Source organism: Neltuma alba, unplaced genomic scaffold (genome assembly GCF_004799145.2).
Source record: "Neltuma alba isolate B1F8T4 unplaced genomic scaffold, ASM479914v2 tig00012064_pilon, whole genome shotgun sequence".
Classification (NCBI taxonomy): Eukaryota; Viridiplantae; Streptophyta; class Magnoliopsida; order Fabales; family Fabaceae; genus Neltuma; species Neltuma alba.
In genome coordinates, this window is record NW_021636625.1 from 1 (window position 1) to 70,095 (window position 70,095).

The 70,095-nt window shown below is 34.7% G+C and overlaps 7 protein-coding genes and 3 pseudogenes across 11 annotated transcripts in view; 5 read left to right on the top strand and 5 right to left on the bottom strand.

The window, feature by feature from the left end:
* Nucleotides 1–1,085: 1,085 nt before the first annotated feature.
* LOC114721743 (ABC transporter A family member 7-like) lies at nucleotides 1,086–5,364 on the top strand. Its single transcript, XM_028907586.1, is given in 14 exon segments — nucleotides 1,086–1,191; nucleotides 1,277–1,321; nucleotides 1,324–1,401; nucleotides 1,496–1,579; nucleotides 2,335–2,690; nucleotides 2,903–2,977; nucleotides 2,979–3,101; nucleotides 3,361–3,470; nucleotides 3,557–3,641; nucleotides 3,868–3,996; nucleotides 4,100–4,205; nucleotides 4,343–4,431; nucleotides 5,015–5,281; nucleotides 5,284–5,364. Coding segments are annotated over 14 exon segments (1,734 nt in total).
* A 2,637-nt stretch (nucleotides 5,365–8,001) lies between these two features.
* On the top strand, nucleotides 8,002–10,049 carry LOC114721739 (aldose 1-epimerase-like; annotated as a pseudogene).
* A 1,126-nt stretch (nucleotides 10,050–11,175) lies between these two features.
* Nucleotides 11,176–12,693, top strand: LOC114721746 (aldose 1-epimerase-like; annotated as a pseudogene).
* A 1,192-nt stretch (nucleotides 12,694–13,885) lies between these two features.
* Nucleotides 13,886–17,012, bottom strand: LOC114721747 (probable serine/threonine-protein kinase PBL18; annotated as a pseudogene).
* Nucleotides 17,013–18,414: 1,402 nt separating this feature from the next.
* LOC114721740 (transcription factor PRE3-like) lies at nucleotides 18,415–19,685 on the bottom strand. The gene is made up of 2 exons (XM_028907584.1): nucleotides 19,548–19,685; nucleotides 18,415–18,741 (listed from the first exon to the last, which is right to left on the bottom strand). The coding sequence occupies exons 1-2, from the start codon at nucleotides 19,677–19,679 to the stop codon at nucleotides 18,592–18,594; spliced, it is 282 nt and encodes a 93-aa protein (XP_028763417.1). The 5' UTR covers nucleotides 19,680–19,685; the 3' UTR covers nucleotides 18,415–18,591.
* Nucleotides 19,686–40,077: 20,392 nt separating this feature from the next.
* LOC114721751 (RINT1-like protein MAG2) lies at nucleotides 40,078–44,531 on the top strand. 2 transcript variants are annotated; one of them, XM_028907600.1, is made up of 5 exons: nucleotides 40,078–40,198; nucleotides 40,253–40,563; nucleotides 40,663–40,752; nucleotides 42,171–42,274; nucleotides 42,359–44,531. In XM_028907600.1, the coding sequence occupies exons 2-5, from the start codon at nucleotides 40,257–40,259 to the stop codon at nucleotides 44,261–44,263; spliced, it is 2,406 nt and encodes an 801-aa protein (XP_028763433.1). In that variant the 5' UTR covers nucleotides 40,078–40,198; nucleotides 40,253–40,256; the 3' UTR covers nucleotides 44,264–44,531. The 2 variants fall into 2 exon arrangements, with proteins under 2 accessions (XP_028763433.1, XP_028763431.1); XM_028907598.1 differs by having other exon boundaries at nucleotides 40,093–40,563.
* Nucleotides 44,532–55,168: 10,637 nt separating this feature from the next.
* Nucleotides 55,169–57,077, bottom strand: LOC114721741 (40S ribosomal protein S9-2). The gene is made up of 3 exons (XM_028907585.1): nucleotides 56,976–57,077; nucleotides 56,325–56,706; nucleotides 55,169–55,532 (listed from the first exon to the last, which is right to left on the bottom strand). Exons 1-3 carry the CDS (start codon nucleotides 57,001–57,003, stop codon nucleotides 55,349–55,351), a joined length of 594 nt encoding a protein of 197 aa, XP_028763418.1. The 5' UTR covers nucleotides 57,004–57,077; the 3' UTR covers nucleotides 55,169–55,348.
* Nucleotides 57,078–58,907: 1,830 nt separating this feature from the next.
* Nucleotides 58,908–63,422, top strand: LOC114721744 (microtubule-associated protein RP/EB family member 1A). Of its 2 annotated transcripts, none has more exons than XM_028907588.1 (8): nucleotides 58,908–59,395; nucleotides 60,438–60,479; nucleotides 60,575–60,661; nucleotides 61,400–61,506; nucleotides 61,641–61,780; nucleotides 61,903–61,967; nucleotides 62,200–62,313; nucleotides 62,868–63,422. In XM_028907588.1, exons 1-8 carry the CDS (start codon nucleotides 59,288–59,290, stop codon nucleotides 63,009–63,011), a joined length of 807 nt encoding a protein of 268 aa, XP_028763421.1. In that variant the 5' UTR covers nucleotides 58,908–59,287; the 3' UTR covers nucleotides 63,012–63,422. The 2 variants fall into 2 exon arrangements, with proteins under 2 accessions (XP_028763421.1, XP_028763420.1); XM_028907587.1 differs by having other exon boundaries at nucleotides 58,909–59,395; nucleotides 60,411–60,479.
* Nucleotides 63,423–66,061: 2,639 nt separating this feature from the next.
* LOC114721748 (HVA22-like protein a) lies at nucleotides 66,062–68,481 on the bottom strand. Its single transcript, XM_028907594.1, has 6 exons — nucleotides 68,073–68,481; nucleotides 67,909–67,998; nucleotides 67,735–67,761; nucleotides 67,491–67,613; nucleotides 66,490–66,736; nucleotides 66,062–66,393 (listed from the first exon to the last, which is right to left on the bottom strand). The coding sequence occupies exons 1-6, from the start codon at nucleotides 68,123–68,125 to the stop codon at nucleotides 66,328–66,330; spliced, it is 606 nt and encodes a 201-aa protein (XP_028763427.1). The 5' UTR covers nucleotides 68,126–68,481; the 3' UTR covers nucleotides 66,062–66,327.
* A 643-nt stretch (nucleotides 68,482–69,124) lies between these two features.
* LOC114721750 (transcription factor bHLH47-like) overlaps nucleotides 69,125–70,095 on the bottom strand; it is a 2,940-nt gene continuing 1,969 nt past the window's right edge. For all 3 annotated transcript variants that reach the window (XM_028907596.1, XM_028907595.1, XM_028907597.1), the window contains exons 4-5: nucleotides 69,958–70,085; nucleotides 69,125–69,772 (exon numbers count right to left, since the gene is read on the bottom strand). In XM_028907596.1, coding sequence (XP_028763429.1) covers nucleotides 69,389–69,772; nucleotides 69,958–70,085 — 512 coding nt within the window. In that variant the 3' untranslated portion in view covers nucleotides 69,125–69,388. The remainder of the gene's footprint in view (nucleotides 69,773–69,957; nucleotides 70,086–70,095) is intronic.

Here is a 70,095-nt window from a genome sequence, read left to right on the forward strand (position 1 = left end):
ACACGGGTTTCCAGCAAATTGCATTGGCACGAGTTCCTCCTTCAGTAAATTTGGTATGATATGTTTTACTTGTTTCATCCTCTTGTTAGTATTCTGATACCTGATAAAAATCTATAAAGCATCAACTCCTAACATATAAGATGTTCATATGACCGAAATATGAATAAAGGCTTAAAACACAAATTGAGTCATTAGAGGTGGATAATTTTGAACTGAGGTATAGATACTTTCTTTGAAATGACTTTTAAAATCATTACTATCTATCACTATCTAATTTGAATGGAAGAAGCAACTAGCAAGTAGTGATACTGACCGACACATAAATATATTGGCAATGTCCCTTTATTTTATTTCCCTTGTTTCCCGTTCAATTTTTTTGGTTTATTGACCTGCATCTGACAAATCACGATACTGACCAACATCTAACATGTATATATACACTTGCAGGTATCAAATGCCTTCCTTCAGTTTCTGCTGGGTCCGGTACTGAGATGTTATTTGAGTTTGTAAAGGAAATGCCAAAACCTGAGACCCATTGAGAATTGACGTGGCTTCTCTTCTGGGTCCCCTCTTCTTTACTTGGGTCTTCCTGCAACTTTTCCCTGTATGTACATCAATCCATAGCAGAAATGGTTTCTGATGGATAATTAATTGATCTGTGGAGTCTATGTTTATTTGCCAGTCTTCAGTTTCCTTAAGAATCCATGATCAAAAAACAATCTTATGTGGAACCTCTTTATTTATTTATTTATCTTTTCCAATATAGTCCTGATATTCTTTCTTTGCCCTATGTCTTCTTGACCTGTAAAGTAACCATATAGTTACTTGTTTTGGACTTTCTTTTCCTGTATGTAATGAAGTAGATAGACAATTATCTTGGAGCAGGCTTCCTCCCTGCTGGACAATTCATGTAATCAAAGTCAAGGACCAGAATTACATAAACATCTGACGTTGATATGACAAAAATGTCAGGCACTTATTCTAGCATACATAACTTTTCAGGTGTGTAACTTCTCTTTCATTCGTGTAGGTATTTTGACATCACTGGTGTATGAGAAGGAAAAGAAACTCAGAATAATGATAAGATGCACGGTCTTGGCGATGGGCCATATTGGATGATATCCTATGGCTATTTTTTTTCCCTGTCAGTGCTCTATGTGCTATGCTTTGTGATATTTGGCTCCCTCATAGGTAAGGATGGTAGAATACAAGCATGTGAATTATTTTCACTTTTGACATTTTGGATTCTCTTTAATACAGCTGACTTCATTTACAGGGTTGAAATTCTTTACAACGAATGACTACAGTATCCAATTCGTTTTTTTTTCATCTTGATAAACTTGCAAATTTCGTTGGTATTTCTTGTGGCCACCATGTTTTCGAATGTTAAGACAGCTACAGGTTTGGCAATTAATCCTTTTGTGTTGTTCATATTAGGCGTTCAGTGCTTCTATTCTCAGGTCTGATTACTGACATTTGTTTGTAATAATTGCAGTAATTGCATACATTGGTGTCTTTGCATCTGGGCTTTTAGGTGGCTTTCTTTTCAACTTTTTTGTTGAAGATACATCATTTCCAAGTAAGTTGGTTGGCCGAGGAACAATAGCAATTCTTTTTGTCCTTCTGATCTTCTATATTATTGATGTGCTTTTTTTGTCATCTTTTGATGGATTCTTATACAATAGAATTAGATAGCATTTTTCTAATAGTAAATGGTGGTGCTGATGATCATAACAATATCCTTCAGAGTAACTATTTATGTTCTCGCCAGTAGATGTTTCAATCTCTTTAGCATATAGAGAAAGGAAACAACTGAATTGTCTTCAACTGGTGTCTTTTCCAATTTCCTCAACATTCTTTGTCCCGCTAGTCACGGTAAATTCATTATTTCAGTGGCTATGAACATGCCTGTCCAAATTTAGGGTGAAGAACATTGTTCTCGATTTTGCTTCCCCTTATATGATAGGCCTTCCTCATCAATATTTTTTTCCCCCATAATGAATCCTCTGGTATATTATTATCTTTTCAAAGGGAATAACTTGTGCAAATCATGTGTAGGTTTATGCTACTTGTCCAGCCTTCCCAGCCTCTCCATTTAGCTTATTGGTTCAAGTTTTTTTGTGTAAACTTGTGATAACTGAAATGGAGTGAATTCTACTCTATCACTAAGTTCATCATTTTCATGTAGCTTAAAAGAATGGATTAATATGATGACCATTCTTAGAATTTGTATCCAGTATATATTAGAGATTTTGCTTGTCATCTTTATACGTGTCGTGTCTGTATTGTAAAGTCTAACCTTTCTGGCCTATTAATTGCCTGCTGTGTCTTCAGGAGGGTGGATAGTTGTTTTAGAGTTGTACCCTGGGTTTGCGTTATATCGTGGACTCTATGAGTTAGCATCATATGCCTTCGAAGCACATGCTACAGGAAACAATGCGATGCGATGGGGAGATCTGAATGATAGTGTAAATGGCATGAGAGAGGTCTTAATTATCATGGTTATTGAGTGGTTTATGGTGCTTCTTGTTGCTTATTACATTGATCAAGTATCAGGAAGTCGCAAAAGTCCTCTTTTTTTCTTGAAAAGATTTCAGAAAAAGCCTATGTCATCATTCCGGAAGCCTAGCATTCATAGGCAGGGATCAAAAGTTTTTGTTCAGATGGAGAAACCTGATGTCAGTCAAGAGGTATTTATGCATATTTCAAATACTTGTACTATATATTTTCAGTGCAAGCATTTTGACTTGCTTAGCTTCTACTCGTCACTCAACTATACCAATAATTTTACCAGATATTGATCTCAAGCACGTGTCGCCACTTTTTTTTCTTGGGTATTTTTGGTCATTCATGTTATCGTGTGACTTGCTTGCATGATGCGTTGATTTCTTCTTTTTTCCAGAGGGAAAAAGTCGAGCAGCTGCTACTTGAACCATCTGTGAATCAGGCAATTGTATGTGACAACTTAAAAAAAGTTTTATCCAGCTAGGGATGGAAACCCAGAGAAATATGCAGTGAGTTTATCTCTTGCTTTGCCTCAAGGGGAATGCTTTGGTATGCTGGGCCCCAACGGTGCTGGGAAGACCTCATTTATCAATATGGTCAGTTAAATTGAAGTTCTTTAAGATATATAAACAAACCTTTGGAGTAGTCTCCTGTCTTTTTTTTTTTTTTTGGGACTAATCAGGGAGCTTCCAATTTGTCAGTATCTAGAGATGAAATTTTGGATGTATATGCCCAAGGGAAAATTCTGATGGGTTCATTTCGGTTCTCTTTGAATCTCCCTTTGATGCCAAGATGTTTTAATCCTTCGGGTGGATTTGGCCATTGACAATCATTATAAATTGTATATGGTTACAGATGATTGGTCTCACGAAGCCAACCTCTGGTGCCGCATTTGTTCAAGGTCTGGACATTAGAACTCAGATGGATGAAATATATACTAGCATGGGCGTATGTCCACAGCATGAGGTAAGTCGGAATTTTCCTCCAACTTTTATTCATATTTTTCTAAAATGAAAATTACATTTACTAATTTTTTTGGGTGACATTATAGCTTGCTTTGGGAAACTCTAACTGGAAGAGAGCACCTGCTCTTCTATGGCAGACTTAAAAATCTTAAAGGTTCGGCCTTAACACAAGTAAGTTCGTTTGCGATTGGTGTTTCAGAAGACTTGTTATTATAGGATTATGCAAATCAAATTTTCATGTAAATATCTTCTTTTTGCATATATGATGGTTTTGAGGAAGTGAACAGTACTTTAGCTTGTAAACTCTCAGTCATTAGTATGAATGTCCAGAGTCAAACCTTTCTCTTTGGCACTTCTCTGCCAATTAAGAACTTTTGCTTGCATTCTGCTGCTGCAGGCAGTGGAAGAATCCCTGAAAAGTGTAAACCTTTTTCATGGAGGAGTTGCCGATAAAAAGGCTGGAAAGTACAGTGGAGGAATGAAGAGGAGGCTTAGTGTTGCAATTTCATTGATTGGAGATCCCAAAGTATGTATTGATCCCTCCTTAATCCAATCTGCTTCGACCAACCTATGTTGGAGATGTTTCCACGTTAGGCTAAGCATTCTGTAATTGCTGGAAAATTTTTAAGGTTGTTTATATGGATGAACCAAGTACTGGATTAGACCCTGCGTCGAGAACAATTTTATGGAATGTTGTCAAGCGTGCAAAGCAGAATCGGGCAATCATACTAACCAGTATATTCCTTCTCCCTATCATTGTAATAGGATATTAGGATTGTTAATAATCATATCTGCTCATTTTCTTTACCCAAGCTTCATAACAGCATAATAGTGATTTCTTTTTCTTATGTATTTATATTGCTTGATTTCAGCACATTCCATGGAAGAAGCAGAGGTCTTATGTGACCGAATAGGAATTTTCGTAGATGGAAGCTGGCAGTGCATGGGAAATCCAAAGGAGGTAAAACCATGAAAGTGTTATGCTTTATCACAACATATCTAAAGACCTTCATTCTGTGGATGCTGAAAAACTTGGATGTGGTTTTTAGATGTCTCCAATAACATAGACGCAAGTAGAATAATTTAAAGAACTTGAGTCTTTGTGCCTTTGGAGTTTGGACCCTACTTCCGCTGGCAAAAGTGATTTTATTTAACTAGCTTTTGCAAACTGAAGTTGGGATAAAAGCTAATTATCATAATGTGATTTTTCTTTGCATAGGATTTTATAAAAATCATTTTGATAGAAACTTATTTAAATGATGTATTGAAAAATCACAAGATTCAAATCTGAAAAAAAAAAGGAAAAGTCAGAAAAAGCCATTCTAGCTTTAATTTCACTTTTGGTTCAAGAACTTATTTTCTCATAAGCCATCCCAAACATCACATGTTGGGCCAAAGTGGCTTTTCGCGACAGAAAAGTCGGGTTGGCATCACGTTTCAAGCTCTAAACGTGATTTATGAACCTCTTCTGGCATTGCACTTCCCTTGATCTTTCAATACTGCTATTTTTTCCTAACACTTGATATTTCAATTGTATGTGATAGCTTAAAGCAAGATATGGAGGAAGCTATGTGTTCACAATGACAACATCTATAGAACATGAGAATGAAGTGGAGGACTTGGTGCACAAGCTGTCTCCAAATGCTAGCAAGACATACCATATCTCTGGAACTCAGAAATTTGAGCTGCCGAAAGAAGAGGTCAGAATAGCAGATGTCTTCCGAGCTATTGGCTTTGCAAAGAGAAACTTCACTGTGTTTGCATGGGGTTTAACAGACACCACAATGGAAGATGTCTTCATTAAGGTTTCACACGCGAGGCCCACGCATTCAACTCTTTTGTCATAATCGCTACGCAAAGTGTACTGATAGAAAATTCTGAGATAGACACATAGTCAAATTATAAGAGACAGATAGGTCAAACTGATCATGAATAGAGATATACGCATGTGACACACTTTTAAGTGGATTATGTCTATTTATGATTGATTTGATCTATTCATCTTTGATATAGGTTGGGTCCACTGGAGGGACTCTTTATCTTGATATATAATGGCTTCCTGTAGGTCAAGTGCTATTATGCTTTGTTTTATAGGTTTTTTTAAGGAGAATTATAATGAGGTCCAAAGAAAGAAAATAATTACAAAATAAGTCTCAAAGTTATCATTTTTTTATTTTGGAACTTGTCATTACAAGCTACTTAGCTTGTTATCAGGATTTGATAATAATTATTTTGCTTCCCTAGGACCTCACTATAATTCTCCCTTTTTAGGTTTTTTTTTTTTAAGTTGAAGTTTGTACTTATAATATGATTTTAGACTAGTTTTGTGGTAATTTTACTATATAAATAAATGATATTGCCATTAATGATAAGTTGGTGACCTCTTAAATTCCATTATTATGTTCTTGAACGCGCAGTTTTTTAAGTGAATTATAGTAGAAAAAAATTTGAGTAGTATGAGTAATATTAATATCCAATGAAAATAGTAATAGTCTTATTATAAGTGATAGTAAGTAGAAGGTCATAGACCTGATTTCAGTTATAACATCAAGCTTCTGGTATTCCTCTCTCTAATTTTTTTTTTCCTTAAGAAAAAGTGATAGCGTTCCTAGTAATTGTACTAACTCGATTCTTAATATAAGACCTCGTTTGACTTTTATTTTGGTTCTAAATATAAGACTTCAATCCACTTTATTTATCATATTTATCTATTTTTTTTCAAGATAATCCTTCTGATAATAGTAGTTCTAGCCAATAAACTTGATTAGCAAAGATATTTTAGAAAAAACAATACCTATTTATTATAATAATTAATTTAACTTATTTTCTTAATCTAATCAAATAAATCAACTAAGTCTTATATTTAGGACCGGAGGTAGTAATAGCTAAGGGATGTTACACTGGCAGTGACAATGGACAGATGGTGGTAACGATATAGAGTTGACAGTGTATTAACAAATTATTTTAAAAAGAAACTTTAATTGCATGATTTATTAAGTTATTATTATGGCTTGTCCTGCTTCTCTTGGCCGGATGGAGTTATATGGTGACTACAATGTGAATATTTCTTTCTTTTTAAGTTCATGTGAACTCCCATGTAATTCTGTTAGACCCAAAAAAAAAAAAAAAACAGAACTCGCATAAAATTCTAAACCGTTAGTGCTTATTCATCTAATTTTTTGGGGGAAAAAAAAAAGAATATGTGCAAACAGTGAAAAGAGAAAAAAACCCTTATGATGCTACCAAGGAAACGACCGTTAATGGGATATAGGAAATATCAATGTGGAATTTATAACAGAATAAAATATTTATAAATCACAATTATATATAATGAATTATCTAAAGAAAAATGTCGGTACTTAATTCCCCTGCATCTAACTAAAGTAACAATGAGTCTCACCATATCACGTTCTTACCATGATAATTGACTCATTCACATGAACTATCATCATTTGTTGTTGTTGGTAGTGGACTAGTGGGAATGGTGGTTGTAGTGGCAACATTAAAAATCAAATTATTGCATATTGAAAATAATATTAATACTACCTTCGCTCCAAAATATAAAAGCTAATTGACTAATTTGAGTAGATTAAAAAAGTTTTTAAGTTAGTTATTTGTAATAACTAGATGTTATTTTCTCTAAAATATTCTTGGTAATCATATGTATTAGCTAAAACTACTACTCCTCCCGTCCTTAATATAAGAGCCATTTATCTAATTTGATTAGATTAAGGAGTTAGGTAAATTAGTTAATTATAAGAAAAGTGACATATTTTTCCTAAATAAAACACCATAATCTCTTTCTTAATATCCCCTCTCCCTCTTCTACTTGATTATGGTTGAGGGAGTATCTATAGCGGTAATTTAGAGAAAATTGATAAATATGATAATTGGTCTTATATTTAGGACCAAAACTAACTCAAGAATTGAGTCCTATATTAAAGACCAGAGGATTATTTGATGGAATTTTTAATATGTGAAACTGCTACAAGTATTACTTAAAAAAAAAAAAAGATAAATATGAGAGACATAGTGGATTGTAATCTTATATTTATGATCAAATTAAAAGTCAAACTAGCTCTTATATTTATATTACATTTACATTCTACCCGTGATCTTTCCCAAGCCCCAAAAAGCACAATCCATTAAGGTCAACAGAACCAAGCACTATCCATTCACTATTATGATGGGTGAAAGTTATAATCATTAATTTGCTGATTTGCATCAATCAGCAAAATTGTGGAATAAAAATATCAGGTTCTTCAAAGTTCAAACCTTGATGAGATTCCTATATACACAAGCGTAATTAGATAACGATAAGAGCCCAAAATCCTATCCGAACAGAAGTACAGTCAGAGTTAGCTAGATTCTTTTTTTTTTTTTTTTGGTTTCCAAAACGGTACAATCAAAATCCTTGAATAATGAAAACCAGTTATTTTTATCTTGAGCCTTCCATATATTCACGTGCTTCTGGCTTTCATTATTTGCACTGGAATATTGTTAACAGTAATTCTCTGTGACCCATTTCACCATGTCTAAACCATCGTTGGCTTTCTGCATTCTTCTGGGGCTTGTGTTTCTTTTCGGAGTTGATGCAGAAAGTGGCAAGGTGGGAATTTATGAGCTGAGGAGAGGACAGTTCCAGATCAAGTTAACAAACTATGGCGCTACAATTATGTCTTTAATGGTCCCTGATAGGCATGGTTTGTCTTTCATATAGCTTCGTCCTTGCTCCTCTTTCCATTTTTATGATAAAGATTATGTTTGGTTTGTCGTATAATCTTCAAATGTTTTCTGTTGCGTTTGTTTCTCCAGGAAAATTGGCCAATATTGTCCTTGGCTTTGATTCAGTTGACTCGTACAAGGTATGATGAATGGGAGGGAAGATTGGGTTCAGTTTTGTCTGTGTCGAGCTTTTGAAATGGAGGGGCTTTTTAGAACATATATATTAAGATTCAGAAGGATTGTTTTCTTGGGGTTGGTTGTATGTCCTTCACTGATTTTTCTCTTCTTGTCTTTTATTTCTTTTTATTTTTTATTTTTTTTGCTTTAACTAGAATTAAAACTTATCATCTTTAAGCCGATCGACCTCTGCTAGTAGCAGCAGCATCAAACTTTGCATTCAAATTTTACTCTCTTTTAATAGGTCAATTAGCTCCATAGTAGATCGAATAATTCTGGTAAGAGAGTTGAAAAGAAATGAATTTTTCACCACCAACTAAAGTTATTTTGATTGACATGGATGTGAATGTAACTTTGGTATAAGAAATGAATTTTTCACCACCAACTACTACCTTAGTAGTTATACTAAAGTTACATTCACATCCATGTCAATCAAAATAACTTTATATTTAATTTGTGGTTTAATTTGATATGTTGCAGAATGATACAGTATACTCTGGTGCCCTTATTGGACGTGTGGCTAATAGAATTGGAGGAGCTCACTTTACTTTAAATGGCAAAACCTACCATTTGCCTGCAAATGATGGAAACAACACTCTTCACGGTATATGCTAAGCATTTAATTCCAACCAAGTTGTTATTTTTAACCCACCATCTAATATAACTTTGTTCCATGTTGACTTAATATTAGGTGGTCCCAAAGGTTTCAGCGAAGTTATATGGAACGTAACTTCCCACAAAGTAGACAGTCACATCACATTTAGCTATGTCAGTTCTGACAAAGAACAAGGTACTTTCATTCTTGGTTTACATGTAACAAAAAAAAAGTATTTGTCTGTCTCTCTCTGACAATATTTACAATTCCTAGGGTTTCCGGGAAAACTTAAGGTTGTTGTTACATACATGTTCTTTCAAACCAACAAGTTGATAGTGAAGATGAAAGCAAAGCCCATTGACAAAGCCACACCAGTGAATCTAGCTCAGCACGGTTACTGGAACTTGAGGGGCCATGACAGTGGAGACATTCTCTCACACACAATTCAGCTATTTGTTCACAAATCACACCTGTCAATGAGGAACTCATTCCTACAGGTGAGATCAAGCCAGTGAAGGGAACCCCATATGACTTCCTTAAACCTAAGGAAATTGCAAGTCAAATTCATAAACTGCCTAATGGCTATGACATAAACTACGTGGTGGACGAGAATGGGAATAATTCCAAGCACTTCCGTAGAGTGGCTGTGGTAAAGGACTCAGTCTCTGGGAGGAAGATGGAACTATGGTCAAACCAACCTGGGGTACAATTCTATACCGGTAACATGTTGAAAGATGTGAAAGGCAAAGGTGGATTCATATATCACCGGTTTGGTGCTCTTTGCTTGGAAACACAAGGTTTTCCAGATTCTGTGAATCATCCAAATTTCCCATCACAAATTGTGTATCCTGGTCAGATATATAAGCACTTCATGGTTTACAGATTCACTGCTGAGTAGAACATAACTTATCTTAGTCCTCTACTTTTAGTTTGAAGGACACAAATGTTACTGATCTGTCGCAATTCTTTGTATGTGTGGTCTACTTCTGCACAAGGTCGCCTAAGATGTGTTACTTCCATTGTTCGCTATGTCTGTGCATGTGAGATGTGATTAACAGTTACGATCAAGAGGCTTTTTTAGCTGTTGAAATTAATCGACGTCAATTTCGCGTATTTGCGTTTTTTTGGGGCCTGGTGAATATGAGCAAATTTAATTTATAGATACTTTAATGTTCTTGAAATTTTGGTTAAACAGAAATTTAATGAAGAAGGAATATATACAAGAGCAGTGTTAATTGTTATCTATAGGCTTGTGGATGGCAGAGACTTAGCGAATGTATCGTGCTTATACCGAGAAAGACATTATCATTGGTATGTTATATCCATTTAGATTTGAATAATGTTGTATTAATAATAAGTAATTTAATAAATACAAAAAATACGAACGAAAAATTTAATTAATCAGTCTTAAATACATTTACGATATAATGATAATGATACCATTCGAAGTATCCAATCAATATATATATATATATATATAAAGCAATCAATTAACACCGGTAGAAATTTAGGATACATCCATCTTGATAAGAATTGAATATCTTTTTTTTTTTTGACCAGCATGAGAATTGAATATCCAACTATTTGCTTAAACTTTTAAAAATAATTAGAATCTAAAAAAAATCGATTTCTAATTATTTTAATAAGTTATTCTGAACAGCTTTTAAAATAATCACATCAGATAATAAGAATACAAAGATATAAGGTGATATAAATATTGTTGGTATAAAAATTAATAAACAACAATTTAAATTTAAATAAGTCAAATAGAGTATAAGTAGATTAGATACTAAGATATGCTAAATAAATTTTTTAACCAATCAACTAGGCTCATAATTATTTTATTTTAGAAATAAATAGAATGAAATGCAAATTTAAAGTAAATACCGTGTTTTCTAATATTAAAAGTACATGAATTAATAAATAAAAATATGTTTTTTTATACAGAAGGAGAGGAAAAATATACGTTTATCTATCATGGTTTATATATGATATAGATTGATTCTTAGTACTAGAGAAAGCCTATCCTAACCGAATAATCTTACAGATTATGAAGGGGATATTCATCAAAAATATCTGTTAGATCTTTAAGCATTATTGCTTACGGCTCTTGTATCTATATAAATGAGATGAGGTTTTATTCTTTTTGCTGTGACATAGAGTCCTCTGAGCTTAGCTTTATTTCTTTCGTTTTCTTCTAAAATAACAATGTCTAAGGCTTCACTTCTCTGTTGCGTTTTCCTGGGCCTTGTGCTCTCCTCTCTTGCTCATGCAGAGCAACCCAAGATTGGAACTTATTTCCTCGAGAGAGGAAATTTCCAAGTCAAGTTGACTAACTTTGGTGCAACTATTATGTCTTTTATTGTACCAGATAAAGATGGTTTGTTTTCTGTTCTTGCGTTTATATTAATTCTCTTTCATTGTTGTTGTTGTATTCTTAAAACTCTTTTTGTTGTGTTTCTTTCTTCAGGAAACTTAGCTGATATTGTCCTTGGCTACGATTCTGTTAAGGATTACAATGTATGACTGAACTATTTCTTTTGAATCTATTTTGTTTGTTTGGCTTTTGGACACTAACAAAAGAAGCAAATCGTTTATCTATGCATGCAATCGTAGTAGATCAAAATTTTACTGAGAATTTTGTGACCAATGTTGCAGAACGATACAACATATTTTGGTGCACTTGTTGGACGAGTGGCCAATAGAATTGGAGGAGCTAAATTCTCTTTGGATGGAAAAACCTACCATTTGCCTGCTAATGATGGAAATAACACACTCCACTCCACGGTATATTAATCATAATCAGCATTTATCCTCTCATTATTAATAATTTCACTATCTCTGACTTCCATGAATGAAATATCAGGAGGACCTAAGGGTTACAGTCAAGTTGTATGGAATGTAGCATCCCACAGAGAAGACAGTCATATCACATTTACCCATTTCAGTCCCGACGGCGATGAAGGTACTTCTTATCCTAACCAGTTTGATTATTTGATCTAAACACCTCAGTTTTTTGTGATTATAACTTTGATATTAAACTTTTAACCCTCATCTTTAGGCTTTCCGGGAAACTTGAGGTTTCTGTGACTTATGCTTTTTTCCAAACAAACAAATTCATTGTAATGATGCAAGCCAAGCCCATTGACAAAGCCACACCAGTGAATCTTGCTCAACATACTTACTGGAACCTGAGGGGCCATAATAGTGGAGACATTCTCTCACATACCATTCAACTATTTGGTTCAAAAATCACACCAGTAAACGACCAACTCATCCCCACAGGTCACTTCAAGGAAGTTAAGGGAACCCCATATGACTTCCTTGAACCTAAAGAGATTGGCAGTCAGATTCATGATCTCCCTGAGGCTATGACATAAACTATGTGCTTGACAAGAATGAGTCAAAGCATTTCAATAGAGTGGCTGTGGTGAAGGACTCGGTTTCTGGGAGGAAGATGGAACTATGGTCAAACAAACCTGGTGTACAGTTTTATTCTAGCAATATGTTGAAGAATGAAAGAAGGTAAGAAAGTGATGGAGCTATTTACCGCAAGTATGCTGCTATTGCGTTGGAGACCAGGGCTTTCGATTCGGTGAACCTCCCAAATTTCCCATCACAGATTGTTAACCAGGAGAGATATACAAGCACTTCATGGTTTACAGATTCACTGCTGAGATATCATGTTCATTAGAAATTTTTTTGTTCGGTTTATTTATTAAGTAGTTATAAGTAGTTGAATAATTCTTTTTAGGTCTGGTAGTTTAGGATTTTTCCCCCATTTTCTTTGCTTACGTTCCCCGTAATTAGGATTATGCAAATATATGCATACCATCCCCTTCTTTTATTTGGTAGTACAAAATATGAATATGTACTACTGAATACTTATTTCAGATTGTTAATTATTTTTCCTAGAAAAATACCATATATGAATGTAATTATTAATTTTTTTTATTAGTTATAATTTATAACATTATAATTATATATGTACTATATAATAAAATTAAAATAACAATATAATTATTAGAATAATTATGATACATATAATTATATTAGTAATATCTAATTACTCGTGTTCAATAATAATATATAATAGATGTATTTGAGTACATATCATATTTATTTTTTTTGCAGAGATAACAAATGTAACTCCTAAACTGGCTCTGATTTAATGTCTTTGGAAATTGTGCTGATATGTATGACTTTTTTAACTTAATATTTTGAAATAAAATCGAATTACCTAAACTTTTTATTCCCAATATTTTAATTTTTGAAAAGGAAAAATATAAAAGTTTTTAAGATTTAACTTAATTTTTCTAAAGGGTGAACATGAAAATAATAAATTAATGAAGCACCAAACAGAGAACCGCTTTTACTACATCTTTGATTAATCTTCCCCATTTGTTTAATTTCGTGAATAAGTTCTTTGTGTGTATTTCACCATCATTTTTTTTTTTTGGTGAATATTTCACCATCAATTTTAATATTTATGTTTTGTCTTTCCTCTGTTTCCCTGTTGTGCACCTGGTCACCAAATTGAAATCACGGGACATTAGTATTCGTACTATCACAAGCAATAGCAAAACGTTCTTTTCACATCGCCGTACAAAGCTCAGATACAGATACGCAGCTATTACTGCAATGAAAAGTAGTATTTGAATGCTTCTTTTAGGTTCATCAATTTTAACATCCTTGAGCTTTCAAGATGACAAGATGCTTCATCTTTTACTATGCTCGCCTGTGTGTGTATGTTAAGGTTGAGCCATATATATTATTGTTTCTGTATTATTTTAAATTCATGTTGAGAAACAAGTTTAATTTTTAAACGGTTAAATTAAGTGTTTGTGCTCTCTCAGCTGTAAACTATTCATAAAACAAGATGCACAATGTATGATGATCGGATATTATATTTTTAATCTCAATATCTCACAGGGGATGCCAAGGGGGATCTCGTAGTGGTCTCACTTAAGAGAACGGAGATAGACACTGTCTCTGTTGAATGATGATTATGTCTCAAAGAGGATGTGTCTTTATGACCTCGCTCTACCACAGGGCTTGAGGAGGGGCTCCTTTCTGCGATAGATCTAGATGATGAACTCGCTGAAGTTCTGCCAAGTTGAAGCTGTTCTAGAGTGGCCAGAACTTCAGACATCTGGGGTCTGATTTTGGCCTCACTAATGCACTGTAAAGCAAGAATTGCAGCTGTATAGGCTGCCCTCTGTGGATATTGCCCTTCTAACTTGGTGTCCATAATCCGGAATAACTTCCTCCTATCACCCAAATAAGGTCTTGCCCAATCCACCAGATTCTGTTCAACTCCGGATTTCGTTCGATCAATGGCACGCCGTCCTGATAGTAATTCCAATAGCACAACCCCAAAGCTATAGACATCACACTTTGCAGTCAACCAACCTGCTCATAATTTAGAGATCAATGATAGTAAGCCATTCCATATAAAAAGCAGGGGACAATTCAGGTCAGAATCCAGGCTACATTAGGCTTCTGGAACAACAGTTCTAAAGGAATCTTGATATTAACACACATCAATCTTAAGGATTGAAGTGGCCGTCATATACTGGGAAACATGCAAAGAAGTTCAATTTTTGCTTGTTTCCAATTCAAGCCTTAAAGAATTTTCCATTCATCCCCATGTCAACAAGTATCTTGGGGTGACATGCATGCAAAACACTGGCTTGGTTTCAAATATTTATAACAAGAACCAAAGGAATTCGAAAGAAATGCAAGTGAGGAAGGCGATTGAATCATACATGTTCATGGACCAAAGAAGTATGCGAGTAAACTGACTGAGAAACCAGACCTGTGAGAATATATTCAGGAGCAGCATAACCATGAGTACCAAGGACTTGAGTGGAAACATGAGTACGGTCGCCGGTGGGCCCTGCTTTGGCAAAGCCAAAGTCTGAGAGCTTTGCATTAAATTCCATTCCTGCGTTTGTAGAAAATTGACATTAAATTATTACTTTCATAGAGGCCTACATATCATTCAATCAGCCATTTAGAGAGGACAGGGGACGCAAAGATAAGGATGCATTTTGATTAAGCCCACAAAGGGTAAATTATAAAGGGGGAACTAGTTTAAGCCACGAGGAAGACAACTTTAACCTTTGTGGCCCATACTTATACATCTTGATTTTTCTTTTGATCATTATCTTTCCTGATCTGTAGAGGAGGCTTACAATCCACTTGTAAATTTATATGCATTTTTCCACCGGGCGCCACAATAGCAACGTGACTGCTTAAACAACATACCGAATCTAATAAGATGTTAGAAGCCTTGAAGTCACGATAGATAACTTGTTGTTCGGAGTCATGGAGGAAGGTAAGGCCTCGAGCAGCACCAATAGCGACTTTGATCCTTGTTGCCCAAGGAAGTGGTTGTGCCGCCCCTGCAATTTACGGTTCCAGAGTCGATTATAGCACACTTTCTGTGGCATTGTTTGAACCAGACACATGGCAATGGTCAAATATTTTGGTGGTTTGGTTTATAAGGTGTAAACTAAGTTACTTCCAGGCTAAGAGTATTATTGATTCTTTGAAAGCTATGCTGCTAGCTAAAGTGATCAACATACTGCGAAATAGATGATTCTCCAGGCTGCCTTTGGGCATGTACTCGTATACCAGAAGCCGACTATCCCCATCAAGGCAGAATCCCAGAAGTTTGACAAGATTTGGATGATGAAGTTGACCAAGATAATTGAGTTCAGACTGTAAATAAAAGAAAAATAATCCATGATGAGCACTGATCTACTTGAATGAAAAAAAAAAAAAAAAAGCAGCAACATTAAGCAAAGGAATCGACCAGCCACTCCTTATGGCCTTGAAAACCATTTGACTTAAGATTCTTTACAGCGACAGCCATTCCGGATCCAGGCATTGCAGGTCCAAGAGATTGTTCATCAATCCACCCCTTATAGACATTACCGAATCCTCCTTCTCCTAGTAGATTATCAGGACAAAAGTTTCTAGTAATATCCTTAAGCTCATTGAATGTGAAGGCTTTCAAATGTGGGGAGGATAGTATGACACCTTCCAATCTTGGAGTGGGGAGTGTCTGAGGCTTAGCTTTATCACTGTATCCTTTCACTGGACTTGAATGAGCAAATGAATGGTTGCTTCTACTAGAAACATGTGTAGTACCTGCAAAAATTTTGATTTTAATGAAAAGAAAATTCATTAGAGGGAGAGAGACACCATAAAGGAAAAAGCCATCCTCTTGAGATAAATTAAGCTAAAGCCCCCTGTGGATTAAGCATCAAAGAATAATTTTTTTTAAAAAAAAGCACGATTATGTTTCCAACAACCTGTGCGATCAAAATATAAGTAGCAGTTACCAACTTATCAAACAAATCCTCAAAAGCAAAAAAAAAAAAAAAGGAGGGAGGAGGAGGAGGAGGGCACAATAAGTTCTAATGACTTCATGCAGTGGCGGAGAAAATAAAAACAAATACTATAAAAATGGTAAAAAAAAAATGTACAGTAAGCATAATCATCAATAGGACAAATGCAAAAAAGAACAAGTACAGTTATCGAAACTGCCAGAACTGACATCACAAGACAACAAACTGGAAATGGCTATATTTCAACACAGTTAATCATTATATACATGAATTTGGAAAGTAAATACATAAAGGCAATTTGCTACCAACCAGCTAGAAAGTAAAAGCAATGTATGAAACAATCTGAATAAAATATTAAGCACTCCCAATCTGATAGGATTCACAGCCATTTGAGACACACACACACACACACTCACTCAACAAGAAGAACCCTCATAATCTGCAGGGTGGAAAACTAGTTTAACAAAATTAAAAGAAAATCATATTACTTCCTGCTTAACAAACAATGACAGCTTCAGAGAAGGCAAATAGGTTTATTAGAATGACAAAACGAAGCGCATTCAAACGTGTAACGGGTAATCAAAACTCAAAAGAAAGCAGCGAGGGACTATAATAATGGCGTACCGGAAATAGGGTGAGGGGGAGAGTATCATCAACCTTGGGACGCTGCCGAAAGCAGTTTCCCATAAGAGGAAAGTAACCTCTTGAGAAAACGTTTCGGCCTTTGTGAGAATGTCCAGATTAATTCCTAATCATCTGATTCTCCTGCATCATTCATACCCTTCTCATTTCAGAGAAGAGCGTGAAGAAGACAGCGAGAATGAGATTTATAGTTTTGCATCGTCGTTATATAGCAAACCAGAAAATTTTGAAAATTACAGATCAGGACGCATAAATGGAGAATCATGTTTCAATGATCCCAACTCAAAACAAACCACCAAGAACCTTTTTATAAATTGTTGTGTCAATTTTAATATTGCCAACGTCATTATAAAAATATAAAAAAGGTATAAATTAAGAGTTATCTTACTGGTGCATAGAATTTACTTTAATTTTCATTTATTATTACAGCAAGTACAATGCAAATAAGGCGAGTCTTATTTGTTTTTAATTTATTTGCTATACTATGCTTGGTCAAAAAAATTTATCCTTTCTCTCATTGAAGACCTTTTTTTTTCCTTTTTTTTTTTTGGAGTAAACAAAGAAACGACTTTTTCTTTATCCCATTTCAGACGTTTTAAAATCTTGCCAAATTTTTTCTTTCTATTTTATATTTATACCCACGCGTTTTGTTTTTTGATAAAGAAAATCACATTCTGTTGTCTCAGTTGATTTTTCTTTCAACAAGTATTGTTAAACAATAAAGAAAACATTATAGGATTTGTGACCAAAGAATAAATAGAACATATTTTCCCCTCTTGGTTTTTTTTGAGCCAACGAGCTCTTTTTTTTTTTTTTTTGGGGGAGAAAATCACATTCTATTGTCTTAATCCAAGTAAAAGACAGTTTTGATCTTCAATGAGGAGCTAGTATGTAAGTACACAGATTCATATATATAATAAATTTATGCTCTCGATTTTGAGTGCACTGCATGTATTCGATTACATGTTACTATAATTAATGATTATGTCAGTTGAGATTCCAAAATAAATGTTGTTTATTATCTCTCCTCTAACTATACATCGTTCTCGTTTTTAGGTCGGCACGTGGGCTTGTGAGCAATCTCACAAAACAAATAATTCACAAACTATTGAAATTAAAATGATTGTATTCATATTTAACAATAGGAAAAACGTTAAATCAAATTTGAAAGACATCTGTAATTCGCAGCCTCAAAAACTATTACTTTCATAAAGGCCTACATATCATTCAACAATGTGTGTGTGTGTGTGTATCACGTATGTTATTAGAGTTTAGAATGAAGAAAGTTAAAAATAACCGTAGACAAAGAAGATATTAATTGTCCGTGATTAAACAGTTATGTGGTTTGTAACATATTATGATATTAATGATACCTTTCAAATTAAAAGAAAGAGAGATAGATCAGAGGAGGGTTTGGAAAAAGAAGTTATGATTGATGATGCTTACGTATCTAGTACACAAACCCTAGCTAGCTAGCAGTAGTACAAAACTGCAAGAAAAACGGACTCAATTTAAGGAGAAGAAAACAGGGGGGACTACGTAGTAGGAACTCTCCTCATAATTAAGTGAAATTAAGAGGTGCTAAATTAAATAACTAAGAAAATAGATTAAGAAGAAGAAGAGTCTATTGCATAAGTAGGTTTCTAATAATGGCAGCTTGCGCGGTATCAGTTGTGGCCAAGAGCTCAGATAAGCGTTCACTTAGATCGTCCACTTCCCTGTGTAAGCTTCTTATGTAGTTACATGTCTCCTGCAACACCTTCGCTGCTGAAACCTGCATTCTCACAACATTCAACATCCATCTTATTAATAATATATATTATCTAACTAATTAGTTAATTACTTCTATCATAACAATAACCAAGTCCATGATTAGAATCTATAAGATCGACAAATAAACATGGGGTTTTTCTCCAATTCATCATGATTTTTCTGCCTTTAAGTTCTCATTCTTCTTGACAATCAAGTTTCTCAAGATGGACATTCATGATCTGTCACTAAAATTACTCTGTACTGTAAACATTGTTTTCTTGAAGTAATTTTATGTTCTTTTTATATATTACATCATCCTAATTAAGGTCTAAGGATAGCCGACTGCCGCAATGATATATAATTCAACGCGTTACATAACAGAAGGCAATTTGATTTTTTCTTGTGTTGAATAAGATCTTAGTAATGACCGATCGGAATGCAAGAACAAGGAAGTCAGAAAAAAGAGAGGGGGTTTCCAAGATATTAACTGATACAACATGTATAAATTAAACGTTCCGAGAAAAGATTCGTTTGCTTTTTTATTGAATTTTTCTTGAGAGGCGTTGAAGTTGAGGGTGTGGACCGGACTGATTAAGAGTTTTGCCGGTGTTTGCATAAAAAGGCTAAAATATGAAAACAATTACATGTTCACATAAAAATGAGGATAACTAATTGAAGGCAAAGGGAGAAAAAAAAAGTGGTGCACTGTGCCACAAGTACCAATAACAAATAGAGCATCACTTTAGAAAGTTAATCATTCATCAGTTGAAAGCCAAAGAGGAAGCTAGCAAGAAGGAAGCAGAAGAAGAAAGATGTGTTGGTATAAACCTTATCAGAACGCCTATCGCGAATCTCAGGAAGAAGCTGTTGCAACTTGGAAACAAGGTCATTGATCTGATCGTCGGTGATGTTCCTGGAGCCACTGGCTTGTCTGGACCTACTTGATCTTCTGCTAGACATCTTTTTTAATCAAGAGACACTACTACTGTGTAATATATAGCTAGCTACCAGTTAGCTGCTGAGAGAGAAGTGAAGTTATTTGTTTGGGTTATGGAAGAGAGAGAGAGAGTTTGTGCATGGAAGAAAGGAGAGAAGGTGGGGGTGTATTTAAAGAGGGCCGGGCTTAAGAGAGAGAAGAATCAGGGTTCTACCGTTCTAGAGATACGCCATATTCAGCTGGGAGTTTGGGACTCTCTTCCTTCCATGGCTTACAATACTTGTGTGAATGAGAAAAAGAGAGAGATCTGCTTTGTTCTTTTGGTTTTTTGAAACCCTCACTGCCCTTGTCAGTGTCTACACGCAGAACCATGTTATCTGTTGTCATTGTTATAATATTCCCTCCAATTTTATTCATAAACTTTGAATTTGAGAAGAAATGCAGTACATTTATATGTTTTAAATTTTTTTTTCATGTTTTCTTTAATTATTATTGCCACATGTTTTTCTTATTGCATTTCCTTATTACACATCTTCTTTCATCTTTTTTTCATTTATTATGAAGATACATTTGAAAACAAAAACATATTTCTTATTTATTTATTATTTTTAATCAATTTTAACTAACCATTATACACAAACGAGTTATTTAAATCACATAATAAGTACAAAATGGAGTATCACTTACTGGGTTTGGATCCTCTCAGAATCCATCTCCATCCTTTTCTTCTCAGAATCTCATCTCCACTATTAGATCAAATAATAGATAGTTCGGATTTAATATTTTAAAAAGTAGATGTTCATCTTCTCTCTTATTTATACGAGATTATAATAATAGTTTTATAAAGTATGAAATTTGAACCATTCATTATTTGATCTAATGGTGGAGACAGGATTCTAAGAAGAAAAGGAGAAACAAAGATACCGAGAATATCTCCTCTCATCTCTTACCACTATTTTTTTAATCTAATTTAATGGTCATTGCAGGGTGTATGCTTCCTCTGCACTCTTTACTCTCGTTTACCCCTTTATTTGCTCACACAACTACTATTATAAATTTATAATTAACCACAATACCACATCCAATTTTCTAAACCTATTGTAAATTAACAAAGATCTAAAAAAACAATTATATATGATATCCTTTAATTAAACAACCATCACCACGTATATGGTGATGTATTAATTCACATGATCTGATGTATAATCAGAGAGGTAGAAGCGTACGCCATCAACATCATATTCCTGGATTTGAGAGGCACACTGAGTATTAACTGGTTTATAGAATTCATGGGTGTAAAACTCTTTCATCACCACGTATATGGCTTTTATAAATATCTTCTATCATTATGTTTCAAATTAAATGTTGATTTTGGGAATGCTTTTATCCAGCTTATCATTTTAAAATTTGGTTTCGTTTCAAATTATGGTTACTTTAGAATTTTTTTTATGCAGCATCTAAAATCCACTATAGTAGTAGTCTTAAATTTATGTATTGTCAAATCCCAGATTTAAATCCAAAATCTCATACTTAAAGAGTCAATTTTTTTTTTCCAACTAATGCCAGTACATGCTTTTATACTATTTTCTTCTTGAAGTCCAGGCACTTGCTTAGAAAGAAAAACAATATATAAAGACATCTTATATTTTGCTTTGATATGTAAGTTATTCAAAATCATCATTACCTTCAAAGTATTTAGTGAAGAAACATTGATATTAATATTGTTGCAACTCTACTGACATATATAAATCACTTTTTTATGTTTTAACTCGAGTAAAAAAATTGCAAGTTTGTCCCTTCATGGATATGATAAATATGTGAGCTAGTTTTTTTCCCCTAAAAAAGACAATAATCTTAATCTTAATATTAGTAATAAGAAAATTTAAAGAAAATAAAGTCGCAGGAAAGTGGTGGTGGGGGACAGGAAGATTAGGGTAACGTGATCGATAAAGTTGACCGGTCAAAGCAAAACACAGTCCATGTTACGTTTTGTTATTGCTCCAACCAAGAATACAGTGACCCGCGTGGCGTCTTAATTCATCCCATAATTAATTAATTAATTACCCTTTAAAAACAAAACACGAGAAAATCTGCACTCTATTTTTTGCCCAAAAATAGAAAAGAAAAGGAATATATATTACATCTGATCATCAAAGCCAGATATCTACTACCTCCGGTCCTAATTATAAGAACCAGTTGACTAATTTGAGAAGATTAAAGAAATAAGTTGAGTTAGTTATTTGTCCTAAACAGGTGTTGTCTTTCCTAAAATATTCTTGTTAATCAAGTGTATTGACTAGAACTATCATTGTTAGAAGGGCTACTTTGAAAAAAAAAGTATAAATATGAGAGACAAAGTGGATTGGGGTCTTATATTTATGACCAAAATAAAAGTCAAATAGGGTCTTATATTAAGGACCGGAGGTAGTATATATTTAAGCTTAATTAATTAATTAATCATCAATCAATCTAAATTAATTAAAAAAAACCATGCAAACATATGGTTTCATTAAGGGATCTAATTATAATTAAGTTTTGGCCTGGTAATGGCATAATTTTTTGGGGAGGAATCAATCTAAAGGGAGCAATCTGATTGGCATAAACCAGGCGCCCACATGATTATTCATTGTCCTATTTTAAGTGCATACCTGTTAATGTAATCATAGTACACAAAATAGTATATACTCTTTTTTATTATTGTCTTCCTTCGACTTGCTCTACTGTTATATTGTCCCAACCAAGGGGTGTGTGTGTATGTATTCTTTATGAATCTGTATATGAATTGATCGCGTTTCCTAGCTATAATCTGACAATGTGTAAACGCACTTTTATGAGAGATCTAATTTTAATTTGACATTTTGTTTGATTATTTATGGGGCACTGTGAGCCGACCACACGTCTTAACATTGATTAAGGGTGTGTTTGGCAACCCTCAAAAGTGCTTCTCAGAAACACTTTTTTACAAAATGAGACAAACTCCTCCACATATTTACTTCGTAAACCATAAAAACACTTCTGAAACCATAGTTTGGTTTGCATCCAAACACCCCTTAAGTATATGTACTAAACCATTTTAAGTTAGTACCTAGTACTACCTCTTATCCTTGATATAAGGGTTAGTTGACTAATTTACATATGTTAAAAAATTAACTAAGTTAGTTATTTATAACAAATATGATTTGTCTTTTCTAAAAACCTTGCTAATTATATGTATTAACTTAACTATCATTTGATGAAAAATTTAATATGTATAACTATTATAATAACTACTTTGAAAAAAAAAGATAAATGTGAGAGACAAAATAGGCTTTGATCTTATATTTAAGACCAAATTAAATGTTAAATTAGCTTTTATATTAAAAACTGAATGTGGTATTATAAAAATAATACCCCTGTAGGTTAAGAAACTTTGATGCCTTTTAATCTCCAGGTGGATACATGGTATCTTGTGTTGGGAAGGCTTGAGACCTATGCATAGATCAACTTGCAACAGTTGCAAACTACTTGCAGTTTTGTAGTTGAGGTCCATTACGAGCCTTTGATCATAGTTAATTTACATATATCAAAGCATATTCGTTCCATTCAAGTGGTCATGATTTGGGGGGGAAAACAGAGTTTTGGGTGCAAATTATTCTGGCTCACACGCAAATTTTTATAACTTAAACTTTATCTCACACTACATCTTAACTAGCTGTTAATTGTGTTATTAAATGGAATGACGATATGCCAATGGTCCTATGTGGCCTAGTGCCACTGGGCTCTTCCATTCATGAAAAGTAGTGTGCAGTTCCATTTTGCTTACTTTTAATCTATTCACAGACTCCTCTAGTCCTATTTATAATATACGGAGAGAAAATTTTTCTTATCCTAATTATAAATCATCTTATTAAATTTTTATCATAAATGTACTATTTTACCTTTTATTTATTATAGTATAATTTTTTAAAAAAAAGATGTATATATTAAATAGAGATAAAATTGAAAAATTATTATATTTTAAATGAGAGTTAATGTAGTTTAAGATTTTTTTTAGTATATATCAACATGCCAGAAATGCCCTATAAATGGTTCCAAAAGAGTACTACTTCTTTGTGCTAGAGCAAAAAAAAAATCAAATGGAGTTATATAAATGTAAGTTTAATTTCAACAATTTCAAGGGAGCTTCTAGCATAACAAAATAAAACAAGAGGGTACTAGCCTGTCAAATATCATTGCAATCTTTCATGAGTTGCATGAATGTTAAACAAAAACAACCATTAGCCAGGCCAATAATCCTAATTAATAATATCTTATTTAATTACCAGAAAGATGATCATATTAATAAAACCTGTATGTCTTCGTACATTAAAAAAAAACTCACACAGCTGCTCTTATAGTACGTGATCACATGACATTACAAAAAGTTTAACGAATATATAGAGTGTGTGTGTGTGTGTGTGTGTGTGTGTGTGAGAGAGAGAGAGAGAGAGAGAGAGAGAGAGAGAGAGAGAATATATATATATGTATGTATGTATCTGCAGAAGATATTGATGATTTGAAGGTGAAAGAAAGAGAGGGAGCAGTGAGTAATGAAGATGAGATTGGTCAGCAAGCATCTCGGGGGCACATGACCCTGGATCCAATCAACAGCCAGGACTCTGCTCATTTCTTTATTTCCCTTTTCAGTCCTCCAAATATATAATTGACCTTACCATATGCTCTGTACTCTTCTTCACCTATTTTATATGTTATTCCATTAATCACTACCTCTATTAGATCTTTCCTTCTTATCTTCCGATCAAACAATATTATCATTCCTCTCTAACTCTTGCAGATATTTGTTTCACTCACTTATGAGTCGGTGTTCGGTGTTGTAATTCACGATGAATAGTGATGCGTAGATATTAAGTAAAAATTGTTATCATTTCACGAAAATATATGTGGTTTCATTTACTTATTGAAATGCCTTAATTAATTTAATTACTGTTGTGTGCGTGTGATTTTGGAAAGCGTAGAAATTACAACTTTTGGGGGTGTGTGTGTTTGTGATCAGTAGTCAAACGACAAGAACCACCTCTCAAATATCCATATACGAATCCATCTCCCTTCTTGATGAGCATCCCCCAAGACAGATAACAGAGAAACCCAAAAGATATTTAAAATGAGCTCAGTAATCTATAGAGAAACTTCAGGGTCTAGTGCTAAAAACAAACACCACGCGCGCACTTCATACAACATTTTTCGATTATAACAATAAAAGAACACTTAGCATTATAAGTTCGTATACTAGCTAGGTTAAGAAAAATATAGCACATGTAGGATGGTCAACGATCAAGGAAGTAAAAGAGAAAGCAACTATATACTCCTCCGGTCCTTAATATAAGACCCATTTAACTAATTGATTAGATTAAGAAAATTAGGTAAATTAGTTAATTATAAGAAATGTGACACGTTTTTCCTAAAATACCATAATCATCTTTCTTAATACCCATTCTTTCTCTTCTACTTGCTTATGGTTGAGGGAGTATCTATAGGGGTAATTTAGGAAAAAATTGATAAATATAAAAAATAGGTCTTATATTTAGGACTAAAACCAACTCAATAATTGAGTCCTATATTAAGAACTGGAGGAGTATATAGCTAGTTTAAGTTTTGGATCAGTAGTGAAAATAAATTTGGAGGCAAGGCATCTCTATCTTTATCTTTATCTTCACTCCATGCGTTGAGGGAATAAAACAAGTAATTAGTTCTAATATGGTAAGGGGACAAAGGGTTGGAATTAAAAGCCCTTTTTAAGATTTCTAGAAAGGTTCGTTAATTGGAAAAAAAAACGATAATATTATAAACTCATATCGATGATGGATGATTCCTGCGATAGAGGTAAACTAGAAGATAGAACATACATACAAACAAAAGTTAAGAAGTCGTATGTATATATGTATCTTTTGTACTCGACGAGTTTCTAGGCTTGAGTAAAACCAGTCACTTTGGGTGGTGATTTCAATTTATTTATTATGCGCTTCAATGCAAATGCCACTTAGGTTCTCTAAAACTTATCCCGAAACACAATGGGCGGGTCAATATATATAAATTTTTGACAAAGCAGCAACTTTTGAATTCTAACCATGATAATTAATTTTTGACAAAGCAGCAACTTTTGAATACTAACTATAATAGTTAATTTTGGAAGGAGAAAAAAACTCCAAGGACCACTTACATTGAACCTTCCAGCTGGTGATTAATCTGTATAGATCCATAATTAAAACATGCATGATATATATAAGAAAATGTTGGCCGTGAATAGTTTATCAGAAACTGTTATTAATAATTATTAATTAGTTGGTTCTCAAGTTCACAATATTGATCATAATAAAAAAGGGAATTGAAGGAAGCAAGTTGGAATTGATAAAATGCAAGTTGGGGATTTGGTATTTATATGTTATATTGGTTATTTCAAAGCTGGGGATTCTCTGGATATTGGGGATGGAGTTTTTAGAGTTTGTTTACATAATATTGGAGAATGACTCGCAAATGGAGACATACAGGGCCCATTTATAATAGTTTGTAAGTAATCTTTTAATTATAATTTACGAAATATGAGGTAAGTATATGAAAAAAGTTTTGTTTTGACTTACGTGAAATGTGCTTATAATCTTTTTCCTCATAATAAAGCATCAAACCCTATAGCCTTTTGGACTAAATATATAAAATGCATACTTATCTTGCAAGGATATGATTGCACCACGCCATCAAATTTTCTTCACCATGTGCGGTAGCTATATATTGATGATTCCAAACATTGAAAAATGTTTCGTAAGATATGATCATACGCAACTATAAGACAAGTTTGAACAGATCAAGAGTTTAACTGAAGACCCTGTGATTCTGGGGTTATATATATCGATCTTTTAATTTTTCACTTTTATTTAGTTCTAAGTTTTTTATCACTTCAGGTATGTTTACTTATTTAGATTAGTGGTAATAAAAGTGACTTTTATTTTATATGACTTTTGCAAACATAAATTAGGATAAAATTTAATTAATATAACGTTATTAATATTTAGATTGACTTTTATAAAAACAAAAGTTAGTTTAGCAAACTGAACTTCTCTGTATGAGCAATGAAAAAGCAAGTTTATATGTAAACTGACTGAAAAAAAAAGCATAAGTTTTATAAATATATATGATGTATTCATATGCATATTAAAATTAAAAAGTTAATATATTATTGGAAAAAAATTTGTCATTATTAAAAACCATGTAATCAAATGTGTTGAATAACTAAAAATAAAAATACATGTAACTAAGAATTGTTATTTAAAAAATTTTAAGCACTAAAAAACACTTAGTTAGATATATTAACTGAGATTTTTGTGCATATGATTATTAGTTAATTTTTTTCCTTTTAAAATGTTTTTATAAACATCAAATTATTAGGTCAAGATAGAACCCAATTAAATATCCTTATCTTTTTTTTTTTCATTCTCATTTATTTTTTCTCTTCATATGTGACTGAAAAGCAAACAATTTTAGCTTTTGATTCAGGGCAGCTTTCTTTATGAAAAGCTTATATGCTTCACTCTGATCCCAAATAAGAAATTTTAAGCTGAAGCATGTTTTACCCTTCAGATTTAAGTTTGGAATGGCCCGACATGATCCCAAGCACAGCCTAGGTTGAATCTTTGCTTATTTAAGCTAATTCCAACATGATCCCAAGCACAGCCTAGGTTGAATCTTTGCTTATTTAAGCTAATCCTTTACTCAAATGTGAACTTGATTTTTACTGTCTTTAGAGTGTATAAAAATCTTTCAGAGGCTTGTGGGTTAAATGACTTTGTAGTATTCGAATATTAGTCTTAATATTTAATCACTCTTAGTTATCTTTAAATTTTTTGATACTAATCTATGCACTATACATTTGGTGGAAGCCATTGTCTTCGGCTTGGAAGTCTTGAATATAAAAAATGTGGCTTTGTGTGCAGCACGGGCAACGAGGCTAGTTGTAAGAGAAGGGGACCATTAGATGCCGGCTGAGAAATGATTGATGGTAAGATGACATTAAATTAAGACCTACAGATCAAAAGTTAAAAGCAATAAAATAATTAATTAATTAATTGATCTTTTGTTTTTAAACTACTAAGTCACTTGTTACTCAAACCAGTATAATTTAGTTTCTGAACTTTTGACCAGCCCATAATTTAGTCTTTGAACTTTTCATATTTAATAATTTAATTTTCATCATGTATAATTTATTTTTAAATATAGCTAAAAAAATTACTTTAACACTATTAAAAGTTGCCGCATGGCATCCAAGTCGGCTTATATGAATTTGATAAATTTTTTAAAGGGGAAAACAAAGCCATCTGGCCGACATTGTCCTTTTTTTCCTTTCTCACAGACACACTTGCTCTAACTTCTTCCTCTTTTTATTTTTTTCCTCGTGATGATAGATTGAATTACAAGTATGCCAATGGTTGAAGGATCAAAAAGATTAGTTTTGCCAAAAATCAAAAAGATTAGTTTTGCCAAAAAAGAATTTGCCCTTTTTCCCAAATGAAGGAGAGGTTTAAAAAAAAAAAAAAAACAAGTAAGAAACCCAAGAACCAGAAATGAACACAGTATATCTTCACTATAAGACTTCCATTGGTCAAAGGTAAAATACCGTTTTTTAGGGAGGCAATCACGTAATGGTCTAATTTTTTGTGTTTTTATTTCTTTTCTATCAGTCAGGAAAAAAAAACTGTAGAATTTAATTTAATTTTTTTTAAAAAAAGGAAAAATTGTACTGTTCAAAACCTATTTTATTATCAATGGGATTTGTTTTTGGGGTGGGGAGTGGGGAAGGGAAAGATGAAAAAAATTTAAAAAAGAAAAGAAAAAAAAGAATGCGCACATAAGATATACAACATGTTAACGTCATGACACGTGCGATTGCATGTGCTAGAGTGTTTTTTAATTAAATTCAAAAATAAAATATTTCGTCCATGTAAATAAAACTTTGATTTCTCTGGACTCTGTCCCGCCACATTAAAAAATTGCAAAATCAAATCAAATTTATTGCTGGCAAAAAAATTAAAAAACAAATCGAAGTTATTAAATTAGCGTGAATTGGAGCTAGACAATTTCCTTCACTTTTTACCATAGTTCTAAGAATTTGGATGATATATAACGAGCTCGAACATTACCTTAATTAATGGTTAAGATATTTAAAATATTCAATTAAATGAGTAATATTCTCAACTATTCTTCCATGAAATATTATAATCTCAAATTTTCATTAAAAATATGGAGTTAGGATGGGTAAAAGAAAGAACTCATTCCACCATTTTTGTCAAAGTATAAGAAATTATATATTTTCCTTCCAGAAGAGAATGCAAAATCCAATTTTTCACAAATAAATCCGTTATTATTTGATTAAAAAAAATCCACAAGTATTTAAAAGAAATATTGTGCTCACTTTAATATATTGTACCCCAAATTTAGCATGAGAGAATACCTCATCTTTAGTCTGTTTTCACGAGCAGATGGCTAAAAGAGCCCAAACTAGACGTTGAGAGGCATGCTAATATTTTGTTTTTATTATCGCTTGTTATTTTATAAGTAAAACACGGGGCATTTTATGATGTTTTCCGTCTATATAGTGGTGCTTGATAAATCCGTCATTTTATGATTTGATTCTTTCTGGGAATGGATGTGTCAGTCGAGGCTCTTTTTTTTTTTTAGGATCCATTTTTGGTATGAGAGAAAATGAGGGGGGAATTTTAATAAGCTTGATTTAAAAAATTAAAAAGTGAAATTAAAAGCTTTTAATTAATTTCTATTACTCTTTTATATTACTTCTTCTCTTTATTAAAATCTTAAAATCCCACTTTTCTAATTTCTTAAACAGAGCTTATTAAAATTTTCATTTTCTTTCCCTTCTCTCCATTTCCCTCCCTCAAACCAAACAGTGCCTTAATAGTACTAAAAACAACAAAACCAACTAGACTAAATAAAAGAATCCTAGGGGCTGTTTGTTTTTATTTTTTGTTTTCTTATTCTCAAAAATTTTTTATAAAATTGTTTTTAAGAACAAGTTTTGGAAAGAAAAAACAAAAAATTTGGTTTGGAAAATAATTTTTAAAAAAAACATATTTGAAAAAACATATAAAAAATTACACTTTAACAAATAGTAGTTATCATCGTTAGTGATAAATAGTAAGTAATAGAGGATAAGAGAAGAAGATTTCTCCAATTTTTCAAGACAAAAAAATACAAAAATACAAAAACAAAAACAAGAAAACATGTAAAAATTGTTTTGGTTTTTTAGTTTTTAAAAACATATTATTGTTTTTTTTATTTTTTAAAACAATCAACTAAAAACAAATTACCAAACAAGTTTTTTTTTGTTTTAAAAATAAAAAATTATTTTCAAAACAAGAAATCAATAAGTTCCTAGCTTCTTCCATCAACCTTTCCTACTAAACTAGGAGGTGGTTGATTTAGAATACAAAAGTTACACTCTAAGGGTGTGTTTAGTATGAGGGATTTGAGAGAGGGGGGAGGGAAGGGGAGAAATTTTAATCATTTCTTTTTGTTTGGCAACACACAAATTTTAGAAGAGGAAGGAAATTTTTTTAAAATTTTCCCTCCCCTCTCCTCCTCAACCTTCCTACAAAAATTGGAACGATTTGGAGAGAAAGGGTAATATTTTGTCATATTGTGACTATTATACATATATTTTGTTATATTGTGACCATTATATCCATATTTTATTATGTTGTAACTATTATGCCTATATTTTAAATAAAATAAGAGCAAAATTATTCATATTAAAATATTTTTCCCTCCCCTCCCTTCTTTTTCTTATAAATCCAAACAAAATAATATTAAAATCCTTCCACTCTCCTCCCCTCCCCTTCCCTTCCCTCTACTTTCTCTCATTGAGCCAAACATACCCTAAAAGATGAGAAGGTCTAGTTAAATGGTCTGTAGTTGACAAAGACTCTCCCGGCAAATGAGATGGAACAATGGACGAGGGCTTCATTACAATTTATGTGCAAAAAAGCCTCTCTGTATCTTTCGACCATTACAAATTGAGATCATGAATGAATCCAATCAACTCTGCAATTGCCAGAAGAACATAAATTAGTTTACAGCTAAAGCCCAGAATTCATCATTCTTCTTTATCCTGCAACACTCCCCCACGATCACTCCTACCATCAGGTAGAACAGAGCCATCTACTTCAAGCTTAAAATTAATATATAGTCAAATATACAGTCGGTCAAATATAAAGTATAAACTAATTTACTGCCTCGGAGGTAAACGGAAAATTAATAAAATTCAAAAGTGTAGATTCAAATATTGTTGTTAATATTAAATTTGCAGTATCTTTTATTACTCTTTAATTTGAGTAGATCATCTTTCTTAGTTCCCTCCCTTTCTTTTTATTCCATTATTGTTGAGAAAATATCAACAGGATTAATTTAAAAAAAATTAATAAACATGTGAAATATATCTTACGTAAGACCAACCTCAACATTCAAATTAAATCCTACATTAAAAACCAGAGAAGTATTATATTATACTAATACAATTAAAATTAATCATTACGTCCTGTAGTTTTGATTTGATAATAATTCAGTTTATAATTTTAATTCAATACAATATTTTATAATTTTGACTTGGTTAAAACTCAATATCTAAAATTGAACTCAGTTGAAACTCACTTGCTGAATTTAACTCAACACAATTCAGTTACTATATTTTTAACTACTTAAAATATTAGTCACTATTTTTTTTAAAAAAATTAACTTTAGTTTCGACAATTTAAATTGTTACTCCTTGCAATTTAAAAAAAATATTATAAGAACTAAAATTATTTTTTGAAACATAAAATTCTTAATTAAAATCAAAACTATAAAGATGACTTGCATAAAATCAAATTAAAATTGAGAGACTGAATTAATTCAAACCTCAAAACTATATGGACAAATGAATAAGTTTCGCTAAAAACTTCTCTGGTCCTATAAACCCTTAAAGCCCTATCAAAAACCTCATTGGGCTGAGAAAAGAGCCTGCAAATACCCAATCTCGCCCTCCTCTAGGCCCAGTCTCGGCCGGAAAATGACGAAGTCCGGAAACGATTCCACTTTTGGTGATGACTAATGGTCACAGCAGAGATCACAAACAGAATAGAAATGTGATAAAATAGTTAATTTGATTCTAGACGGTGTCTTCCAAGGGAGGGGGGGGAAAAAAAAAGACGTGTGCCTTAGAGCTCTAACGGAAGAGAAGAGAAACAGCACTGTTGCAGATTGGGTTTCCAATGGATCATGGGATTTCAATCGTCTGACTATCCTAGTTTCTAGTGATGTACTACCTCCCGTCCTAATTATAAGAGCCAGTTGACTAATTTGAGAAAATTAAGAAAGTAAATTGAGTTAGTTATTTGTTCTAAATAGGTGTTGTCTTTTCCAAAATATCCTTGCTAATTAAGTGTATTGACTAGAACTCTTATTATTAGAAGGGCTACTTTGGAAAAAAATATATAAATATGAGAGACAAAGTGGATTGGGGTTTTATATTTAGGATCAAAATAAAAATCAAACAGGATATTATATTAAGAACTGGAAGTAGTAATACGCAGGCTTATATCTGCGATTCCTCCTGTGCCTGGTTCAGGTAATGATGTGATGACTTGGGGTAGGACAGCTCATGGCATTTTCTCGGTCAAGGGTGCTTATTATATGATTGAAGATTCCCTTCACGCAAATTTTAGTATGGTTTATAATGCTATTTGGAAATGGAAAGGTGATGAAAGAACTAGAGTTTTCATATGGATTGGTTTTAATAATAGGCTTCCTACTAATGCTTGGCGAAGTAAGCGGGCTGCAAATTCCCCCCTCGTGTCCATTTTGTAATAATGGAGTTGAAGATGTTGTGCACATTCTCCGTGACTGCAGCTATGCCACAAAACTTTGGAAAGACCTTATTTCACCCAGGTATTATAATGAATTTTTTTCTGCCCATTTACGGGATTGGATGGCCCCCAATTTGAAAAAGTGTTTGGGTAGAAATTTAGAGTGCTCTTGGAACCAGATTTGGGGTGTCACTATTTGGTAGCTTTGGAACTGGAGAAACCAATCCGTTTTCAATACTGATTTTCAAAAACCACATGAACCAAGTGCTGTCATTTTAAATATGTGAAAAAGTTATGTTATCCGCCATGATCTTTGCACTACAATGGATACAAATAATCCAAGGCATATTACTACTTGGTAGCCATCTACTGCTCACTGGATAAAAGTTAATGTAGATGGTTCCATGTCTATTAATGGGAATCATGCTGACTGTGGTTGATATATGCACTATCACTGGATATATGCACTAATGGTAAAAGTTAATGAATGAATATTCTGCTTCGCTTCCTTTGCTTCTATCATAGAAGGTATCAGAGCCTTTCTCTCCGGCCATATGGCACTGCCAAAGACTTGATCATTGACCAATCGTCTAGGTGACATTGAGCGTCGGTTGGACCAGCAACAAACCATCCTTGATTCTGTCACCACTCGTATGGAACAGTAATCATCGGATATCGCCGACCTGAAAGTGACGTTACAGGATATATCCACCAAGCTATCCAACCTGCATTCTCCATCTGCGAAACATCCGGCATCAGTCGATGAGGTTTCCCAAACCCATGCTTCCCCACGTATTCCTGCTTTTGGTTTATTCCATGAGCTGCACAACTCCGGGTCTTCGTCCAGCTACTCGATTGCCACAAAACAGAGCCGCGTTGAGTTTTCAAAGTTCGACGGCTCTGATTTCCGTGGGTGGGCATATCGAGCTCGCCAATTTTTTGAGGTAGATGGCACACCAGCTGACCAACGCATTCGTCTTCTGAGCATTCACCTTGAAGGTCATGCATTGTGGTGGCATCAAACCTTCATGCGCCACCGCTCCTTTGCTGATATTTCCTGGGTCGAGTACTTCAGACAAATGGAGATTAAATTCATCGATGTGTGAGATGAACACCCTCTCATTACACTAAAGAAGCTTCAACAACTCTCTGCTTCAGTTTCTGAATATGAGCAGCAGTTCGACGAGCTCCTATCAAAAGTTGACATTCCCGAACCCGTAGCTATCAATCTCTTTATTGGAGGTCTTCGGCCTAATATACAGAAGTTCATCCTCAATTTTGCTCCATCTACTTTGACGAGTGCAATGTCTACTGCCTGTTTGCAAGAATCAACCATTCACGCTTTGCACGAGAATGCACCGGTGTCTTATCACCGTTCAGCCCTTCCAATAGTGAGTTCTGCATCTGGGTTTCAACTGGGTTCTGCATTGGGCCTGAAAACAAGCCCATCCTTGGATGCTACAGGATTCTCCAAACCCAAATCCGTGAACCAGTCTTCGACCCAACCAAGCCTCTCTGTAGTGGCTTAATAATCCCCGATAGAGCTGGTAATATGGGTTGAACCCGCGGGTTCAACCCGCCAACCCGTCAAAAATGGCGGGTTAGGCTTGGCTAAAAGCCAACCTGCCAGTAAACGAGCCTTTTTAACCCGCACCGTCAGGCCCGCCAACCCGCGGGCTAACATGCATTTATTTATTTTTTATTTTTTTAAATTTTTTAATTATTATAATTATATTATTATATATTATATCCTATCTAAAAAAATATATAAAATACCTATATAATTTATTTGGTGCTTTTAATCAAATATTTCAAGAAAAAACAAATTTTTTTTTAATTATTTTTGAATATTATATAAGAAAAAATATTTTAAAAAATAATAAATAAATGTTGGCGGGCCAACCCACCAACCCACCTTGGCGGGTTAGGGTTGGCTAAAGCCAACTCGCCTTCAAACGAGTCTTTTTAGCCCGACTTGCCATAGGCTCAACCTGTCACGGGCCAACCCGCAACCCGCGGGTTGGCCCGTATTACCAGCCCTAATCCCCAACTACTCAATCGTCCATTTCTTCCAAACCCACCCGCCAACTCTCGAAACGGGAAATGGATGATAGGCACCGGAAGGGGTTATGTTACTGGTGTCCAGAGAAGTTCGCTCCAGTTCATCGCTGTAAGGAGTCGCACTTGTTCACGTTGGTGATTGATGAAGATGATGAGCACTTTGAGGATGCCATAGGGGTCGCCTAGATTGATGCAGTGGGGTCGATTAATGCTATTGAAGGGGATGACAGAGCCCCTACTCTGAAACTTATGGGCCAGATAAAAAACCAGAAAGTGATCATTTTAGTGGATATTGGGAGCACGCACAATGTGCTGCATACCTCTGTTGCTAAGCGACTCCAATTAAAACCCTAGGAGCGGAGTGCCATTGACTCACTGTAGCAGACTCACGGTAGGTAACTGTGTCTAAATACTGTCCAAATTTATCTTGGGATATGGGTAACTCCACCTTTGCTGCTGATTTTTTAGTAATGAAAATTGGTGGGTATGACATGATTCTGGGCACCCAATGGTTGAGAACTATAGGATGTTTTACTATGGATATTGATTTGCGGTTATTCGAATTCACTTATGGGGGCAAGAAAATTGAGTTGCATGGCCTAGGTTATGCACCCTCTCCTGTCATAACAGAGCTCTCTTCAAACCATGATATTCTCACTACTGCATGCATTTTCCTTATTAATGCATCATCCTCCTTGCACGTTGGGTTGTGTAATACTTCCCCACTTCCAGAAACGTGTCAACAAGAATTACTCTGATTATTGGACACTTATGCTGATATTTTTGAGGAACCGAAGGAACTTCCCCCTTCAAGGCCTTATGATCATGCTATTCCACTTCATAATGATAAGCCTATTAGTTGTCGACCTTACCGATATGGTCCTGCACAGAAAACAGAAATTGAGAAGCAAGTTCAAGAAATGCTTCAGAATGGCATTATTCAAGAGAGTTCAAGTTCTTTTGCAGCTCCGGTAGTCTTGGTACAGAAGAGGGAAGGTACATGGAGATTCTGTGTTGATTACAGAAGACTTAACGAGGCTACAGTGAAAAAAAAAATTCCCTATACCGGTCATTGAGGAATTGTTAGATGAGTTAACCGGTGCTGTTTATTTCTCTAAGCTCAATTTACGGTCTGGTTATCATCAAATTAGAATGAAAGGGGAAGATATTCCTAAGACAGCTTTCAGAACCCATGAGGGCCTGTATGAGTTTCTTGTTATGCCCTTTGGGCTCACAAATGCACCGGCTACATTTCAAGGACTCATGAACTATGTCTTTAAGGCATTTTAAAGGAAATTTATTCTAGTTTTCTTTGATGATATACTAGTTTACAGCAAGAACTGGAACTCCCATATGGAGCACTTGGAGCTGGCTTTATCCACCTTAAGGCAACATAAGCTGTTTGCCAAAATTTCTAAGTGTATTTTTGCTGCCACCCAAATCGACTATTTGGGTCACATAATTTCTGCAAAAGGAGTACAGGCTGACCCTAAAAAACTTGCAGCAGTCTCATCATGGCCTGTCCCTACTAATCTCAAGGAGCTGCGTGGATTCTTAGGCCTTACGGGGTATTATAGGCGATTCATTTGCAATTATGGAGCCATTAGCAAACCTCTTTCAGATTTGTTGAAGAAAGATGTACCTTTCCAATGGTCTGCTGAAACCAATGAGGCTTTTCTCTTGCTAAAAAAACTCATGATGTCTCCTCCGGTATTGGCACTCCCGAATTTCCATGAACCTTTCATTGTGGAAACAGATGCTTCTAGTACAGGATTAGGGGTTGTTCTTTCTCAAAATGGCCATCCAATGGCCTTTGCTAGCAAAGTTTTGCCCACTAAGAAGAAACTGCTTTCTGCATATCAGAGGGAATTATTGGCTATTATCTTTGCTGTTCAGCAGTGGCGTTCTTACTTGTGCAGCCATAAATTCATTATTAAGACAGATCATCTCCCACTTAAACACCTGTTGGAGCAGTGAGAATTAAATCAAGATCAGTTTAAATGGCTTCATAAATTGTGGGGCTTGAATTATGAGATTGTTTATAGAAAAGGTAGTGAGAATGCAGCTACAGATGCCTTGTCTCGGCGTGCTGAGGGATCCTGTTTGGCTTTAACTCAACCTGTTTCTCCACTTTATGAGAAGGTTCGAGACTCTTGGTTAACTGATGATCATCTTCAGAGATTAATTTCAGATCTGGAATAGGATCCTACCTCCCATAGTAAATATACTTGGCAACAGCAACTGTTAAAACGCAATGGGAGGTTGGTTGTGGGTGCTGATAGGAACCTTCCTCATGACTTGCTGACATTTTTTCATGAAGACAGCATTGGTGGGCACTCTGGCTAGCATTCTACTTTTGTGCGCATTTCTTCTTTCTTCTATTGGAAGGGGTTAGAGAAGGATGTTAGAAACTTTGTTTGTGAATGCACTACATGCCAGCGCTTTAAACCAGAATTAATTGCTTCTCTAGGATTAATTCAGCCTCTACCCATTCCGGATCATGTGTGGACAGATCTCTCTATGGATTTTATTAGTGGCCTTCCCAAATCCTATTCTAAATCTACTATTTTAGTAGTAGTTGATAGACTCTCAAAGGCAGCCCATTTCATGGCTCTCAAACACCCCTTTACTGCTGTTGATGTGGCACAAATTTTTCTGGATAATGTGGTCAAACTGCATGGGTTCCCTAAGTCAATAGTGTCGGATCGAGATCCTATTTTTTGTGGCAAATTTTGGAAGGAGCTGTTTAGGTTATATGGGGTTAAACTCCAATACTCTTCTGCCTATCATCCTCAAACGGATGGGCAAACAGAAGTTTTGAATCGTTGCTTGGAGTGCTATCTCCGTTGCATGACTGGAGATTTCCCTAAACAATGGGTTAAATGGCTGCCTTTAGTAGAACTTTGGTATAATACTACTTATCACTCTTCTATTGGCATGTCCCCTTTTGAGGCTGTTTATGGGGTTGCACCTCCGGTCCATTTGCCTTATATTGCGGGGGATTCTCCAAATGATCTAGTTGACCGCACTTGTCTATCGAGGGAGCTAGTTTTACAGCTCCTTAAACAACATTTACTAAGAGCACAGCATAGGATGGTTCGGCAAGCTAACAAAAACAGATCTGAATGTTACTTCGATATCAGGGACAGGGTCTATATGAAATTGCATCCTTTTAGAAGGAATTTACTGAACAATGCTTCCCTCCACAAGCTTGCTGCCCGTTATTTTGGTCCCTATAAGGTATTGAAGAAAATAGGGGCTGTCGCTTATGAGCTCGAGTTGCCAGCAAACACACGTATTCATCCTGTTTTTCATGTTTCACTCCTCAAGAAACATGTGGGTCCAAAGGCCCCTCTTGCCCCCTCTCTGCCACCTATTGATAATCAAGGCCACTTTATGCTTGACCCACAAGAGATTTTGGGCCGGAAGATTGTCAAACGAAACAATGTCCTTGTTACTCAAGTCTTGATTCGCTGGAAATTCTCTCAACCTGAGGATGCCACTTGGGAGGATTTATCTCTTATCCAGCAGTAGTTTCTGGATTTTTCTACCATGTGGACAAGGATTCTTTCGAGGGGGGGAGTATTGATATATGCACTATTCTGGTAAAAGGTTTTTATAGTAATTGTAACTGTGAGAGAAAGGTAAATTCCTAAATAGTTAGTTAGTAGAGAGAGAATAAGTGGGTGACGTGTCTTGAGGTTGGGATATATACTATGTATTGCCCTGATTTGGTTTCTGTTGAATGAATATTCTGCTTCCCTTCCTTTGCTTCTATCAGTGGTGGTGTCTTAAGAAACCATCATGGTTTTTGGATTGCTGGGTTCAAACAAAGTCTTGGAATATGTAGTGCTCTCGAAGATGAAGAATGGGCAGTTTTCAAAAGCCTTACTTTGGCCTGAGATATGGGTTTCAGGAGAATTATTCTTGAATCTGACTCTAAGAATTTAACTGACATGATATCAGCTGATTTTACTGAATCTACTTGTACCTTGGTCCTCATCCATGTAATGAATCTGATTAAGCTTAGCTGGGAAGTGCAATTGAAGCATGTGTCTAGAGATCAAAATGTGGTTGCCGATGCTTTAGCAAAAGAAGGAAGAACTACTACTGCTATTCTGAATAAGTGTCCGCCTCATCTTCAGATCTCGATTGATGAAGATATGTTGGGATTTAATCCCCCTCTTATTTAATTTTTAGTTTAGGCCTTGGCCTTCTTTTGTACCCAAAAAAAAATTCTAGACGATGGTTTTAGCTTGCCTCGTCCTAGGGGTCTCATCAATAGCCAAGCCTAATGGACAAAGATAAAAGCTAAATAACATCCCCGGTCGAGAAGATTGACCGGAGAGCTTATGGTAATTATATACCTACTTCTCTGGTCCTATTTATAGGACAGAGAAAAGATATTTTTTAGTACTATTTATAGAGTATTGAGAAATTTTTTTTGTACGTATGTATAATTTTACCTCTCATTTATTATTATATTGACTTTGTTTATATGAAGTATAATGTATATTAAAAAAAGATAAAGTTGAAAAGTTATTAAATTTTAAATAAAAGTTAATGAAATTTAAGATTTTTCTTGATCTGTGTAAAATATGTCAAAAGTACCTTATAAATAGGATCAGAAGAGTACATTTTTATTGATGTGACATATAAAAAACATATGTTGGTAATAAAATATAAAAAGTATAATATAATTCAGCTCGCCAAATTTTATAAAGGAGAGCCATTCGAGTCGTTATAAAAATTACAAATTTCCAATAAAAAGTGATGAATTGTAAGTTATAAATTGGACCAAAAAAGTTGCTAGCATAATTTTTTATTCTTGAAATTTGCATCCATTCTAATTTCGATTTCTCAAATTTAAACATATAATTTTAATTCTTGAAATTTAATCTGTTTTAGTAGAATGTTACTCTTTGAAGTTGTAATGATGTTAAAATTTGATAAAACATTGTAAATGATGTTAAATTGATGATATAGATTCATTATATGATACCTAATTAGATTTTATATAAATAACAGAATAAAAAAATAAGTCCTCAAAATACAACACGAAGAATAAATATATAAAAGAGATGAGTTTTTAATATGCAGCGTAACAAAAAAATTCTTCAAGCAAACAGTGAGAGGATAAAAGAGGGCTAAATAGTAGTGTTTTGATGATCTTTTTTTTCTCTCTCTCTGTTATTCATATTACAAAATCTAGTTAAGTATTATTTGGTAGGTTCACATCATCACTTAATACTATTAACAATATTTCAACAGATTTTAATATTTACACTCCCAGGGACTAACATTCAAAAAAAATAAAATCAAGAATTTAAAATTTAAAAGACTATAACTAAAATAAAATAAGTCGCAATTTTAATTTCAGAATTAAAAAAATATTATACCATCTCCGATCCCATCTTGTTTATAAATTTCCACCCGATTCCTCTCCCGCGGTTCTGCTTCTGCCCGGATCGACCCCGAAACGGATTCAGTTGTATCATCCATAGACGGCGGGGAGACTCGGAATCCGATAACCTCGTCCAGAAGGAAGCAGAGCAGCTTCGAGTCTTCAACCCTGCTCGCAAATCTTTTCAAAACCCTAAATTACTCTCTTTGTCCATTCGTGTTATACGTTTCCTAACTTTCCAAGACTCCAATGGCATGAATGAAGAAGATATGGACTCGGTCCAAACCCTGTCGCTACCATCTGACCTGTCGCCGTCTGCATTTACTTTTCTCAATGCCAAATTTCACACCAAAGATAATGTCGACGAAGCTCCGAGTTTGGTTTCGGAGCTACAAACTCAGTGCTCTGATCTGGATCAAGCTTTGGTCGAATTGAATCGGAGACTTGGAGCGGGCCTTGTTGCTTATTCTTCCTTCTCCGGCCAAATCCACGATCTCTTCAACGATGTCAATGCAAAATTGACCGTTTTTACGTCCAGTTGCTCATCCAGTATTATACCTGGTATTGCTTATCTGCATCCATTCGTCTTTGTATTCTTCGATTTTTTTTTGTTGCTAGAGATTGAGATGTTTATTTTTATTTTTTTGACGATGAATGAAGATGGACCCAGTGGGGAGAAGAATTTCAGGGAGGAACTTCCGGCCTTGGCGAAGGAAGTGGCGCGCTTGGAGACTGTTCGTGTCTATGCGGGTGAGTTCTTCAACTACGCTAATGGATGAATAGTGTGGCAAGTTGTATTGTGTTTGTCATTTGAAAATTAAACGCTGTGGTGTGTTGAAATTATGCACCTTAATGTGTGTGCGTGAGGTAGATGGAAGTGTATGAAATTGGTTGGAGAAAAACTTAAAGAGACGCCATTGCGCCAAGTCCACGAATAATCATAGCGCGAAAACTTATGAGCTCGTTTCATTGATATTGATGTTATATATTCTGATCAATATAGCTTCATTTAGATATAGAGATGCCGATCATCAGTTCTTGATAATGTAAGAATAACCTGCATATTCTTTTGAAATAATAGATATGTTGCTATCTTTCCGTGCGGAGCACTTTGTAAGTATAGTTTTTACATTTTCATACTCTACGTTAGCAGTATTATCTTTACTTTAGTTCATTTTCGCTCATCAATATTTTCAATCCCAAACCTTTTATATTGGCAACCATTTTTCTGTTTTTAATGATGTCTATATGGGCAACCATGCCTGTAGGCAATTATGCACAATGATACCATTGATGGCAGGGTTTAAGATTAATTATAGCAATCACTTAAATAAAGTTTCTGAATCAACATTCGATTGGTAAATGATTTATGGGTGTACTCTGTGTTGATGTAGTGAACCTTATGGTTCACTTTTGTCATAAGATGATAACTGTGGTCACACAAGAAAGAGGGCCTAGGCAGGGGACTGAGAGCTGGTGCTGGAGTCTAGGTTTTGTTGTGTTGTGTCTTTTTTTCATGATCATATAGACCTTTTGCAGCACTTAAAATGCTGGAAATGTATGAGTTCACACTGGAGTAAATTGGTGGAAATTGAAATCTGGTACATCCGGGCATCACCAACCTCAATAAACAGTTTGAACTTTGAAGTATTCTGAGCTGAACAACTGTGGCTCCAACGATTACATTCTTCTCCAAGGTCAAAGGTGTGGAGAACTGGATTATGTAATTACCCTTACATTTTTTCAAAGAAGAATAATAACAAGTTTTATGGGGTATGTGTTGGTGCTGGGAAGATAAAATATTTTATCCTGCCACTCATGAAGGTTGAAATCTATCCCTCAATAGTACAATTTGCACAACAAACTGGATCTTAGTTAGAACTAGAGGTAGTAATATTTATGATACTCATGGGCATGAGTGATTGCAAAGGGTGTAAGAATTGAAAAAAGTATAGTTTGGATAAACTCCTTACCATCACTCGATTCTATAATTACTTTTTTCCTAACCTTTAGAAGAAGCTCACTCCTCCCGTTTTATTGGATCGGATGTGTTCTAATAAATTATTGCCATGCCGTACCTTGATATGTGCTGCATTGGTTTTTCATTTACTTTGTATTCTAGTTCATGAATGTTACTGGTTTCTTGAACTGCTCATTATGTCTTCCAGAGACGGCACTGAAACTAGTCTCGTTGGTTGGTGATATTGAAGATGCTGTATCATATACTATGAACAAAAACCTAAGGAAGCATTCTTCTTCCCAGAATTCAGATGTGAGCTCTCCTCAATAATCAGATCCAGAGATATCACAATTCATACCATCACTATATTCCTTAATATATGCTCAACTATTGCAGGAATTGCGTCTGCTGGCTATTAAAACGCTTAAAACGACAGAAGAAGTGTTAGCTACAATTACAAAGAGACACCCTCAGTGGAAGCATCTGGTATCAGCAGTTGATCACAGAGCAGATCGAGCTCTAGCCATTTTAAGGCCCCAGGCAATAGCTGACCATCGGGCCCTTCTTGCTTCACTTGGATGGCCTCCACCTCTCTCTTCTTCGGCATCAGATTCAAGGAGTGTAAATGAAGTTTCAAATCCTCTATTGAGTATGCAGGCAGATCTTAAACTCAAGTACTCAGAAAATTTTCTTGCCTTATGCAGCCTACAGGAGTTGCAAAGACAAAGGAAAGCTAGGCAACTTGAGGGCTATGATCTGAAAGTTGCTCAGGACCAGCCACTCTGGGCAATTGAAGAGCTTGTGAATCCCATTTCATTGGCATCCCAACAGCATTTTTCTAAATGGGTTAATAAGCCAGAATTAATATTCACTCTTGCATATAAAATCTCAAGGGATTATGTTGACTCCATGGATGAATTATTACAGCCATTGGTTGACGAAGCAAAGCTAGTTGGGTATAGTTGTAGAGAAGAATGGATCTCAGCAATGGTAACCTCCTTATCAACGTACTTGGCAAAAGAAATATTTCCCATTTATATAAACCAACTAGAGGGGGAAAGTGCTACAAGTTCTCTATCATCTGCTCGGATTTCATGGTTGCATCTTATTGACCTGATGATATCTTTTGACAAAAGGATTAAGTCCCTGGTAGAGCATTCTGGGATCTTGCTGTCCTTTGAAGAGGATGGCATCTTGCAGAAAATTTCTTCTTTCTCTGTTTTTTGTGATCGACCAGACTGGCTTGATCTTTGGGCAGAAATAGAGCTCAATGATGCCCTGGATAAGTTAAAATCTGTCACAGATGAAGAGAAAAACTGGAGGAAGCAAATTGAAGGAGTTGTTTTGTCATCATGTACTGATGGTTACAAGTCTCCTCTGGTTTCCAATGCTTTTCTTCGACATCTAGCATCTCTAATTGATCGCTGTAGATCATTGCCTAGTGTCACTCTGAGGTCAAGGTTTCTCAAATTAGCGGCCGTTCCTATTGTAAGAAATTTTTTTGATTGCATACTTATCCGCTGCCAGGAGGCTGAGGGATTGACTGCCTTAACTGATGATGATGCCTTAATCAAAGTTGCAATTTCCATCAATGCTGCTCATTACTTTGAGTCTGTTTTAAGGGAATGGTCTGAGGATGTCTTTTTCCTTGAAATGGGTATGGATCAGGATGATAAAGTTGAATTACCAGTTAACCCAGATAGAGATAACGAAGGACTGTCAGAGAGTCGCCAAATATCTATCTTTGACGAGGACATAAAAAAGTTGGAGGAGTTTAGAAAAGAGTGGGTTGAAAAGATATCTGTAGTTATTTTGAGAGGCTTTGATGCTCGTTTGCGAGAATATGTGAAGAATAGAAGGCAATGGCAACATAGTGAAGATGGCTGGACTATATCTAAGACTCTAATTGAGGCTCTGGATTATCTACAAGGTAAAATGTCAGTAGTAGAAAGAAGTTTGAACAGTAGAGATTTTGTTGGGGCCTGGAGAAGTTTGGCAGCTGGAATAGATCGATTAATTTTTACTGGTATCCTTATAGGCAATGTCAAATTTCACAACGGCGGGTTAGAAAGATTTGGTAATGATTTGGGTGTTTTATTTGGCGTGTTTGGGGCATGGTGTTTGAGGCCAGAAGGCTTCTTTCCAAAAGCCAGTGAAGGTCTCAAGTTACTGAGGATGGAAGAGAACAAAATGCATGAATGTTTGGCTGGTGGAAAGAATTGGTTGAAGGAGAATGGGATCAGGCACTTGACTGTAACTGAGGCAGAAAAGATCGTGAAGAGCAGAGTGTTCACGAGTTGAAGCTTCTGGGAAAAGGCTCTCTGCATTTGATTTCATTTTCAGTGCATGCACGGCGCAGCAGAGTTGGATAAGGACAGTGGTGATACATATGAAGATTTAGATGGAGACCATCAAGTGCAAGGCCAATGCTGAACTAAGTCAAATTCATGTCATAAGAAAAAAAAATTATTTTGGAAATTTGCAATAAACTTAATTTCCTAGAATATTCTTAGCCATTACATTATTCACATATCAAGTTAGATCGATATGTAGTATTGTACAATGTTTGGATGTTAATAACAGTGTAAATGTACAATGAGAAAATCCATTCTGATTTCTCTCAGCCCTGAGGAACTTCTGGCCATAAGCATTATAATACTACTTCCAGATTCAGAATTGATTGAACCAAACCAAACTGGTCCAAGAAAAATCCAGGTTGACTTCAACTAAAGTTCAGATCTCAGCCGGGAGAAGTTTTTACATACACTGGGTGCAACACTTTATCTATGCTCTCTGACTAATAAAATTATGACAAGTGGAGTGTTTTTATAATTTTATTTTACATGTTAGCTTACGTGTAACTCCTCCCTTCTTCTATTATTTTAATTATTTTTTAGAAAAATATGCTTCTTTCTCTCTCTCTCTCTCCCCCCCCCCCCCCCCCCCCAACCCCCAACAACAGTTTTATGAAAAACTCCTACTCCCTCTTACTGCCTTCTCCTTCCATCTCTTTTGCCTTTCCCCAGCCTCCACACCCCCCCCCCTCCTCCTCTGCCCCGTCCTTTCCATCTCTCTCATTCTTTTGCAAACACATTTTGTTGACTTTTTTGTTGTGTCCTGAACATCTCCAAAGGCTGCGTCGGCTCTTGTTGGGGGTGTGGAGGTTGAGGGAAAGACCAAAGAGAGGTGGGAGGAGCGGATAGTAAGAGAGAGGAGTTTTCAGAAAGTTATTGCAGGAAAGAGAGAGTAAAAGAACTTTTTTTAAATAAAAAAAATACTACTTCCACTCCTAATTATAAGCATTAATTGACTAATTTGAGGAGATTAAAAAAATAAGTTAAATTAGTTATTAGTAATCAATAGATATTATTTTTTTTAAAATACTTTTGCTAATCAAATATATTAGCTAGAACTATTATTGTTAGAAAGACTACCTTAAAAAAAAAAATAAATATGAGAGACAAAGTAGATCATAGTTTTATATTTAAGATCAAAATAAAAATTAAATGAGATCTTATATTAAACAATCTGAGCTAGTAATTAAAATAGTAGAGAGAGGGAAGAGTTACACGTACGATAAAAATACTCTACCTGTCATAATTTTATTAATCAGTGCATAAACGAGGTGGTGCACCCAGCGTACGCAATTTCTCGCCTCAGGTCTGCCCAATGTTTATGCATTTTCAATCATTGTGGCATTCTAGATCCATAATTTAAAAACCCGATGAGCTTAGAATCAATATATAAACAGTAAGAAAGGGAGATAAACATGGGAGTGGAAAAGAATGGTATCAAACCCGTGCAAAATTTTAAATAACTTGCCATTATTTTTTTCATTATGGTTTATTAAAACATGCAACGTGTTCTTTCTTTCTTGAAAAAAATACTTATTGCAACATGATTTAAACTGATCCTCGCTTTTGACCAAAAAAAAAAAACTGATCCTCGCTGAATTAAATCAATTAGAAACCGAATCAAACCAATAGTACGCAGCTAAACCGACAAGGTCTCAGCTTTTAATGAACCTGCAAATTTGGTTCAGTTAAGTTTTTTTTACCGGAAAATTAAACGAAGCCGTACCTTTAAACATCCTCAACAAGATTCATTGTCTGCTTTTGTCTCCTCCTGATGCTATGCTGACTGCCCATTATTATGTCATGAAACAAAATGCAGGTAGCTATTAAATCCGAGACACATTTCTGTCGGTCACATGTTGATTGGAAAAACTGACCGTTGGATAAGTTGGACTTGATTGATTATAAAGCCTAAGTGCGCTGTGGGCACCGACTTCTCTGAAATAATGGGACGTGGCCCTAATATTTTTCTGCAACCATCCATTTACAACAATCCTCACCAGTCACCTCTAAGGCCTAAAAAGGAAAAAAGAAATATTAAAATATTCACTTTGTGGAAGAATTTGATTCCACTCTTGTATAAATTCATATAGATTGGTATTAGATTGAGTAGTGAATTCCATAAATGGTCAGATTTGTCAATTGTCGTCCAACAATGATTAAGCAATAATCCACTTGAAGGAAGCTAGCCTTCTTCTCCGGCTCCTGCTTCTGTGGGCACACGCCACTCCACTATGTTACTGCATGAAAGTTGCTTTGTGTGGTCACAATTTGTTTAATGTTTACCGAGAGGTCACTTCCCGAATCATCCATGTGAGAGAGTTATATTATAAGGAGGCACAAGGAAACCAGTTGCTTAGAGGTGTTTACGAGACCTAGCTTAGCTTCCCCTCTCGTGCCCCACACGCTATGATCCATAAGTACTGCTTGATGGTAAGTCTGGATTATTGGAGGAGCAATAGCATAGACTGTCGTGCGTTGAATATATATTTATAACTGCCGACCTAGGCAGCCTAGGCAATGGAAATTTAGGATGCATAGGACGACAAGAGTGAAGGTATTGGAGAGTGAAAGAAACACGGGATATATATCAGCCTAACACACAACTCTCTGTTGGTATTATGGAAATATTAGAGTTTCCTCGGGCTCAATGGAAGATAATATATCCGAAGTTGAAAATAGAAATAGTCGTGTGTTTAAGTATATATAGCAGAAGACATAACAAAGCTTCTTATACATGCAGCCGTAGGAAATAGTTTATGACCATTTGTTAAGAACATCAAACACTTGCGTGTGCTAACTGGACTGCTCAATGTGGTCATGATATTGATGGATCCGCCAATGGAACGCATTGACTATATGCGGTGAGACGTGGGTGCTTAAAATGAGGAAGTCGGTTTCGTAATTTGACCTTTACGATCCTTTATTTCTCTGGGTTTTGCCATTCTAACTAAAAGAGTGAAAGAAAATGAGGAGTTATAGAAGAAATTAAGGTACAGGAGAACAAAAACGAAGGACCATGAAAGCTGCCGACTTCCGAAACAGTGTTAATAACAAGAAGCTAGGTTCATATTGTCATGTTCACGCATGTGCCTTCTTGCACGTACGAGGACGCACTGTTTGACTCCACCAATTCAATTAAAGAATAGATACACACACATATGTCCACACAGGAATTGAAGTGAAGTGTATGATGGGTTTAATTAGAGTAATATATATTTTTTTCCCAGGCAAATCTATATGTATATATGTCATTTCCCGATGAGTGTGGGACATTAAGGGCGTAAATTAAGCACTGAATTATCACCGAAAGCAGGACGAGAGGCTTCTGGGGAGTGTCTGAAAATCAAAGGACAGTGAGGGTTTGGTTTGCTTGGATTTTGGTTGAGGATGTGTCCACATTGTACGTTGTGGTTCCTCCAATCAGCAAAGGACACGTGTGATCTATAGTCATTGTGTGATTGTGGCTTTCCAAACAAAAATCTGGTTTGCTCCTATATTGCAAGTTTGCAACCGCAAAGTTAGGGCACGATGATTCATAATAGGGTCTGGTAAATAACGCCAAACCCTCCAATTATTGGACTTGTCTCTCTACCCTTTTGCCTCCCTTCACACCTTTACAACATTAACCTCCTCTTATTGCCCTTGGAAAATGGTCTGGATTGGATTGAATTTGATGTTTAATTCAGATTTGACCGTTTTTAAAAGTACAGAATAATTATGTAATTGAAAATTTTGATCTCATAATTTGTTTTTTGATTTGCTTTCAGCGGAGGCTCAATTGGAAGAAGCTTCAAGGTCTTTATGTATATACTCCACCCGTTTGTATGTATAAGATGCAAATAACTCAATATGATTATGAAGATAAAAAATTGATTAAAAGCAATAAATATGTAGGTATTAAAAGATACCCTTATTTATAGAGAGACATATAAATAGAGGTGGCAGAAAGAGTGCTTAATTAAATGCAATGATATCCTCCTCTTGTCCTCTTCATAGGACAAATAAAGAAGACTTTTTTTGTCCTATTTATAGGGTATTGAGAGAAATTTTTTGTATGGATATACAATTTTACCTTTTATTTATTATTGTGTTGGTTTTATTTACATGAGGTAAATGTATATTAAATAGGGATAAATTTAGAAAGTTGTTGAATTTTAAATGAGAATTAATGAAGTTTAAAATTTTTTTTGTCTGTGTAAAACATGTTAAAAGCTACTTATAAATAAGACTAGAGGAGTAACATGTACGTAATCAATAAGGGCAAAACTAAAAATTTTGGCTAAAATTTCAGACTTTTTCTAAGTGTATCTTATATAGAATTATCCTTACCCCAGAAATTATATCTTTTATAGGATCGGAGTGATTATATATAGATTTAAAAACCTACATAAACTCCTATGTATATTCACTAATATTGAATATAAAACTTTTGTAGAGCTATATATACAAAATTTTAATAGAAACAAATTGATTACTTAAAATAAAAAATAAATAAGCACAAATCACGTCAGTGAAGAATAAAATAACAATATATATTGCTACTTTACTTTCTATTATAAGATTGTAAAAGATTCTTCCGTTAATTTAATTCTTGGATGTTAATCTTTAGTCATTTCATCTTGATGTGAAGGGCTTGTTATATGATGCTTTGATTTCTGAAAAATTCTGAAAGAAAAACCATATTAGAGGTACTTATACTTTTTTTCAATTTTCAATTTGGTAGCTATGTGTTTTTTGTTCTTAACTAAATCTTTAATTTTGCTCTATTAACATCATTAATCCTTATATAGAGACTAAAAATATCAATAGAACAAAGTTATAAGAGCTAATGTTGCTAAAAAGATAAAATTAAATGTTTAATTAAAGGGAAAAAACACATAGGTACTAAATTAAAAATTGAGAGAAAGTATATGTACATCTAATAATGGGGGTGTTTGGATAGAAACCAAACCATGATTTCAGAAGTGCTTTTACGGATTACGAAGTAAATATGTGGAGGAGGTTACCTCGTTTTGCGGAAAAGTGATTCTGAAATTTTGGTTTTGGTTTTGCCAAACACCCCCTTCCCAATTCTGAAACCTGAATAGAGAGAGAAACATCTTATACGGCCCCAGTAACAAAAATCCCTCCTTATTCAAGAGTTTTTTGGGGATTCTCGCCTTAAAATTTTTTACTAATAAAGTTGCAATCTTAAATTGCATGTAAATAGTAAATACTTACCCACCACACTCACATCACGTGCAGTGTAACCAGATGGCGCATTAATATAATATAGACTTAACGGATGAGTCAATGACCTCACTTCAATAAGTTTCCCTTTAATTTGCTTCTTAATTATGCAAATCAATTGGTAAATTATACAAACTTATGAATAAGCATTTTTGTCTACATTTACCAATAATTTTTGTCATACGTACGTACATGATCCATGAGCTCTTTTTAATTTGATTGTTTTATCATATGTATGTACTCACTCTTGTGAATTGATGAGCTCAGGAATAGCATGTTATACGATGAAGAATCTGAAATCTGAAACATACATAAAAGAATCACAAACAACACCACGTAGCTACCAGTGCTGAATCATGCTTTTTGTTTGTCGGTTAATTCATTCGTCCAACATGATGGGCCAGAGACTGGGTAGCCGAATGAACACAAATTAAAAGCGACGCATGAGAAGACTGAAATTGGACTAATGAAATACTACTTCAAGTTTTTAATATAAAAACTAATTGAATAATTTGAGTAAATTAAAAAATTTATTAAGTTAGTTATTTATAATAAATAGGTGTTATCTTTCATAAAATACTCTCGCTAATCAAGTGTATTAGTTTTAAAATTTGATAAAATATTTAATAGGTGCAATTAAGGACTATCTTAAAAAAAAAAAAATATGAGAAACACAGTATATTAAAATATTATAATTAGTACCAAACTAAAATCAAACTAGTTTTTTTAATATTAAGGGTCAAAAGTAGTAGTATATATAGGACCTGATTCCATGAAGTGAGAAGTCCACCAAAAAAAAGTGCAGAAACCTGAAAGATGACGGTAGTTGTTGAAGTTTTTCAGTACAGTTAATGATGTCTTTTGTTATTGTTGGTTGATCTGTTCCTAGCTACATTCAATTACATTTTTCTTTTCCTATTCTTACCAACCCTAGAATTCAGATATATATTGCGTGAAAACAAACCGGCTAGTGATTATAAAATTTGAACAGGACAACATCAATCGACGGAGGATATATATATATATATATATATATATATATATATATAGGAAGGGGGTCAAGAAATTTCTATTTTTAAGCCAGCATACACGCCTTCAATCATTGCTAAAGAGGGTTCCGTTTGGATAAAATGAAAAGGAGCATTCTGATGACATTAACATCTTCAATATTAGGGTTTAATTTAGGGTTTTTTTTTTTTTTACAAACCCTAATAGTTTAAAACTTCCCTTCTGGGTGCATGCATCGGAAAATATGGTAAGTTGATGATGGCATCAGAAACTATAAGATCCACTGTGATTAGTGGACCATGTGCTGTAGAATGCGTGACAAAAGGGCTCTGATTAGGACTATTCAAGATAATAAAAAATCTGTGTCTTACATTTCAACGTCCTACTGCATTCAACTAATTAATAGCTTTGAATTTCTCTTTCCTCACCTGTCTCTATTTAAGACGCTCCTTCGTCCTCGTCATGAGAGCAACTTCTCAAAGGAACAAGAAAGAGAACCAAAGTTAAAATCTTTCAGCACTGATCATCATGTCTGGCCGAAGAACTTCATCAAGACTCTCAGAGAATGAGATCAATGAGATTGTTTCCAGGCTAAAGGCAGTACTGCCACGACTGAACCGAGGAACCAACTCAAGGGTATGACTTATACATATATATTGAGATATTTTAAAATATTTATCTGTTGCCTAAACCTGACTGATTGAAGTTCACTCTTTATCTGCTAGTTCCTTTATAGTGAGAAAGTGGTATTAAATGAGGATTGTTGGTTTTGTGGATTTTGCTGCAGGCATCAGTATCGAAGATTGTGAAAGAAGCTTGCAGTCACGTCAAGAAGCTTCAGAAAGAAGTGGATGAACTGAGTGAGAAATTATCAGGGCTGATGGATTCTGCGGATATCAGTGATATTGACGAGCAAAGCCTTCGAAATATTCTCCAACAATAAATTAAGTTCCTATACTTCCAACCCCACCATGGCCAGCTAGCTAGCTAGTGTATTGGATTGCATATGTCTTCTCGAATTATCTGATGTTCACCTCTCTAGATGAACACAAAATAGACCTACTTCGTATTTACTGGGAGAGAATCTTGTTATATATGTCTCCCATATATATGTTATTAATGTGTCATGTAAAGTCGAAGTACCTATTCCTTTCTTTGATATTATACTATATTTAGGTGATAGAATAGAATCTAGTACTCTGGGGACAGATACATGCAGCTGTAGTTATGTGATTGAAGTTTAAGTGTGTTATTCTCAATTGGGTGGGGCCTGTACATTATATAAATTTGAAAAAAAATGGTTTGTTTTATTTATAATTTTCAGATAGTATAATTTGTTATAAATTTTATGTATGATCATAGTTAGGTACTGGTTATACTTAAACTTTGTCGTGATAACTAATTATTTTGTTCCTCCTTTATTTTGAGTTTATCCATAATGAAGGTGATACTCAATGTAGTATATTTTATTAAGTTCAACGTAAAAATAAGCTAAACGAAAATGACTTAAAGTTTTATATATACAGAATTAATTCAAGGGATGAAACTCAAATCTTATCCCCAAAGTTTGAAGTTTTGATCTGCTGTTTATAGGAATGAACATTCTTTCATGAGCTGACTTTCTAGGTGTCATAGATTTTTCTCAAAAAATCTTATCAATTGATATTTATGAGATTACAAGGCCTTAATGTGAGACTCATGAAGATCTTGGGCTGTGTAACTGTAACCTTCTATGCCAGCACTGTTTGATTTTCTCGGAGAGGATCTTTATTGTTGTGAAACCAAATCCCATTGATTCAATCTAAGAGGTGTTTAGAAACATCCAAAAGTGTTTTTATTTTTTTAGCAAATCAAGATAAACTCCACATATTTATTTTATATGCCATAAAATTATTTTTAAAATTATAGTTTGGTTTTCATCTAAACACTCCCCTAATAAATCTGGTGGATAATATTTTTACTACACATACCATTTATCATCGATAATTTAAAAAAAAAATTACGCAAGCAACATTTATTGTAAAAATGGCGATTGGAAAATAAAAAGGAAAAAAAAATGAAACAAAGGACCTTAAGTTTTCAGATTTTATCATTTTAGAGGAACAATTTTGTTTGAATAAAGGTAGGGCTATGTCTTAAGGGGTGTTTGAATGAAATCAAACCATGGTTTAAAGAATAATTTTTGAAAAATAGATTTTGGAAGAATAGGTGAAGAATAGATTTTGTGAAAAAGTGATTCTGATAAAGTGAGAGTGTTTTATAGTTGTTATTGGAAACACTTTTTATATGTGCAAATTACTAAAAAAAAGCAAAAGTTAATATAATAATTACATAAAAATAGATTTTATAATATATTTTAATTTGAAGGAATAAAATTGTTAATAATATATTTTTTACCAACATAATTAATAATATATAAGATAATATAGTTAATAAATAATTAATGTGTGTATATATATTTATAAGATATAAGATTAAATATATTTATAGAAAAATAATTAAAGAGTGTTAAAGTCATATTATCGTTGGGATCTACAGTGACAGGCATAATCATATTCTCCAATTTGAGCCATACACAAAATGAATTCACTTCTTCTAAAACCATGGTTTTGAGCTCAAAACCATGATTTTAGCCTATGATTTGCTGATTTTTTTTCTCATGTTTGGCAAAATTTTGACCCAAACCCCAAAACCATAGTTTTAGGTATTTGCCAAACAGGCCCTCCATGTAAAGGTTTTGGTGGAAGGCCATGGCCAACAAGTCCTCCCATATAACAGGCCTTTTTGACCAATGTTGGGACTGGACCATACAGATCTGGGCTAACATTTTGGGCCCGACCGCTTGACGGAAATGTTCCTTTCTTTTTTTAATTTAAATGGCCTTGGTATTATCATCTGGTTTGGAGGGAAGCTCACAAGGCTGATCAAATCACTTTGGGTACGAGTGGAGAACGGGAAAAACATAAGTGATATGAGATTTAAACACTTTTGTTAGATAGAGGCATTTGAGGAAAACAGCAAGTCAGCTTCAGCTGCGAACATTGCAAATCCATTTTGATATACTCCTCCGGTCCTAAATATAAAACCCTTATACACACTAGTATAGAGATTTTATATTTAGATGAAGAGAATTACTAATAAGATGGCAAGAAAATAAAAGCAACTCATGCAACTCTTATTGGAGGAGGTAAAAAGCAATTCCCTTTTCAGGCTACTCAGAAAGGAATGTAAGTAAGTTTTGTTGAAGCTCATTAGACCAAATTTAAATACAATTAAATTCAGATAAGCGCAGTGTTGGGACTAATAGATTCATTGACGTGTATTCCAAGCCTGCTGCTGATTTCTTCAGCTACGCGAGAATCAAACATCAATTAACACACGCACGCACACAAGATAAAATCATAATATTGACTCGCAAGTTCCACACAATTGTGTGCTGTATGGAGGAAGGCGTCAAATTAAAAGCAAAAGCAAAATTTATAAACTCACTTCCAATTGGAAATTTCACAAAGTACATAGATTACAGGTAATGGGGTCAGGGTGGGAATTAAAAGTACAAACTAAGAGTAGTACTTTTGAAATGAACTTGGAAATAAGAGTGCAAATAGGTCATGCCTCTAGTAGGTGGCTTGACACTCTAGCCTGGCTAAGGCATGTTTAGCGAATAGATCAGGTTCAAGTTCTTTTTTGAGTTGGTCCAATTTTTATGAGTCATGACCTATTAGGTTAATTTGACTTTTATTTTGAGATACATAATTACATTACTACCCTTAGGTTTTTTTCATTTGACTTCATCCCCTCATTCACGCTCACATACATGGAGCTGACAAATAATTAGAGAGCATGTTGTTTCTTTACGTCATTGTGTATGATGCCAGATTATTCGATGGATGGTACTATAGGAGTCCACTGATTAGCCGTGGACTTGTAGAGAACGCACGGAAGAGCAGCAGGTCGTGATAGATTTAAGAAAGCCCATATAAGGTCAGTGCACTTTTGCTCATCCTTGAATTACTGGATTGGATTGACCATATTTGTAGATAATCACCACTGTCAATTTCCTGGTTGAGTATTTTTGTGTTTATATTTGGCATCCCAACCATCGAATTCGAATGGGAACATGTGAGCTTTCTTTAGCCAGCCATCTATATAACTACTCGTCAGCTGTTCTGGTTAATCATAAAACCTGTCCAACCATTGAAACTTGAACCTGAACCATTCCCTTGATACGGCTAACGTCTAAAACATCAGTGAATCTTGGATTAACAATGAACTGCTTTTATCACACGTTTAATTGGCTATTCCCTCGTCGGCTATTCTAAATATATAACTACCAAGAATATCAAAACCCACAATAAAGTGATAAACAGTAATCTCCATTGCAAACTAGCGAAATCAATTAATTAATCCCAATGGCCTACACGTACCCTTCTAGTTGCAACTGGCGATCCCCAAACAATGGGCATAAACCATATCATGATATTCCACAAACAAGTAAACCATCGATTTAAATCAGAAGCTACAACTTATTAGTGGGGTGCTGACGCCATTAGACAAATCAGTGACCTCGAGTCTAGGAATTTTGAGCAAAACTTGTAGAACAAGGAGGATAGATAACGTTCCTTTTACCGAAAAAAATTGTTCAATAACATAACTTGGGCAAAGCTTTCTTCAAACCAGAAACAAGGAGGATTGTAAAATATGACACTGAATCATGCAATAAACTAAAAACACTAACGACACAGAACTGACACAAGATCTAAGAGTGCTAGCAAAAGGATAGATCCATAATTTACTCCTCATCCTCCTCATCTCCATCTCCGCCAGCAGCCTTCTTGGCAGCAGCCCTTTGGTTCCTTCTCTTCACTCTTCCAGGACGTCCGCCTCCAAATGGACTTGTAAGTGAAAAGTCAATGTGCTTCTGGGAATCAACTCGCACCATGAATGATGGGATGTTCACAACCTGCCTCCCAACCCTGACAAGCCAAATAGACATAGAAATTAATTTCCAAAGGCAGCCAAAAAAAAAAACAAAAGAAAAAAAGAAAAAAAGAAAACAGATTGCAACAATAGATGTGCATTCATCAGAGTCACTATAAACTAAGATTAACTGCGCAAAGGGAAATTTTATTCATACGAAAACTGAGTCATGGATACAGAAGCAAAAAGATTAGAAATTAGAACTTAGAAGCAAATGACTTCGTTAGCATCCATTAATAAAAAAGGAAGCATTTTACCAAATAGGAAAAGTAGCAATTCTCTAAGTATGCCAACATCTAACCCTTCTTGAACAAAGTCCATAATTCAAAATTTGAGGGCACAATGTATCACCGAAAAAAGAAAAAAATTTGAGGGCACAGTAACTTATAGACAAATTGACTTTAATCTTTACTTATCCATCAAAGACTCAAGCACCACAAGCTGGACCAATCGTAAGTAAACTCTGGCACTCCCGTGCATAACCTTAAAACCCTAACACATCTTAAAGCTTCCCAAGTAATAAACACAAAACTCCTAATATCATACAAGAAACAAAAAAAGATTTTTCAAATTAGTTGGCAGAAATAGGAGACCACTAAACCACAAGTCTCACAAGCAGGGCAGCTATTTTGCGGCAGGGAAGAATATCTGAACTCCCAGCATTATGAAGGCATTGCATAGCAGATATTACAATCCCTACTATTCAAATCTTCCAACTAACCACACTAGCAAAATTGCTTGACACTAATATTTCAACTGGATTAAAAGAGATAGGGCAGATAGAAAACCTTATATGCCTCTGCCTGATGAGGACCCTAGCATGATGAATTGACTTGGCCATCCCTGATTTGAACACAAGTGTTTGAAGACGACGCTCAAGGAAGTTCTCCACGGTCAAAGCCAAGACGTAATCGAGCTTGTTCTGACTCTCATCTAAAAGCCCATAACGAAACATCCTACGCAGAAGAGCTTCACCCTCGAAGATCCGACGTGGGTTCTTCTCATCAAGGGTCAAAAGCTCCCTTGCGTTATTACGGATACGACTCAGAGCGTACTGAACCCTCCACAGCTCCCTCTTGCAGCGAAGTCCATACTCTCCCACAAGCCTCAGCTCAGCATCCAAACGCTCCTTCTCATATGGACGGCGGGGCTTCTTGAAGGTCTTCCCATCTATTAAAGAATGGGATATGTTATAAAATTGATCACCAAATATTTTCGGAATGTTTACATAAGAATGACCAGATTCAAAAAAAAAATTTGGTTCAATAATGGTGAAAAAAGTTAAATACCATACTACAAAACAATTGCAAATTATCGGGAGAACATCAATCTTCAAATTAACCAGAAGCAAGCATTGTTCAAGGAACAAATCAGTGAACATTGTTAAAGTTCACAGCAACACGCATGGAAAAAAAGCGATCATTCTAAGAGAGACTTACAGTTGCGGTAGAATGAAACGTGAACCATGGCTCTTGTTCGTCGGAGCCGTCAGGTCACGTTCTCAGGCTTCTTTCCTGTGGCGCCCTAAGTATCCAATCCAACTGAGACGGAAAAATGCGCACCTGCATCCTTTTAAGGCACCCGAATGCCAAAACCCTAATTCCCAGCAGAGGAATTTTGGGCTTATGGCCCACTATGGGATAGAAGCCCATTTATCAACATTCTTTGGGTAGCCCATACTATAAATACCCTTTGGCCCATGCAGCTTTTAAACGTTTATACCCATTTACCTGTACTAATTTTTTTTTTTTGCCAGACGTTAACTCAGTAATTTCTCTCTCTCTTTTTGCCGAGAAACACCTCGTTTTACAAAAATTCGTCACTTTTATAGTTATAACTTATAATTAAATACATTTTTTCATATATCACTCAGTTCAACATTTTAATTTAAGAACTTGAAAATATTTTTTGGTTTTATAAAAGATATATAAAATAATATTTTAATCTCGTGATCAATATATTATATAAAAAAATCACTTTGTCAATTTAGATCTAATTTTTTTCCAGTCAAATTAGAACAAGTAAATTTTGAATTATAAACCAAATTAAAAAGTGCTGATTATCGGGTTAATAATGAATAAAAAGTGTATAGTTTCCAAGTTATAGAAAGCTTGCCAAGTTCGGCCCTGCCCCCAAGATTAGGTTTGCATCAGTATCACTTCCTTCAATGCAAACATTGTTTTTAATTGTGGTTAACGACAAAAAGGTATGATTTTTTTTTACTAAAACAGCAAAAGCATTGTTGAGCGCGTGTGTTACTGTTAAGCCTTTTGGATAATCAGCTGACGAAAAAACCAAAAAATATAGCTGTATGTTATTGGCCGACCAAGACACAAGTCACCACACAAACACACGGAAATAAATTAAATATGGAGCCTTCTTAAGAAGTTTCTTGCGAGGGTGGATGGCTTGTAGAACCTGTAAATATTTAGCCTGAACTAACTTAACCTATTTAAAAATATAAAAGAGTAAGGTTAAGCCGACCTAAATCTATTATAATATAAAAATTTAGTTGATACTATTATTTCCAATATTCTCTTTTAATTTATTTTTTATACGTAGTTAATGCTTATTAAATTTTGAAATATATTTTGGAAGTAAAGATGAGAATACAATTTAAAATAGTAATGTCAATAAATTTTTAAAAACATAGATAAAATAGTAAAAAAATTAATTAAAAAATTTATTCTAGAAGGATAGCTAAAAAAAGGGGAAGAATTGATAAATTAATTATTTGTGTGTTATGTTAATCAAATTATGATATCCCTAGATTCTTTGTAAAGTTAATAATTTTTTTATTTATTTGTCTTAATTTTAGTTTTCATTCTATACTTATATGTAGTTCTATTCTAAATTTTAAGGTATAATTATAACTTATTTTCAATAATATTAACTATAATTAAGATTTAAAATAGTACTTATGATATTAAAAATTAAATAAAAGATAAGATTAAAAAATAATTATTATGTATTATGTATTTTTTATTTTTTATTAGTCTATATATTTTTTATTATGCATTTAAAAATTTTTAATATTACAGGCCTTGTTAATAGGTTTAAGCCAGGCCAAACTTTTGATTGGCAAAAGTTTGATCGGCAAAACCTAGACTGAAAAAAGCATGAAAACACACATGTTAGGCCTGTGAAAAACAAGCCCTAATTTAACCTGATCCTGTTTCCACCCCCGCGTGCGAGCTGATGTAAAAGAATCAACGGGATTCAACACCCCCCTCCTCAACAGTAATATGATACTCGTATTTTCAAAAATGAAATCTTTTTCCTTGTCATTTGGCACCAAAATAGGAGGATGACATCATCAAATTCAAATGAAAACGAGCAAACTGCTTACTAATTATTATTAAATTCTCACTCTTTAAGGGAAAAGATTGGATTCCCACCTGTCCATGCGTTAACTTTTGCGTCAATGGTGAGTGGAGTGAATACGTGAATTGGCAGCGGGACTGTGGAGTCTGGGTTTTCTCTTGGTTTCGTGTTCGTGTCCTATTTCGTTCTCTTTCATTCGGCATTCTCAATTATTCACTCACCGTTCAATTCCCTTTCGTTGCATTCCCATTTTACCCTAAATTTGTTTCACCATTCCTAATATTTCGTCCCTAAATCTTGACTCCTCCCTCTGCACGAGTCTACGTAGTCATCGTCCTTTTCTTCTTCTTCTACCTTCTTCCATTCCCAACCCCACCCCCCTCCGTGGGCTCTCCTGAAGGATAAGTCTTCTGGGATTTTACCAGAAATGGCGTCGAGTATAGGTATTATGGACAGTGCCTATTTTGTCGGTAGGAATGAGATTTTGAATTGGATCAACAATAGACTTCAGCTGAATCTCTCTCGCATTGAGGAGGTAACTTTGGGTTTTGTTTTGCGTGTTATATAACTTATATTACACCCTCAGACAGGTATCTGTTTACCTTCTTCCATTTCTTGCTCGCTGGATTGAGTGAAATCTGTATCTCATTCCCTTGTTGGGTCGCTACACTAAGGCTGAAGGATTGCTTCCATTCCTTTACGTATCCAGGAAGAATATTATCTCTTGGGGCGTTTTCCTTGTTCTACATGACGTCCTGGAGAAACTAGTTCTCTTGTTAAATTTCTTGTCACCAATTTTCTCGAAAGACCCAATTTGGAATTGCCTAAGAAAATAGTACGGATTACAGCCTTGAAGGATGTTGCGGGAACTCTACGGAGTTGAACTCTAATAGTCTTGTTCGTAATGCATTTAAATATTGATTGGACGTGTGAAAAATTCGCCGTATGATATGCTTCAGCATGATAAATTGTTTGCTCTGTTTTAAACTTTGTAAACAGCTTTTCTACTCAAGATAATTCATCAGAGTTGGCTTTATGTTTTCAGGACACGATTCCTATTAACATATGCCCTGTTTGCGTAGGCATTAGAGTGTAAATGATTCTCGCATCGTATACAGCCCAAGATTTAAAGATTTTTTTTTTTTTTAATTCCACTATTGGAGCAAATTGGCTATTGTTGTGCTTGTATAGGCCCACATATGTTTGACTTGCTGATTGTTAAATTCACAATGAATATGGAAATTCAGAATGAAGTTAACAATTGCATTGTCCAAATTGTTAATGCTGTTTTCAAATGTTGAAATTCGTCTGTCTATCATCATTTTTTTTGCTTCAAACTCAAAATCTAGAGTCTGTCTTCTTTTTTCTCTTTCCTTTTTGTTTTTGGTTTAAGAGGCAATGAATTTATTTCATCATCAAAGATGGTCGTGCTGATAACCTGGAAATTGACTTTTAAGTGAACCCTCGAGTTACTTCAGGCGTAGCAATCTTTAACTATCTCTAATGGAATCCTACTTTTGATTCTGATCCTGCTTTATTCTATTGGCTAGGCTGCATCTGGTGCTGTACAATGCCAGATGATGGACTTGACATATCCAGGGGTTGTTCCAATTCACAAGGTGGCAGCATGGCTTCAGTTATCCTTTCTATTCTGACCTTATAATGCATCTTATTTGAAAGATTGATAACATTAGCAATCTGGCATTTATTCTAGGTGAATTTTGATGCAAAAACCGAGTATGATATGATACAGAATTACAAAATTCTGCAGGAAACACTCAACAAGCTGAAAATTGACAAGGTACTTCCATTTGTAATTTGTACGCTAAGGAGCTATAGTTCTTCCTGGAATATATCTGTTTCTCACTGTATATTTGTGTGTGTGTGTTGGGGGGGGGGGGTTAGGTCTCTGTCTCCCATTCCAAGAGCATTGTCATTCCAGCTAGTACTCTATTTAGTTTGGACTCAATTGAGATATAATAAAATGTTGAGAGAACTTTACTCCCCATGAATTAAGAAATATGGAAAGTGAGAAATACTGCTTGGTATCTGGCTTATGATAACTTTTGGTTGTGATATCTGTTCAGTGTCTTTCATTCCAGTATGACATCATGGTAATCATAATTTCTTTATTGAGGTTTCAATGGAATGATTTACCATCGATAAAGTTTTATCTTTTTTTCCATAAACTTAGTTTTTTTTTTTTTTCATATTGGCTGTTAGTATTGATGCTCGATTATGCTTTTATCTGGGTACGCTGAATGGCATAATTCCATTCCAGATTCAGATCTCTCCTTTTTGTTTTTCTTGCTTATTTATTGATACCTGTTTTTTTCTTATTTATGTTTTTATCCTGAAATGTGCTCTTATTTATGTTGTTGGTTGCGTGGGTTCTATGCCATCACGTGAATAATCCTCATGATTTATGGCAATATCTTAAAGACAAAATTGCATACATCAAAGACTGCTATGAAAGTACTATGGCAGAATTATAACTTGTGCTTCCTTTTATTGTTCTAACATTACTACCTTCTCACAGCATATTGAAGTTAACAGGCTTGTTAAAGGACGACCTTTGGACAACTTGGAGTTCTTGCAATGGCTGAAACGCCACTGTGATTCTGTGAATGGTGGCATTGTGAATGAGTGTGCTACTTGCTCTAGCATCCTGTTCATCATTTAATACACCTTTGTATATTTAGACAAATGATGCTGCGACATGCACTTAAGCTACTCATATTTTACTGTCTGTTTGTGTCAAATCTTGTCCATTCTTGCAGGAACTATAATCCTGTGGAGCGGAGGAACAAAGGTGGAAAAGACCGGACTAGGAGCTCTGTGAGGAACACAAAATCACTGCAGACAAACATCATGAATAATCCTGCTTCAAGCAATGCATTCAATTCTAATAGAACTTCTGGTTGGCTTATTAGCATCTCCCAAGTCTGACTGCAATTTTCCTATTAGCTTTACCATGTTACTAGTTTTTTTTAATTCTCTCATTTTCTGGTCACTTCTATTTGGCTCATTCTTTGAGTACAGGGTCCAAACAGTTTCAGTCAAGTGAAGCAGCTTCTTCAGCAGAGATTCAGGCTTTGTCAAAGGAGGTACGAATATTAGGGCCTCTATATTTGTCATTCCATGCTTAGGAAATGGCTGCATAGTAGTTGATTCTCCTTCTGCGTATTGCTGCTTGCTTCCACAACCTCACTCAACCAAAATTTATATGTTCTATATTAGCACTTCCTTTGATAGTTTGTTGCTTAAAATTTAATTGAAAAAACCCGTCTACCTTCTTACTTTATTCATTGTTTAGTTCTCTATTCTTCTGTTTCACAGGTTACTGATCTCAAACTTTCTGTGGATCTCCTGGAAAAAGAAAGGGACTTCTACTTTGCAAAATTGAGGGATATAGAAATTCTTTGCCAGACTCCAGAACTAGAGAATCTCCCTGTAAGAGTTCTCATGAAGGCTTGCTTGCATTGCTTCTATCTTTTTTCCCCTTGCATTTTCAGTGATAAGATTTATCTGTTATTTTCTTTTAGCCCCTGTCATATGTCATTCCCATGTTCTAGGCTTCTAGCTAATGCTTTTCTATCATCTGTACCTTTAAGTAGTTTTTTCCCACATGGTTCTTATATGGCAGATTGGATGAATTGTGGTCAGCCTTAGCCCTTAAGTTCTCCAACTATTAATTCTTGTCTAAGACACCTTGTAGAGTCTGAAACTCTCAAATAACTTTTCTTTTCTGCTTGTTGCACGTTGGTTTTTCTGCCTCCCTCAAAAATCAAAATGCATGTCTGCCATGGTATTAGATTTTGTAAATTTGGACCGCGTTGCATGTATAAATTTTACAAACTTTTAATTCCCAAGCGCATGGTGTTGATCCAAATAATCTCAAGCTCATTATCAACGCGTTAAGTGCTTTTTACCTCTATATAGCAAAATAAACCAGATTCTTAGACGAGTTATAAGTGTAAGCTATTGTTCATATGTTCCATTTGCAGATGTCTGTCGCAATAAAGAAGATTTTGTATGCTGCTGATGAAAAGGAATCAGCATTAGAAGAAGCGCAGGATTATCTTAACCAAAGCTTGAATATTAATGATGCTGAAGAACAAGCAGAAGCTGAAGCCGACCCGGAAACTTGATCATCTTGTAGAAATAGCTTATCCTGATGCTGTTTAACATGCCTACTGGTGTTTTCAGTGACATGATGCCGCTGATCCTTCTCGTGGTTATGGAAGGGTGCATTTGTTACCCTTGAAGGAGCTGGATGGACAATGACAAAGCAAGCAATAACTATTCGTTCCAGCTAAGTTGTTATCACCATCCTTTTCTTCTACTGAATAAGATTGTAAGAACTTTCTGACAACTGCAGTTTGAGAAGTGGAAGTGGTTATAGGCTTATAGCCATAGTTGGGACTTGGGAGTATCCTTTTGTAGGTCCTCTGTAATCCCAGTGTTCTGAGTGGTTTTTTATGTCTCGAATAACATGGTTACTGTATTGTACTTTGTCAGTTTTTTTAATTTATGAGATCAACGTTAGCATATTAGTAGATCTGCGAAGACTGGAATATTCCGTTCGTTTTAGCTGGGAATTATGTGGGGGATGGAGTTTTACTGTTTGCCACAATAGAATCAATTGACATTTACACATAATAGCATGTACCTCTGATTCGTGCCCTTCTTTACCATTGGAGTTTTGGAACAAGGACAGTAAAAATATTGAAGAGAAGTGACTGAGTATTAGAATTGACATTAGTGTATGGTTGATATAAATGGTAAGAAGGTTTTTTTGTTCACTACTCAAAAACAGTCAATATCTAATTAGTAAAGAATATTCTTGATCTTACAATCTGGCCCCAAAAAAAAAAATTCTTGGTCTTACAAAAAAATAATGGCAGTAAATTAATAACAATAGTCACGGATGAGAGGGAAGATTCCCCCGCCTTTTTCAATCAAATATTAATTCATAAATGAAAAGACTTCATATTATCAAATAAAAATAAAAAAATAAATTGATAGTAATAAGAAAGATACAATAAAAATTTTATAAATATAACCTATTTTCTACGTATTAAGGAATTCCTCTCTATTATCCGTTCCTTTTGAATTCATCAAATCAACCTGGCAAGTGGCAACAGCCCTTCGACCTTTCGCTCAATACAAAACATCAGTTGCTTATTATGCCTGGTATGTTGTAGCTCTCTGACATAAAATGTTTTTATATAAAGGGACGTAGTGGGTTTGATCGGTGAATATCCTAAGATTCTGAGGGAAATTTAGTTAAAAGTTCGTCTTCAAAAACTTTATTGTTTAAAATGATCTAAATTTAAGTGAGTGTAACTATGATTTGTAAGTAGAAGTTTTTTTCTTCTTCTGTTGTATGAAATATAGTATCAGTATCAATGATGTGCAACAATCATCAATATGAAAGTTATTTGCATACAGCAAAAAATATATTACACACAATAGAAGAAAAGTTATACCCATGAATCATAGATGTATTCGCTTAAATTTAAATGTTTTTAGCTAATTAAAATTTTAAACAAGCATTTTTAACCAAATTTCCCAACAAAAAAAATTACTTATTATATGCTATATGATTTATTACTTCTGCCCAAATAAATTCCGTTCCCCCCGCCCCCAGAAAAAAAGGGGGGTTAAGACGCAAACCCATATATTATCGCTCAAGAGCAATATTGCCAAATTTTTTGAGTTTAATATCATTCCAAAAATTTCAAAACGTAATAGTATTACCCTATCTTGTTGATGCTTTTAAGGATAAGAGGCAACATTACTCTATGATAACCTATGATATGAAGCATTTAAAATAAGAACTAAGAATTGATATTGTAATTGAGAAAAATTATTAAAAAATTATTTAACACGAGTAATTGCTCGTTACATGAGATTAGACAAACCCATGGAGGTGAGATTGGAGAATATCATATTTCTCAATCTCAATCTTAAATTTTACCTCTCATTTTCAACGTTTCGTACTAAACAGGATTTATATTAACACTTCTAGAGTAACATTGAAATCAATATTATTTTTTATTGAAAATTTTTAGAACAAATTTATATCATAATTAAAAACAGCTAATTTAATAACCTTTCGTCAACTGTGATTAGACCTCCCATTTGATTTCCAAAAACCTTTCAAAATAATATAATTTCTTAGTAAAAATTTTCAAAACAAATTTACATTAAAAAAAAAAAAAGAAGCTAATTTAATGACCCTCATTCACTGTGACTAGTCCTGATGTTTGACCTTTTTAAAAGCAGCAAGGGATGGGAGCATGAGTGCAGCCAGCTAAGAACCACGAGTTCAACACAGCTGTTCTTCGTCAAATGAAACAAGGAAAAATTACAATGAACTCCTAAAAAAAAATAATTACTAAAAAATTCTAATAACAATTTAAATAATTTGTAATGAAAAGTTTCAAAATAAAAAATAACAACTTCTGAAACTTGTTCTATAATTATTTTTTAAAACCAGTGTAATCCAAAAATTTAATTTTGGATAGAACTCAATAACATGCGATTCATATAGCCGGCCCCATCTAGTAAAGTAAGGCTTTGTTATTGTTGTATTGTAATTCTCCCATGAAACAAAGGCAGAGCTACGTGGAAGCACGAAAAAGGCTTCAGAGATAAGAAGAGTAAGCAATCAAAGACACGTCGACTGTATCCAGAAATCAAAAAATTTAGACGTTCCCGAGACCAATCCACACAATTGACCAGAAATCCATTCTGGAAAGCACGGAATCAATGCATGGATTTCCAACAAAAGCATCTGGAAGCACAAAATCATGGTATACAGAAGCAAACAAAACCATTTAAGAAATTTGTTAACAAACTCAAGAATCAATGCTGATCTCATGAATTAAAGCATAACAACTCAAAATCAACGATATTCGCCAGATCCACAAAAATTTCATCATCTTCTTCGGTAAAATTCCATACATGAAATCATTGTCGCCAACCGCTGGACACCAGTAAGTTTACAAGCCTCCTTTAACTATTTCACATTGCAAGATTGGATCCCTCAAACGAGCACCTCTTGAGCAGAAAGAACCCTTTCATCCAGGCTTAGCTTCAGCTTGAGGTCCTGAATTGTGCTTTTCGTGAATCAATATGCTTGAATCGCTAAAATGGGGAAAGAGGGGGGAGGGGGACGCGAGCCAACTATGAATAATATCAACACAGCTGCTTTTGTACCTCCATTATCTATGTACCTTGGTGTCACGACCATGGGAGTTCAAACGTATGACCAAGCCTGGGATAATTACATACTATCGAATACCATACAAGACAAGCGAGGACACGGGGAAAAATCAACTATCCCCAACGACAAGAAGAAAACAAAGTAAAAGAACCGGGCGAACATGTCCATGAAACCCATCCTATCATCCAAGATATGCTACAATACTGCATTTTACATGATTGAAGAAACAATACTCAGTATCCATAACTGTGATCATAATACGCTGTATAGCCATCATTCCTCCTCCTTGATTTATCAGCCTACATAACAGGGGCATGGCCGGGCATTAATGTCATGAAGAATTAATAACAAAGTACATATATCTGCAATATTAAAGCATCACAAATTGGACATACCCTGTTGATCATATTTTCAAATGCTTCTGTTCCATGCTGTTGAATGTACCTCTCTGCAGCAGTTAGAATGTCATCTGGCTTACTGAAGAAGTCCTTTTTTCTTGGGACGTACCAGACATTTACTATAGTCTGAGGATTGACAAACAAGGGTCTCACATAATGCTCGTAAACATAGGCAGCACCATTAAAGTAGGGGAGGACCAACCAGCAGGTTAATATCAGCTTTGCGTATGACCAGATAGGTATCCTGCAATAAAAGGTTGAGAATTTTTGTTGTTGTCTAGTATCATTTCCTCTAAATATCTTATGCCAGTAATCATCCAAAGCGATCAAAGTTATATACTTGGGTAATTATATGGAAAGATTTACCTCTGAAAAGGATGAGCTTTCTCATTACTAGATGTATTTATCGATTCTCCCATTATAATTTAGGAAATTAGAGAGAGAATCTTAGGATAAACCTGATGATAAAAAAGATCCCTCTTGGTAGGATTACCCTCTAATATTTTCGCATTGATGCAGATCCATTAAGCCTTCCATGATGGTAATACCTCCATCTTTCCAATCTTTTATTCTCAAACCTTCATGTTTGTATACTTATGACAGCACTATTGAAAACTAAAATCACAGTGGAAAAGAAAGGATGCCATGTTTGCAAGCCAATCGTTAGACAACTAAAATAAAATTTGTATTGGGTTCATTAGTTTCCATAAAATACATCAATAGGATGTACGCATCCAAATGGATACAACATATGTGCAAGTTTTAGGCGCTAAACCAAAAAGATTTAACAGAAAACAGCATGTGACTACTGCACTTCACCCATGACTGGAAAAATATTTCTAATAGACAATGGAAAATGGTTCAAAGATTAACTACGTTGCCGGCAACCCTCAAAAGATTATGCTGGGGATAAAATCAAGAGTATCTCCAGTTTAACAAGCAGAACATACAAAAGATCAAAAAAATGATTCATAGCACTGGGTAAGATACTTGATTACCATTCAAGAACTTTATAAAAAGTAAGCTCAAATAGGGTGATCATGGAATAGAGAATCCAGTAAGTGAGCCATTGCTGGTCATCCACAGGAGACTTGCTCTCAATTGCCTTAATTGAGGCATATCTGTGATTGAACAAAAGAATCCCACAAGACATAATATTAAATTCAGTTTCCAAGTGCCGCAGGCTAGTTAAAATAACGTCTTCTGAAAAAAAAATAATAATAAAATAAACATTGCACTTACAGAGGATAGACGAGACTGATCAAGGGGCTGGACAATAAATCCGAAAGATATGTTGTTAGTCAGTATGAAATAACAATGGCATTGAATAAAAACAAAAAGAAAATCCAAATGGCTACAGGCAAAATCAGCTTAACTTGTAAAGCCACTAACTCGTAGAAAGAAAAAAGACATTACCCAGCAAGAACATCGAAGTTGCTGAGAAGCACCCTGAGGAAATTTCTGGCTCCAGACCCCATTTCTACACCGTGATTTCTCAAGGGGGATCTGTAGCCTGTGGGTTTCGATTAGACCGAAGAGAACAGAGAGAGGGAGAGAGAAAGGTGCTCTGTGTACCTTACCTGGGAGAAAACCAGCGTGGCCTGTGGGTGTTGGGGTTAGAGTGACTGTGCATCCGAGTGTAGGCTCCAATTTCCAATCATACTGTGCATTACTGGAGTTCGGGTTCAGATTATTTGCTTTTGAGTCTTAAGCGTTGATTCCTTGATCCCAGCGCAGGACCACTTTGGGCCTCAAGCACAGAATCTTTTACACCAACCTTATTTTTGAACCTAGTTCCTTTCCGGAATTTGCCAGCTGCCGGTGTCGGTTGTCTTTTACAGTTTTACTTTGATTTTTCTTCAAATTAAAATTAAAATTTATTTCAATAAATTTAGAAATAAAGCACTATTTATACTTCTTAAAGTCATCGCTTATACATATGTGCGTGTACGTATTTTCCATGATCTATCACTTCTATTCCTTACAATATAATACTATCTCCGGTCCTAATTATAACCAATTGACTAATTTGAGTAGATTAAGAAAAGAAGTTAAGTTAGTTATTTGTAATAAATAAGTGTTGTCTTTCCTAAAATATTCCTACTAATCAACTATATTGGTTAGAACTACAATTATTAAAAAGACTATCTTGAAAAAAATACATAAACATGAGAGATAAAACTGATTAGGGTCTTATATTTAAGATCAAAATAAAAATTAAAAGAAGTCTTATATTAAAAAGTGGAGGTAGTATAATAGTTTTTGAAATTATATCATCACCCAACACAAAGCACTGTAGTTTTATTCCGACCCCATGCCCATTAAACCGTTGTTCTCAGTTTCGGGGTATGTCCTAATTGATGTGGAATATAAAAATTCTAAATATAAAATTTATTTTGTCGTACTGTTTCCATTAGAAAATGTATCTTATATTTAAATATATATTTGCTAGGGAGTAAAGATAAAGATAGGACGTAGCCTTTACTATGACGGACTTGGTGGGAGTTGGGACGTGTCTCCGTTACAAAGGCTCTATCAGATTCACACAACTATAATTTAACCCCACCATTTGATTAAAGCTTTTTTTTTTTAAATCATATGTAATTACCTTTACAACTTTAGAAGATTCAAATTGCCCGTAACAGGGTTCTTTACTTATGCCTCCTTTTTCAAGAAATCATTCCGCCTCAAGCAGCCACTAGGGACAGGACCAAAAGCTCGAGTCGAGAGTTAATTCCATCATTAAACAAATGAGTGAGTGACACAGATCTAGAGACACATCTAATTAACAGTCTATGTACGAAGGCTCCAAGTGTGGTTGCTGATTTGGAATGAACTAACTCTACAGGTGCAGCCAATAACCAGTGAAAATAAAACTCTGCACGTTCAACTTCTCTTAGCTTGATGTTGGCTGCTCTCCAAGCAACTGCGATGGCCATGAGTCTGCAGGGGTTGGATACCTGGCATGAGGTTTACTAACAATGGAGTTTGAAGTGAGCTCAGTGATGTTTGGGGTGGGAAAAGAAGGTTGAAGCTGGGGACGAAAGGGGACAACTACTACCGCGGGTCCTTGTTGCAATGTAGGATCAACGGTAGGCAATTGGAGACACTCTCTAGGAAAAATTGTTTGCTCTGGTGGCTCAAGTTCTTCTGTTGGAGGAGGTGCATTTAGGTCAGGTTTAGATTGTGCTACTCGTGCTTCTATCTCGCCTTGAAGTTTCTCTATTTGTGTTTCTAGATCAGAATTTTCCTCCTGCAGCTCATTCTTCTCCATGGTAACCTGCTCAATGAAAGCAAATGCATGAAAAACTTGTTACTAAAATGCAGATGACTTTTGACATCGAAAATCTAATTATCAGTTTTCAAAGTATGCTGCAAAGTTGACAAGCAGAAGCTAGCGGAAAGATTAGATTCTCAATTGCATAAATTCAAAGGAAAGGAGTAACAAGTGCGTTAAGTGCTTACGTAATGTGATTCAGACAGCAGAGACACATTCTCCTTCTCAAGGGCCTCAATCTGACCGAGCAGGTCCCTTAGCAGCTTAGTGGCTTCACACAATATGGACGCCTTTCCATTGTTTTGCTGACCTAGTTCTGTTCAACC

What these genes read in the sequence shown, in the direction of transcription:
- LOC114721744 (XM_028907587.1), top strand. Translation starts at nt 59,288, where the DNA reads ATGGCGTCGAGTATAGGTATTATGGACAGTGCCTATTTTGTCGGTAGG. An exon ending in ATCTCTCTCGCATTGAGGAG is followed by an intron (nt 59,396 to 60,410) that starts GTAACTTTGGGT and finishes TCTATTGGCTAG; the next exon opens with GCTGCATCTGGTGCTGTACA. An exon ending in ACAAGCTGAAAATTGACAAG is followed by an intron (nt 60,662 to 61,399) that starts GTACTTCCATTT and finishes ACCTTCTCACAG; the next exon opens with CATATTGAAGTTAACAGGCT.
- LOC114721741 (XM_028907585.1), bottom strand. Translation starts at nt 57,003, where the DNA reads ATGGTTCACGTTTCATTCTACCGCAACT. An exon ending in CGTTTCATTCTACCGCAACT is followed by an intron (nt 56,707 to 56,975) that starts GTAAGTCTCTCT and finishes ATTCTTTAATAG; the next exon opens with ATGGGAAGACCTTCAAGAAG. An exon ending in ATCAGGCAGAGGCATATAAG is followed by an intron (nt 55,533 to 56,324) that starts GTTTTCTATCTG and finishes TTGGCTTGTCAG; the next exon opens with GGTTGGGAGGCAGGTTGTGA.
- LOC114721751 (XM_028907600.1), top strand. Translation starts at nt 40,257, where the DNA reads ATGAATGAAGAAGATATGGACTCGGTCCAAACCCTGTCGCTACCATCT. An exon ending in CTCATCCAGTATTATACCTG is followed by an intron (nt 40,564 to 40,662) that starts GTATTGCTTATC and finishes CGATGAATGAAG; the next exon opens with ATGGACCCAGTGGGGAGAAG. An exon ending in CTTCTTCCCAGAATTCAGAT is followed by an intron (nt 42,275 to 42,358) that starts GTGAGCTCTCCT and finishes CAACTATTGCAG; the next exon opens with GAATTGCGTCTGCTGGCTAT.
- LOC114721740 (XM_028907584.1), bottom strand. Translation starts at nt 19,679, where the DNA reads ATGTCTAGCAGAAGATCAAGTAGGTCCAGACAAGCCAGTGGCTCCAGG. An exon ending in GCGATAGGCGTTCTGATAAG is followed by an intron (nt 18,742 to 19,547) that starts GTTTATACCAAC and finishes GTGAGAATGCAG; the next exon opens with GTTTCAGCAGCGAAGGTGTT.
- LOC114721748 (XM_028907594.1), bottom strand. Translation starts at nt 68,125, where the DNA reads ATGCACAGTCACTCTAACCCCAACACCCACAGGCCACGCTGGTTTTCT. An exon ending in CCACGCTGGTTTTCTCCCAG is followed by an intron (nt 67,999 to 68,072) that starts GTAAGGTACACA and finishes CACAGGCTACAG; the next exon opens with ATCCCCCTTGAGAAATCACG. An exon ending in ATCAGTCTCGTCTATCCTCT is followed by an intron (nt 67,614 to 67,734) that starts GTAAGTGCAATG and finishes GTTCAATCACAG; the next exon opens with ATATGCCTCAATTAAGGCAA.